Raw genomic sequence first — 72,089 nt, forward strand, 5'->3', positions numbered from 1 at the left:
TTTTCCAGTGACCGATGTTGGTATGAACTGATTTGGTATCAGGATTCTTTATGAGAGGTTCTGTAACGGTAACGATTTTACAAAAAGGATCCTGTGCTCTTTGTTAGGGAGGCTATGGGACCTGATGCGTACCCAAAATACTTGTCTCTAAACCTGTCTCAATAGTCGGCTGGGCGTCAGAGAAAAATAATGTGATCCAGTGTCTGTGGCACAGATATATCACTGGATATATCAGTACATTATAAGTTCTTTACTGGTCAGGATGGAAATATGGGTTGATGTACCATCGATGTATGTTTATGTTCCCTGAGCCCGTAGGGAACCCATTTTCCCGCCGTGATATAACTTGGGTTGATGTTCTCTAGATGTTTGTCTATGTACCCTCGATGCATGTTTGTGTTCCCTAAGCCCGATGTACCCTCGATGCTTGTTTATGTTCCCTGAGCCCGATGTACCCTCGATGCATGTTGTGTTCCCTAAGCCCTATGTACCCTCGATGCTTGTTTATGTTCCCTGAGCCCGATGTACCCTCGATGCTTGTTTATGTTCCCTAAGCCCGATGTACCCTCGATGCTTGTTTATGTTCCCTGAGCCCTGAGCATCGAGGGTACATCGACCGATGGGCACAGTGGGACCAGTGAACAACGTATTTATCTCACCGAACACTCCGTGTTAATTTTGAATTGTTTAAACCACGGGCATACAGCATCTTGTAACCGGCGTTAGATTTCGCAGACAACTAAAACAGATTTAGGCTTATCTCCCCTCCATTGATTTGCATTTGGAAAACATCGGTAATTATTGTATCCATACGTGATTCAATGTTATTCTTGATCATGAATTACTTCCATAAAGTACCAAATGCGTTCGGCATTCCCAGGTAGTACATAGAAAATCTTACTCGCTTGGGTACATTGAAAATAATAGAAGAGCGCTCAGCCAATCAGTAAACGACATTCATATGTGAGGTAAGATAATGATTAATCGATACTATCCATTATGTCCTTTTACTTAATACGCATCTTAGAGAGGAAGATCCGAAGTATCCGAAGAGCTCTGGAAAGGCTGTCAGCTGACACGGGTACCATTCCAATACTACTTCAGTTGCATGTTATAGTGTCAGTTTTGTCCGAGGTTACAAATGCAGGGTAGAGTCGATCCGAGACGAGCGTTGACAAGGCGTTTTTTTTCACATAGAGGTACTGTGATCGAAGAACTCGTAATATCCCTGCCTCAGACTGACCAAACCAACCAAACGCGTTGCATACAAAACTTTATTTCTTAAGAAATACAAAAAGAAATTCAACAGAGTAAACTGTCCGACAACGTGAGATGGTGAGTGATTTTCCCAAAACACCCGTTTAGTTCAATAACTCGGAAAAGGATGTATGTTTGGGTGTTGAAGTGAATCCCCCCTCTGTAACAGGAATAGGTGCCCTTTGAAAATATTCCAGTGACATTATTCAAATTGTGCATGTTTTCAAAGACTCGACAGTGAAGGAAACGTGAGCTGAACAACCACACCACAGTAGCTTTCAGTTCCAGAATCATTCTATTACTCATGTACCACTCTTTGCATCCGGGGTTTTACGAAGCACCATTACCGAAATGGTCTTTCGTCTTTACTGATTTGCGTCGCACGTGTAATTGAAGAATTGCGGGTAATTCAAAATCGGAATTTATGTCGTTAATGAACGAGGGTATACTTGGTATTGACCTATTACGAATCAGGAATTTGGGGCGGTGGTTCGAGATATGATAATTTCTCTACAAGTGTAATCACTGTTAGGGACTGGCTAACGGCTTAACTGGTCAGTTTGAGGTTAGCCATTGTTGGAAACTTACTTCAGCTTTGAATGGTATCGTGCCACTATTGGGAATAAAGCATATTTTGAAAAACCTCTTCAGACTAGATGCAGTCACGTAGTGTCATTTGAGCTGTGAGAGTTTCAGAGCAACAGGATTTCGAGTTAGCAGTAGACGTCAAATGTTGTGTTGATCAGTACTCTATCCTATCGTCGGCTACACCTTCGATACAACTAAGGACAAATGATTTCATTTCGCTCAAACCACTGGTGTACATTATGTTATCAGGGATATAAAACATATACAAATATAAGGCCAATTAAATGGCAACAAGGCTTGGTGACGCCACAGACTTACATATTTACATTGTTTCTCACACATACAATCATTTCTTGTCAACTCACATGTGAAAAAATACAGATGTGAACTTTCAGTTAACAATGGTTCGAGACAAAGAGAGTCATGATGAAACCCCTTAACTCGAAGTCTCGGTTCAATGGAAAATAAGTCGTGATGTCCATAGTAGGGACGCTGCTGGCACTGACATAAGACAGTCGTTTTGCATTTTTACATTGAGTTCGAGTTAAGAGGTTAGTATATACAGTTCGTGTAAGGGAAACCTACACGTAATGAATTACTATTCAACACAGCTTCCATACATCAAGGATAGAATGCATAATTCTAGAAAATAAACAATGCAATCGTGCAGCCAATAGACCTGTTCTCCTCTTGAAGTTCAAAATAAGATGCCATACAAACTTACTATCAAGGAGAAACTGCATATGTGTACAGTCCTATACACAATAAGTGCACTTTAAACATATGTACATTTTTGTGAAAAGGGAGATGTCCTACAATCAAGTATTTAACACCCAAGTATGTAAAATAGTCAGAAAACTTTATCAACTCTTGATGTACAAATCTAAAGGGCATTCTCCGCAGGTTCACACATCCTTTCAGTGTTCACATCAGCAAATGTGACCGTTTCGCAACGAAATAGTGAAAAAATATCAACAAAACGAAATGGTGATTTTTTATAAAAGTTATCATTACTCTGGTTTGGTTTGCATTCAGTCTGCTAACATTTTGGGTCAATCTTTGGGTTCAAATAATATTAAAGTGTATACTTTCTTTGCCCGTCAGTATACTTCCCTCCACATATCTGTCCATGTTTCAAGTATCAATTTACACTCATCATTTCAACCATATATACAATGGGCTTATAATCTACATATGAATATAATGTTAACCTAGGTACAAAATGTACCATACATATCTCTTACCTGTCTACGGCTATTATCAAGTGTGCGTCATCCTGACGCCGCAATCAAACATTGTAAAACATAATATACATGCTGGTATAAATGACATGATATTCACAGGATTTACATGCCTCAAATAAATACAGGTTTCAAATCATCACTGTACAGGTTTCGTTCGTTGGCTTCTCGGGGAACATTCCACACCAAATGACCAACTTTAAAATGGTACTTTGGACATCGAATATTATATTAATTTACACTATATCATTGTGTTTTAAGCAATACATTGAGCATCATCATAACATGCTCACTATCATTAATGATAAGCATGACATAGGTAGGATTATTGTTTAAACATCGATAGGAAAAGCACAGCTCACATTTTGGGGTTTTGTTTTGCCACTTGTTACAAATGACACTAAATCTTTGTGAAACAAAAAGGTAGGTTTTGAATTGGATTAACTTTTAAATGTGCAATGAAGTAGCACATTCTATAAAGCAGATTTTTTATCTATCGAAAAACAGCACCTATATGACAAATATGATTTCTTTGAATTTCGGTGAATGACTTTTAACAAAACTGAATGTGTCTATCTACGTAGTCAGTAAGACAATCTGTGTTGATACGTACATGCATCTAACGAAGATTGTTTGCTGTTTAAATAATAACCACTGTCGTAAAGCCACATAAACCAGCTTTGCAATGTATCTTAAATTTGCTTGTAGTCAGACCTCCTACAGTGAGTCAGTGAGTGAGTGCTTGCTATGCCGCTTTTAGCAATATTCCAGCAATACCACACCGGGGCACACCAGAAATATTCTTGACACATTGTATCCCTTGTGAGGAATAGAACCCAGGAGTCGAGCATGATAAACGAACGCTTTAACCACTAGGCTCCCCTACCGTCCCGTCAAGTTGTAACTGTATACAAAATACACACGTGTTATTGACTATATACCTTAAGGACGTATTCCTAATTCATGAGATCACAAACACGACTCAAGTTTAGAACACAGAATACCAATAATAGTAATAATAACATCATATATAAAGTCATGTTACTTGGCAATCTTCATCTTCGGTGCCCGTGTTAGCGAGCTTGGTTAAACACAGCTTTAAGCGGCATATCAATATCCGGTATGCAGGTGTGTATAGTAAGATGACGCCTGTATTTACTAGTGTGATAACACCGCCAAAAATTAAAGCAACTTTTAGTCTCGATCCTACGATCACCAGAACCTGCGGTGTTAAAGGGACGCAATTCTGTACAGCCTCATTTAGAGGTTTGGATTACCCCTGCCTGCAATTTATATATGTAAATCTGTACATCATGTTCATAAATTAAGTAATCATACACCTCAATCGGCTGCACTAATAAAGAATTGGTAAGTTTTGTAGGGAATATCGACACGACACTTTGGCATTCTTGAAGGAACATAAGGTTACAAAACCAGCGAATGTTACAAGAGCCGTCTGACGTCATAAGACCATATAAGGCATTATATTCGAGACAAAACGATGAATGATCTCAGAAACTTCCTAATCAGAAATTGATTCCTGAACCTGCACATTTCCCAATGAACGCCGATGGTTCTTGATGCATATGTTGATGCTCAGTGCCGCGGGCGATGTTGTGATTCGATACAGTTTGCATAGAGTTGGACAATTCAAGTTCACTGACGACCATATTACGCTTCCGCAGCAGGGTTTAACATCATCGTCTCCTCTATATCCTTCCACCTCATCACCTTCTTGTCGTGGCCGTAGTTGGACCCCATTGTGTGTAAACTAGATCCCCCACCACCCAACTGGACCAGTTTCCTTCTCCACAATAAACATCCGACCACGGGCATTAGGATGAAGTACCCAAGTACCAATAGAAGCACAACAATGCTATCAACTCGCATCTTTGCAATGGTGCTTAGTTTGGTGCATTGGACGTGCGATATCGTATTCCCATTCAAGAGTTCCAGTATTTCAACGCATACAAGATATGTCGTGTCGGATTGAAGGTGGGTAAATTCGAACTCTTTTTCAAGTTGAAGTTTATTGGAAACAAAACGTCCGTAGTTCAGATCCCAGCCCACGAAGATGGCCTCTATTGTGCCGTTTGGTTTGTAGCCCTGGAACTTCCATTTGATTCCCATTGTCGATGTTGTGCTGTACAGATGGGTGATCACAACGTTTCCTGCCGTCACTGTGGTTGCTGCCCGTCCTGGGAAGTGGGACAGAAGCGGTTGTGACTGGTTTAGCAGGTCACGGGTTGGTTCTTCTGACGTCACTTCCGTCAGGAGGAGGAACAACGTCAGTGACGTAACGACACGTTTATCCATGGTTTTCAGTGAGGAAATCTCTGAAAAATAACAGTACATTATTAAATATTGTAAACAGACAAAACGTGCATACGATTCCATATTTCTGTATGAACATACATGGAGTTTGTGGTTATTTTACAATATCAGTATGTACATATACACACAAAACCAATTCTTGGATGTTAAATCTATAAATATATTCATGCATAAGGCGAAAAGTGTGAATTCTGGCGTCCTTTTTTCTAATAATATTAAAAAGTCTCTTCTATAATAAAACTTTTTGAGCATGTCCATATATTTACGGTTGGGTTAACTAATCTGAAATTCCCGTGTTCTGTTTGTGGACCTGGAAACGAAAGGGTTTGCATGTCGTAAGAAGCGACTAACGGGATCGGATCGGGTGGTCACACTTGGTTGAAACATGTCATCGGTTCTCTATTGCATAGATCGATGCTGTTGATCACTGGATTGTCCGGTCCTGACTCAATTTTTTCACAGATTGCTGGAATATTGCTGAGTGCGGTGTAAAACTAAACTCACTCACTCACTCACTCACTAGGATGGGGATGGGTGATCTGTTTATACTTCAGCGACCTCGAAACTCAGTTGTTCTAAGATCTATAAACAGCGTTCTGCAGCTCACCTGAATGTATGTGAACCTTTTGGATAAGATATTAAGGTCACAATGAAAGGAGAAACTAACATTCAGATTAAACATACGAAGTAATTTGGTATATAAAGTTCGGTCATACGGTGCCCTGGGCCCTGTTTCACAAAGTGACAATTGCGTTACGACTGTCGTATCTCCTATACTTTAAGGCACCCTAGTGGTTAAAACGTTCGCTCGTCACGCCTAAGACCCTCTATTCGATTCCTCACATGTGTACAATATGTGCAGCCCATTTCTGGTGTCCCTCATCGTGATATTGCTGGAACAATGTTAAAAGCGGCGTAAAACTTAACTCACTCTCTCTTACAAATATGCTAAGTTACGAAATAACGCTAAGATCGCTTTGTGAAAATGGGCCCAAATAAAAGAGTTACTGTTGTTGGTATACCCCTGCCGTAAAACAGGGAACTTGACCCCTCAGTGACAGCTATCGACACGTCACGTGACAAATGCATACACGCCCACACATGACATCCGATCTCTTGTGTCATACTCCGAGGTGCCCCTAGCTTAGAGATCAGGTGTCCGCCAGTGGAGTCAGGGCTAATTAATAATGGTTTCGAGACACACCATCTGGTTAGATTTCTCCCTCGGTGAGTGACATTTATAACCGGAATTCCTTTGCTGACCGTATATTGACTGTCACACAATATGATGGATCACTTACGTCAATCTCAGCAGCTATGTGTGGCCATGTAAGGAGTGTAATAGATCACACTGAAATGTGTTTCTTTTATGTTGAAATTCCGGAGAGCATTCACTGCAATGATTCATGTGGTATGGGATTTAACGCCATGTTTATGATTATCGCACATATATTGCAATGACTGCTTGTGCGTGTGCCGCATCTTATCTTCGTTATCGTGATGTTTCGGTGACGGTTGGTTGCTATGGTGATCGTCAGGCAGGGAAACAGTTAGTGCCATGTTTTAAACAAGTTTTGTAAGACGGGGCCGGAGATAGCGTACTCGGTAGGCAACGGTAAACATATCATAATCTCCATATACAACCTGAATTATTATGACATGTTTCAGCTATACAAATGCTTGAGCAAGTATGATATAATGTACAGTTACACGTTCTATTTGTAGAATTGAGTGAGTATTGCTTTATGCAGCTTTCAGCAATATTCAAACCAGATCACGGCGGTGGAAACCGGAAATGGTCTCCACACACTGTACCCATGTGGGGAATCGAACCCAGGCCTTCGGCGTGACGAGCGAACGCTTTAACCACAAGGCGACGGGTATAGAGAAAGTGTGGCCACAATGGTTGATGGCAAATGCTTTAAACACTACCAACCCAACTCAACACCAATCATCTCTACCTAGCTCCCCTCCAGTGTTAGAATAGGCCTTCAGCAACCCATGCTTGCCATAAAAAGTGACTCTGCTTGTCGTAGGGGATCGGGTGATCAGGCTCGTTGACCCGGTTGGCACATGTCATCGGTTCCCAATTGCACAGATCGATGTTCATGCTATTGATCGCTGGGTTGTCTGGTCGAGACTCGATTATTTACAGACCGCAGCCAAAGAGCTGGTATATTGCTGAATGCGGCGTAAAATTAAACTCACTCACTCACATGCTTTAAGAACAATACATTGCAGGTATAAACTTTCGAATCATGGTGAACCAAATTATTACAAAAAAACAAATTTAAAGGTGAACTTCACTATTCACAGTCTGGTACATGTATCGTGGTCTAAACTTCGTAATGTGTGTAAAGTTGAAAATGAGAATAATATTTGTGTAGGACAGCCTGTGAAGGGGCACCAGAAATGGGATTCACACACTTGTCTCATGTGGGGAATCGAACACGGGTCTGCGGTGTGAAGCACGGAGGCTAAGCATGTGCGCGCGTGTGTGCATGAGTGCTTCCGTACCCTAATATGTTTGTTTTATACGTCGTATCACTCTAGCTATAAACCGGCGGCCTGAACATGTTAGAGTCTTGAGGCGCAATCCTGTGATTGACAGCATGAGGTTCTGCCTACATACGCGTAAATGTGACGGTCCAGTCACAGTAGGTGTGCCATTGAATCCACTCCGACGCCTCTTACAAGAATTGGTTGCTGGGGGTCACTATTCTTAACAGAACCCCTACAGATCACAAAACACTAACGTCCCTTGTTTGTTATGCGCCAAAAAATATGAGACATAAAAAGAATTAGATTTATTAGGATTGGCAATTAACAGAGCCTGTCCCTTTTGAACCTAACAGCGGACCATCACTCTTTGAATGACTTTGACCTTCTCGTGTAATCCCGTGTAATCTCGTCCCGGCGTGTCCTCGCAACGGAACTACTATACGTTTATATAACAACACTGCGTGGTGCATAGTATCAACTGAACCGGATCATGCATCAAGAGACATTTACGATTGATATTTCCAGACTGACAGAAGAATACACTGTCATTAGACGCTTGCATGACAAGACGAGAGTATATGGCTACTTGTCACGGAATGCTGTGACCAAGGACAGACGTCAAAGAATATATTGATAACTGCATCGAAAAAGGTGATCCTGCCTCTATAGGCACTACTATACGAAGAGTTGTGTACCTTCACGTGCAGGATCCGGTGGGGTTTTTTGTTGTTGTTGTTTTGTTTGTTTGGTTGGTTGAGTTTTTTGTTTGTTTGTTGTTGTTTTTTGTTTTTGTTTTTTTTTATTTGTTTGTTAGTTAGTTTGTTTGTTTTTGTTTTTTGTTTTTGTTTTATATTTGATTGTTTGCTTCAGAGTGAAGGTATTCAAAACAAGCATTAGCTATGTTGAAACCACTCTGCGCAGCCATCATCAGCTTTGCACAAGAGATAGACAGACGTATTCCAATATTGAATACTAAATATGGGCATCTAATGCCATGAATCTATTTTCTATGTGTCTATCACTATAACAAAAATGCCATCAACAATATTTGTATCCACATTTCGTCAATATATTACATTTGTACCAATTTCAGCTGATACGTTATATGCCATTTTATTAATAGAGATATTTTTGACTTCGGCGTGTTCTGGCTGGCTAGTGAGAGGTCGTTTTGAAATCACCTGTATTTGTGGCGTTACTTGGATTTAGGGCTGTTAACGTCATTTCTTACAGATGTTGTTAACAGTGAAGTTAAACTCTTTCAGCGATGGCAAAGAAAAATATAATGTGCGTTTCCCTTTTATATCCTCCACCAAAGCCGCTCAAACGGTACCAATATGGAAGACATTAAACCAACATGGCTGACAATCAAACATGGCTGACATTATACCAATATGGCTACATAAAACCAATATGGCTGACATTAAACCCGTATAGCTGACAGTATACAATATGGCTGACATTCAACCAGTACGGCTAAAATTATACCAACGGTGTTTAACAAATTATCACAAGTGTTGACAGATTGCAGGACACTGATTGTTGACTAACATTTGATGACTATTGCTGCATATAACAATGTATGGAAGTAGGTATCAGCTGGCATCTACTGTAGATGTGACACGTAAAACCACCCATGACTCACAAGTAAAACGACTTATTTTATGAAACCAGACTCAAATTTTTAACACAGTCATTTTAAACGCAAAAATTGCCCACGCATAGTTCATAGAAATCCTTTAAGAGTTAAAAAGTTATTTAAATGGTCATAAAGTCTGGAAGGTTATTTCACCATGAAGAAATTGCTCATCACAAAACTACGTGATATCATGATGATTGAATTTCAACTGAGAAATTGGAAACTGAAATACACGTCGATATAGCCGTCGAGTCTGCGTATAGTCCCGCGCCTGTTTCTGACTCATAATAGCATGAGTTGAAGTCTTGGTTCATTGTATTGTGCACAGTCGTAATTTAAGCCTGTTGAAAGCTTGTTAAAGGTCACAACGCAAAACACAACTTTGCAGATTCTGATACATTTCGGTATGCACTTACCGAAACAAATCATCAACCTATGAAGTTGAAAAAACGCGATGAAAAAAAGTCCGCGAAATCGGAGTTCAAACGATTCACTAAATTTCCCCCAGCGCTGGGGGGTAAAGTGGTTTCAACAGCTGTGCTGCGCTGCGCGCATAACGCATGCGCAGTGAATAGGTTCGCGGAGCTTTAACAGTATGCATGCCCGGAGTATGAGGTCGTGAGCAGTAGTCTAATCTTGATTGTGTACACAAACAAGTAAATAATCTACTCGTTACATAAAAAACTTGTTGATTGTGGTAAGCAGCCTCTGTCACAGAGAAAACTCAATGTCTGGTTTATTGACACATATATGTCTTCCTGGTTACTTCCTGCCTGTCTGCTAAAGACAATATGCAATACACAGCTTCAGTCATTGACCACGTGCAATTTGAACTTAACACCTATCAGGCTATACGCCATAAACAAAATAAATTGATTTATGACTCGTGCACCCGAGTCCTGTCTCTGCCACATTATGTTATTGGGCACGTGGGATACTTGTACACATGACATGTTTTAATGTCTATGGCTCGCAAACAAACTACATCCATTTTTTCTCTGATGACTGGATCTGACGGAAACAGGTGCAAACTTTGACGAATGGACGAATGACAGTTTCCAGCCACGCAGTAGTTCACTATCTCTACTGAGATAATTTTGATTGGATCGAACGCAAACTGTATTTACAAAGCCCAACGTATCTATATAAATTCTTTATGGATAACAACGTCTTCTAGTGTATATGATTTTGTTTGACAACGGTATATGAATCCATACTGAAACGACACATCGAGATGACTGGGTTCGGTCTCCTGGGGGCTTCGTTTCGAGGGAAATAAGCCCAAGTACGAACTATTCCACTTTTGATGGTACGCTTAAAATTGTGTTTTTCACAAGCATCAGTGTATATTATATGTCATGAATAAGTGATAATTGTGTTTTAATTATGTTTGATTTCTTGGTTGCATGTTACCTTTAAGCTTTCACACTTAGTAATAGAGAATATCGAGGTTGGTCACTGGGGACCGGTGTGAAGGGGTGCGGTGCGAACTGGTGTGAAGAGGTGCGGTGCCAAGGGGTGCAGTGCGGACCGGTCTGAAGGGGTGGAGTGCAGTGCGGTGCCAATGGGTGCGGTGAGATTCGGTGCGAAGGAGTGCGGTGCGGTGCGGTGCAGTGGGCTGCCACGGTGCTGTGCAAAGGTGTGGATGGTGACGCAAGGGGTGGAGTGCAGTGCGGAGTCTCCGGACAGCGGACAGACGTTCTACCACTGCACCAATAAGTAGAGTAGAGAGGTAGACACACTCTGTGGGAAGGCAACAAGACGATGTGTTAAGGAAGGAATTTGTCCACCTTCAAGTCTCCGAACAGACGTTCTACCACTGCACCAGTAACTAGAGTATAGAGACAGACACACTCTGTGGGAAGGCAACAAGACGATGAATTAAGGAAGAAATCTGTCAGGACACAAAGCCGGCAAGTACTTGCGTCTGCAGCAGTAACAGCGGAGTATACACACACGTGGATGTGATTATACACACGGTGTTGTTAAGTAGCGTCTCCCGTGTACCTAACTCTGTGTTATGTCCCTTACTAACTACAACATGCAGAGTTCTGTATGCAGCAATATAGCTTCATATGCATGTACACAATTGATGTCAACATTAAGTAAATTCTCTCATATCCCACTGGGCCTTACTGAGCATAATGTTGATATTAAACTACTTCCTGTTCTTACTACCCGTGAAGATCGGGGTTGGAATTGACTTTCAGTAACCAGTGCTTGTCGTAACGATGACTAACGGGATCGGGTGGTCAGGCTGGATGACTTGGTTGACACGTCATCAGCTATCAATTGCGCAGATCGATGCTCATGCTGTTGATCACTGGATTGTCTGATCCAGATTCGATTATTTTTTTATAGAGATGGAATATTGCAGCGAACAACTAAACTCAGATTCTTACTTACGGCTCCGAAGTTTCAGGATTTCTCTCATCGTCTGAAGGTATTCATGATAGATTTTGTGAATTAATATCATCGTTAAATAGAGGTGGTCCAATGTTGTTAGCTCGTGGCATTCTAGGAAGGTCTAATATTAAAGTTTTTAACTATGTCGAAATTATAAAAAAAAATTAATTACGGACACTGTCGCAAACCAACAGTGTGGTTTGAAGCACACTTATAATGAGTGGCAAGCCTAGTTGGCTTGTAAACGTTATATTATTCAATTATGGCTTTAGTGAAGTTTCGTAGTCTGTCGTACAGACCCTGAAGCAAATATATCCAAGAAAGTCCATGCAAGTCTAGAAAATGTGGTAAGTCTAGATTAACTTAGCTCCAAGAAGTCCCGGGGCTCCATTTCATTATATATTTTTTTCTACTATGAACTTATTTCAGTAAAATGTGTTCATTTCAGAGACTAGGTATTAGTCTAGAAGTGTGGCTACAGGAGGGTGTAAGAAATAGTGTTTTATTTCTCTCTCAGTTTAAGGAAAGGTGTACTGGTATTAACCAGGAATGCTGGAGTGTAAATTTAGAGATTATCGCGAAGATGGATTTCTGTAGAACTCTTAATAATCAGCTTAGTTACCAAAATATACTCGAAAGTTAAATATTACTATCACTAATGTTACCTGATTTTATTGTCCATAGAGCAGTATTACTGCCACGAGTCTTGTAACCAAAGACGCATGTAAGATGTAATATTGATGTAACACGTAACGGTGTGTACACGGTGTGTGGTCCTGAGCTTAGAGGTCAGGTCACAGTTAGTTGAAGTTAAACAACGTAGGCACGGACAGTCATGACAGTGCCGTTGTCGATTCCATAAATGTGTTCCAATAAACAGACATTTCATTTCAGAGGTATTTCAGATATACTGATATTCATCTAGTCACTACAAATGGCAATATTCGTAAAGAAAACCAAAATTAAAGTAAAACGGCTCTTCAGAGCTTTATGTTGATGAAGCTTAAGAACTGATACAAATGAATGATGAATGGAAAAAGTAGCTGTCGGAATCAATACAACTGTCGGCTACATATAGGTGATATCTAGTTAAGATTGTTCGACGTTTTAGAACTATTCCAACACTTCCGACAAACAGATCGAGATTCGAACTCGGTGGCGGTGCGTGTGTGACAAGACAATGATTTAAACTACAACGGTACTCCACCGCCGTGGTCAGATTTTAAAATATTTCACACTTTTATAAAAAATATAGTTTCTAATGGTTACGTTTCTGGAATAATCATAAGGAACAAAAATACTTCACTGACATTTGCAAACGAAAACATATGAGCTTTGTCATATATCCAGAATTCAGGGTGAGGTGGTTGACGCAGTTAGTGCCAAATATACCAATACACGATCTGTGTATATATAAACAATGTACTCACACAAACTACCACGCTTCTTGTCTGTCCTGGTTTCCTCGAAGCAGTTATCTGCAACACAGTAGAGAACACGGTTAGCACGCCGTCAGTGCATACACAACTTGGCAAGAACCGAATACCGGAGGACGAGCAACCGAGTCTAAAGCTGCGGGCGTATTTGTACGCCTATCTCCGAACCAACTGGAGGTATTCTTGGCTGTCTTGAGGGGTCGTCAAATTACATTTTAATAACACCCAGCGATCCAACATGAATGAATTTCATTGGCGTGAAAGCAGTTGATGCCTATTGTCGGAAAGATATATTCTTCTCCCTTAAAGGGAGGCTTCCGCGTGTTTTGGGTTTTTTTATTTACACATTATTCTTTGGTTTGAGCGCGTATTTACGATCTAATATCATATTCCAGTACTACCGCGGCAAGGAGCACAAGATATGGACCTCACGTATTGTACTCATTTAAGGAAATGAATCAGAGGGTTCGACGTGACGACTGAACACTTTAACCACTAGACTACCAGCGAATACTGACAATTAATTCTACATCTTTCAAGTTTGTGACTACTATGCTCAGAGAACTGTAAACTACAGATGTTTAGTTCAGTTTCTATTTCACTGTCGGAAAAGTCGTTAGTGTTAGCATTATTTGCAGGTCAGAGTGAGTGGGTGAGTGAGTGAATGGACTAGGTGTAACTCCGCTTTTAGCAATATTCCAGCAATACAATAGCGGGAACATTAGAAACGGGCGTCACATGATGTACCTATGTGGGGAATCGAACCTGGGCCGTCGGCGTGACAGGCAGACGCTTACTTGGGCAACCTCACCGCCCCTCTCATGTATGAGAAGGCAATACAAAGTTCATTTATTAACGTAAAACCTTAAACAAACCTCATGATTAAAGTATTGAAATCGGTTGTCTTTCTGGTCCAAGGCAATGCAAACTCTAACAGTTAATGCAGAACCTTTAACTGAACTGTATGGTCGTGAAGGGTAGCTTCTCTGGGTGCACGGTGGGCGAGATGTCTAGTGCTAGGATAGTGATCCAATTTGGTTACGGATAAAAATTTGCCGTGACAAAAGGTGTAAGGCATCCCCTTAGAACCAGCAAAATGTAACACTGAAAGTCTAAAATTTCCAGTAATATGTACTGACCAAAGAGCAAGGTACAAGAAACAATAGAGGTTTCATGTGCAATGCAACTGAGTCAGATCCAAAGTAATGGGTCAACTCGTATATCAACTCACCAAAGTCTTGATTTGAGCGTGAGAAACAGTAATACTGAATGTATCGAGGAGAGCTGTCAGGCAGCGGTCATATTGGTCAAGCGCTGACAATACAGGCAGATTGATGTTCTCCAGTAAATCCGTGTGTCCGTGAGACCGGGTGTAAAAACCTTGCAGTCAACTAGCTTTGTGTGTAGACTCTTTAAGTGTTGTCATAACCCTTAGTGCCTCATAAACACTTGCCAACATCTACCCCCGGGTACAGCAACGTGCAGAAAAACGTGTAGAAAGTACTGTCCACCCAGCTGTGAATGGGTACCCCGTTAGAATGGGAATGTCACATAGTTCGGTGTGTCTAGTAGGCAGTAAGAGTTGTATAATCCCCAGGGAGTTGATATTGAATTCTATGTGCCGTTGTGATGGACATGCAATGATCGAGGGAAAACAAAGCGCCTTTGACCAGGTGACATGGATATCGGCGCTATACAAATATTTGTATGATAATAAAATAGTATAATAGTATGCTAATAAGCTCTGGAAACGCTAAATTGGCATGTGTATCTGAAAGTGTCTATACAAGGATATTATGGAAAGTTCTAGAGTAGCTACAGTCATCACACATCCCAACGGGGGCAGATGATCAGACTCGCTGACGTGGTATTCGGTACTAGATCGGTGCTCATGTTGTTGATCACTGGATCGTCTTGTCAGATTCGATTATTTACACACAAAAATTGAACTAAATGCACATCATTCGTTATCAGACCGGCAAGGTTGTGAAGATCTTAGATCAGTGGAGAAATTGTATAAACATATACGCAAATAGTGTATTCTAATTTTAGCGGCAGTGATGGCGACTTGACACGTTCATTGCTGTGGCCAAGCCTGCATACAGTTGATCAGTATACAGATAACTCATTACGTCTGTACAGAGTTATAATAGCTAGATTATCTACTCACGCTGACACTGATCGGCGAGAGACGAAACTGTGATAATGTTTATTTCACAGACACAGATCTATAATCATAGAGAGAGAACATAGACAGGGATGAGAGAGCGAGACAGAGAAGGGGAGACAGAGGGAGAGAAAGAAAGAGAGACCGTGAGACATAGAAAGAGTTAGAGCGAGAGGAACAGAGAGACAGACCGATAGACCACGAGAGGTAGTCTACACAGTAGGCACAGATAGTGAGACACAGAAAGAGATAGAGCTAGAGGAACAGAGAGACAGAGAAGGGGAGAGAGAGTGAGAGAGAGACACAGTAGGCACAGATAGTGAGACATAGAAAGAGATAGAGCAACAGGAACAGAGAGAGACAGAGAGATCACGAGAGAGATGCACAGATAGTGAGACACAGAAAGAGACAGAACGAGAGGAACAGAGAGAGGGAGAGAGAGAGAGACAGAGGGAGAGAGAGAGATGCCCAGGGCGAATTGGCTGGAAGGAGACAGACACAGATAAAGAACATACTTGTGACTAAATGTTTACTGTATTTTTATACTGGATAAGACTTACCAAATTTCTACAATGAAAGCAGATAATTCTAATACTAATAGCCAAGTGAAGATCGTGATATCAACAATTATCTCATTTGACATTTAGAACAAAATGTCATGCTAAACTCGTCCAGCTCTCATAAAGGGAGGTATGCCATGAGATCGGAATGTGAATAATTCATAAAAAATAATTTCAGTGTTTCATTATTATCAAAAACAAAAAAAGAAACCTCATAAACATTTACACTGACTCCACATTCTATCAGTTTAAAAATTGTTACATTGACATCGTTTGTGTTCAAGTACAGATCTTAAACAATTAAATACTTTTTCCGTTAGCGTAACGGAACGACTCCTAAGTGATGGCTCTGCCGAGCGTTGAAAGCTTTTACATCGACCTCATCTTCATGGTACTTCAGAAAATCTTATTAGGACTGTTTCTTTCTCCATTTCGGATTGACAATTAGTACTAAGGTCTCCAAACAAGCATCCGCAATTCTTTTATACCCGACATTGGGCTATAATCTCTAGATACTATTTGGATCAAAAAAGCCTGGCGTGATATTTGTACCAAGAGAGGCCAAAAGGTTTAAAAACATGTGCTCTGATGTAACATTGCCTCACAACTCCCCAAATTCAGTCTTGCAAATCAAAGCTTTGGTGTCAGACCACTAGGAGGCACTGAGGCGAAGGAAGCAACTACAAATATTCAGTATTTGCCCCAAAGTGGTTCCACTGTGAATAAAAGCAATAAATGTGCAATTTTTGGCAAAATGAAATGTTTAACTGCGTGATATGTAGAATAATAACCTACTGTTTTTCTTCTTCGATTCCAGCATTTTGTCACTCTACAACATAAGGTTCATTGTAATGAAACGAAGTGCAATATGACAAGGTTCTTGAGGCTTGTACATACGTGTAGAAATAAGTAAGGAAATACAATGCATATCTCACTCAGTGTTAAGGTAAATGAACGGGCCTGGTTTCTGGTTTTGGTGTGTAGTTTCTAGGTTTATCAGAGACAATCTATTATATGGTCTCTGGTTTTACAAACGAGTGGATGGTTTCACCATCAGGTTTCAAACACCCTGGCACCTTTTTACAGCATTATGTATGTACATTGCCAAGCTGGGTGGTGTTTCCGTTCCACAGTTCAAAAAATTGCTCATGATGTAACCGAAAAACTCTTTGAAAAATACAGAACAAATTGATTGTCTGGCCTTTACGCAATTATGCTCTTGAAGCCATGCAGGAGTTCGACACTAAAAAAGGACTAAAAGGGGTTATTGGATGCACTGATTAAGTCATACTGCTAAAGGTGACCCAGAAGACATTAGGAGAGAGGAATTCCATTCAGTGATCTTGCAAGCTATGTTTCCGCCATGTTTGTTCTGAGAGAACGCGAAACCGAAACTGAGAAACATAAAACCTCCCCAGGAGATAGTTTCGAAGTTTCAGAACCCAGGTTTAGGTTTCGACATAATCGAGTTCATCGTTTTCCAGAGACCAAAACCGGTTTAGCACAATTGAATAGGCCCTAATTCTCAAACATCACTTAAGGGGAGATAACTCTGTAAATATGGTTTTAAGAAAGCTATGTAAGCTGACCCTGTTGAAGAGTAGTAATTCACCAACAATTCTTCATGACAGGCCATCAGGCCTTTTAAACACACGAGCCTGCACGTGCAGACACGTGCACACATACCTAGTTAAAAGAAAGTTAATATACATCTTTCCCATCCCAACCCTAACAGTCAACTGGTTATTTTATAAAAGAAACACCATACAACCGGGATATTGCTGAGTGCGGCGTAAAACTTAACTCACAAGGTTAATATAACAAATTCACTAATTGTTACTTTTCAGGTGCAATTATTGGATCAAGATTACACGTGTATGGAGAGGAAGGTAAGGTTATATTTTCATCACATTGGTGTTTATATTTCCACAGCGAAAATCGTGAGAAAATACGTTAAGACATCACGTCGGGACATAAATTCCAGGCGGAAATCTGAACAGGTTAAAACCGATGATGACTTTGCACGTCTCTTTCACATTAGGCTTTGATTCTTGGATTGATATGAACATAAGCTGATATCAACATAAGCTGGAAGACGTATCCGGTTACATCGCCACAAAGACAACAGCTTAAGCGTTTTGGGATATAGGACAGCGATTTGGAAAGATCATATATCAATATACTGCCTAGAGAGTCCACTGTACAAGAATTTGTATTGGTATTTTGAAAGAAATGTACCTAGACTAGCGACAGGTACTCCTTTCTAAAAATATGTGGGTTTTTGTTTTTAATTTCTGTGTGCATATATTTTACCGCATGTGGAGTGTTTTCGTATTTCTGTGTGCACATTTTCACTGCACGTGGAGTGGTTTTTAAATTTCTGTATGTGAAGTGGTCTTAAATTTCTGTACGTAAATATTTCACGGCATGGGTCGTGACGACTTTGAACAGTGTTTCAACGTGACCACGTGGCATCGTTATACAAGTGTGTTTACTTCACATAGCAGAACTTGGGTACCCGGTGGGATAACTCACAAGTAGCCTGGGTTATCTGGGCTAATAATATGTACAATGGTGTATGCTCTTACAGCTTGTTGCTGCAGGATGGAGTCTAGGGCTATAAAAATGGCCTTATCACAATCATTATCGTGAATGTAAGAATATTCCAGCTGTACCACAGCAATGGACAAAGGAAATGGGTTTCACACGTTGTACCCACGTGGATAATAGAACCTGTGTCTTGACGAGTTCTCACCCAGAACAGATACAGATCTCCGATTAAAGCTTGGTAACCCCGAAAATCCGATTATCGGTTCCCGGTACGCCAACAGGAAGCAACTCTACAAAAGCCCCGGCACCTTCGACTACAAGGGCATCCGCGACGTCTTCATGTGAGGGGCTTTTCAGTGATACCTGACGTGTTATACAGAACGCTTCAGAAGTACCATTTTTGCAAAGATCATCAAAACCAGGTTTACAACTATCTTGTAGCAGTCCCGTGACACAGAAATTCCGGGACAGATATATTCATGCAAGATTGTTGTAATAATGTTAATCAAACACACGTGTTATGAGCATGCTTTCAAGACAGAACCTCATCAAGCGAGTGTCAAACTGATTCATACATGCACAAAGATGATACCCAAATATAAGAAGACATTCATTTCTTTCATCACATTTTAGGAACGGTTGGTAGCCTAGTGGTTAAAGTGTTCGCTCGTCATGCCAAAGGTCCCCTTTCAATTCCCCATATGGGTACAGTTAGTGAAACCGACTTCTGGTGTCCCTCATCGTGATATTGCTGGAATGTTGCTAAATGTGGTGTGAAACCGTATTCACTCATAGTACTAGTACCATAAAACCGTATTCACTCATAGTACTAGTACCATAGACGTAAATATATGACGTATTGAAAATAATTCTGGAAAAGTATAGTTTGAACTCATTAAATATGTTGGATTCTTTGTCACTGACTGAAAGTTATAATGTCTCAAACACAATCCCGTTTTGGGACACATGTATAGGAGGTCGGCTACTCTGAAAGCAGGGCATTCCGCGAGGTAGGAACAGGGTCGGATCTAAATAAATGACATTTTGTTACAGTGGTTAATGAACAAATCACAATGGGTACATTATTTACACATATCCACGCGAGTTTCGACGCGAAGTACCAGGAAGACTATTAATTGAGGCAATCGAGAATCTACTTTAAGTGAAAACGGTCCGTAGGAACAAACCCTGTCACTCCAGCGTTAATAACGACTTAAAGATTTTCAATTATAGTAAACAGCCGGTATGGCTGAAAACTTTGTAGTTTTTAACGATTTCTTTGTTGCCTAGTAACGGTCGAGGACAGAGTTGCTGGAGATTACGGCGTTTAATAAAACGGTTTTGAAACGATACAATTTCCTGGAGTGTGGTCTTTTGATGTTTGTATAAAGATTTACTAACGAGGAAGTTTCATAAGGAGGGCTTCGGTACATGATATAATAGCCCATATAATGGGTCAGTCTTAAGTCTGACAAGCAATGCTGCGTAGTGAGTGAGTCTTCCTCGTTCTCCAGGAAGGGTGAACTCCAACTCCGATCGAATCGCGTGGCACAGTATTTTTCGAATTTCCGGGAATGGAACATTAATTAATGGTTGCAATTATTAATTTGTGATATGTAATTTAATCTATATTACAGAAAGGAGAGCGACACTCTCCTAATGTATCTTGAAATTATAGAGATCTTCGTGACTGGGGTTTTCAGATATTTGATAATGAGTAGGTGAGTCTAGCTTTACGCCGCATTCAGCAATATTCCAGCTATATTGCGGCAGTCCGTAAATAATCGGCCAGACAAACCATCTTCAGTAACCCATGCTTGTCGGAATGGGACTAAAGGGATCGAGTGCTGACTTGGTAGGACATAGCATCGTATCCAAACTGCGTAGATCGTTGATCACCGGATTGTCTGGTCCAGACACGATTATTGACAGACCGCCGTCACATACATGGAATATTGCAGAGTGCGGTGTTAAACAACAACCAACCAACCGCGGCGGTCGGTAGTCTAGTTGTTAAAGCGTTCGCTTGCCACGCCGAAGACCCGGGTTCGATTCCCCTAATGAGTACAAAGTGTGAAGTCCATTTCTGGTGTCCCTCGCGGTGATATTGTTGCGATATTGCTAAAAAGGGGGTAAACTTGCACGCGACATTCACGGAGCCTATGAACAGATGACTGCTAAAACCACGGATCATTGACCCAGGCAACTTAACCGGATCTCACGTTTCCAGCTGCCTAACCCGGAACGGAAATACAAACAATTAGCTGAGCAGCAGTTAACCAATTCCTGTCCAGATCTTATGACTTACCCGCACACCGATTGGTGATTAACGGCCACGTAACGGCAACAAACAAGTAACGCGACAAAACTAAGCACTTTTCATTTGTGCTTGGAGTGAGTCAGGGAGTTTGGTTTTCCGCTACTTTTATAAATATTCCACCGGTATCACGACGGGGAACACCGGAAATCCGCTTCATATCTTGGATTCATACGGGGAATCAAACCTACGGTCCTAATTTTGTTTGGAGATCAATATTATCAGTGTATGAAATAGCGTCTGCCCGGAAGCCCGCTACTTGCTAGTTACATGGCAGGCTTACAACTTTATTTTATAGCCCTGTGGGCCAAAACATAGTCATTGACTATGGGAAATATTTCGAAAATATTTTATAAACGTGGTAGCTAGGCGATGTCTGTTCAGTTCATGATCAGTCAAACCCTAACTTTCACAGATCAGACTACCCATTTATCTAACACTAAATGTGATTGGTCGCGAGAATGTTTTCAGCCAATGAACAGTGTTGTTCTTTTCTGATAGTATATGTAACAATCACACATCAGTTCATTAAATACATTATTTTAACACCTTATCTCAGCTTCCTATTTGTCATATGTTTACAGGGCCACATTTTTCAATTTTCATTATGGAGTGGGTGTTTTAGGAGTTTAATACTGTGGTTATACTAGGGTTATGTTTGGCCCGGGCTGGGATGCTGTTTAACTCGAATGGAGGAATGGGCGATCTTTTTGTTGCGAGGGGCGACAACTCTCCTTGTATAATGATAATAAGCGACGGTCCAACTTCTCTCTTCCCGGTTTGGTTCCCGAGTCAGTGGAGGAATTAGATTCGCCGTGCATATGAACTTTGTTTTTCTGGACAGGGTTGCCAAGATCTTATGCTTATGCAACGATTACTTTGGGTGTAGTCTGTCTCACCTGAACACATTATTTTCGTATTCGACCATCATTACTAGAGTCCCTAAGGGTTAGTCTAATTTCGTTTCAATGCTAGTCAGAAGTAATACCCGCGTTCATTGGGAAGATTTAAGTTCTGAGTCATTGCTATCCTTCCACGGAAAGATGATGCTTCGCGACGTAACGGGAATGCTTTTCAAGTGAGTGAGTTTAGTTTTACGCCGCACTCAGCAATATTCCAGCCATATGGCGGTGGTCTGTAAATAATCGAGTCTGGACCAGACAGTCCAGTGAACAACAACAGGTGCATCAATCTGCACAATTGGGAACCGATGTCATGTGTCAACCAAGTCAGCGAGCCTGACCACACGATCCCGTTAGTCGCCTCTTACGACAAGCATAGTCGCCTTTTATGGCAAGAATGGGTTGCTAAAGGCCTATTCTACCCCTGCACCTTCACGGGTCAGTTATAAAAGACTTTGTATGAGGCGATAATGTATTCTCCTGATTGACGAAGGTGGTGATATGTTTCATCAGCTGTCCCCGAGTGACTTGGTATCTACGTTAATGAGGTTAGGGGAGCGGGGGCTTAAGACATGTCGATTTCAATTGCTCTCATACCTGACCGAGATACAAGCACCTGTCAAAACACCTGTCAGTCTATCGACATGATATCGACATGTCACATCGTCAACACAGCTGAATAGAGGATTTGAAGCATAAATCACTGGAATGGATTGTTTGACATTTAAATCAGCAGCTAAAGTAGCGGTCTTCTACAGATTTTGTTTTGTCTGAAATAAAAACAGATAAAACTATGAATAACTAGTCACGATGACCCGGTCGTTTAAGGAAAGACATTTTGCTGTTCAGAATTACGCCCCTTGTGTGTGACAGAGACCTATGGTCGGGTTCGAATCCAAGAATCCCCCTGATTTTCTACTTACGTTAATCAGCGTCATTCCAGCATTTATGGATTTCGTCAGAGATATAAATTTACAAAATCAACTCCACTTTGGGTTGGTATTTCACGAAACATGAAACTGACAAGCCGGTACATGTCTGAAACAATGTTAAATCCAAGTCACTCACTAACTCACTCACATGTCAGTCAAACACATTTACTCAAAAATAAATGATTTTAATCACTTATTAAACTGTAGGTTGTGTCAGTTCAATATCTGAAAAATGTTAACATCACTGTATTCAAACTCTAACATAATGTAGATCGATATCCTGGCTTACTGCTGATCAGTACTGGGTGAGAGAGATTGGGGGTTGAACTAGGTCGATCATTTGCAGAATCATGCAAGAACGCCTCCCCATTGCATCTGAATTTGGGGGTGGTGTTGGGGTGTATATATGATTCAGACCTATGAAAAGACATTTTGAAAAATACCAAAAAAATACTTTCTTACTAACATATTTTTTTGCAAGAAACGCACCATTTGTAGATGAAATGAATAGTGCTGAGAAGTAGTCACTGAAAGACTATTTGGAAACCCATGGGATTATATAAAGTTTGTACTCCGGCCTTTAAAATTCATCTGGTCCACGAAGCATATCCCAGACCCCACTGGAACAATATATGACCGGTCCCTGACTGCCTGAGGTCACATGACCTCCATGCCACGCCTGTGTATTGACGCTTCATTATTCACGATAAATCCACTCTTCGGCCATGTTGATGAGGTTCTAAATAGTCCATAATTAGTCCCTGAAGAATTGCACTTCTGCACTCAGGTAATTATGGGTTATAAAGGACTATTTAAGTTGTCATCATATATAATATGGAAACAGTTACAAGTGTCACTAGACATTTAAATGTTGTTTTCCAAATATTGGCGGATGACACTGTCATTCCATACCGATTAGGTCATATAGATCACAATACATGTATACGTTCGTGTGTTCTTGTCTCAGTATGTCAAAGGGAAGTAACTCTCCTGAAGTGGTGATTGCTTCAGTAGTCCGTATGCTTCACTATCCGAACGTTTTTGATGAAAAACAGAAGTGTTCGGATTAACGCGGTTTGACTGTAATAACATTACGACGAATAGAGGTTTGTTTAAATTTGTTTGTTGTTTTAAACCAGATTCGGCAATATTCCAGCTACATGGCGGTGGTCTGTAAATTATAGAGTCTAGACCAGATAATCCAGTGGTCAACAGCATGCGCATCAATCTTACAGATACATCAAGGAATATACAGAGATATGATCAGAATGTATTGGTGTTTGGAAGAAAGAATTTCAGAAATACAATTTCTGAGCATCTCGACTTATTATTTGTCTCGTTTTTAATGTCCCAACATATTGCACAATTTGTTTACCATCCTACGCTTATAGACATGGCAACAAGTTTATTGTAGAAACACGAAACGAGAGACGAGGCAATATACACACAGGCATCTTGTTGCCAAGCGGTATCACGGCGGATAAAATGTACACCTGACAGACGTCATCAATATAAATACATTTCCAGTTTTGATTGAAACAGCATTTCCCCAAGATGTGTCGTTGAACGTCTTTAAATTTCCAGTGTTACACTTCTGTTAAAAATAAAGTTCCCCTCGTGATAAACAGTTATGGATATTTCGTGCAAACACCGCGTTCGCGATGACATTTGTCAGTGAAGCAAGACGCGGATCACGCGTGTACGTGCCCCTGCGTGTGTGCGTGCGTGCGTGCATGTGCATGTGCATGTGCGTGTGCGTGTGCGTGTGCGTGTGCGTGTGCGTGTGCGTGTGTGTTGCTGCTTATTGCACCTACGTTACATAAACAGAAAGCGTTCGAAGAAACTGGTCCTTATATTATGCTCGGCTTGAGAACCTTGCGGCCATATAGTTTTACGGTTTCCTCGATTGTCACCACAACGTGCATTACACGTACTCTTCACTAAATATAAATATTCGACGCTTCTGTCGCAACCTTTCTGCAAAATCATACTTTTTATACCTAGTTGAATGAGAGTTTAGTTTTACGCCACACTCAGCAATATTCCAGCAATATGGCGGCGGTTTGTAACTAATCAAGTTTTGACCAAACACTCCAGTGATCAACATCATGAGCATGCTTTGGGAATACTTTTTTAGATATTTTGAAAAGCGTTTTGATATGTGCAAATATACACGAATGCTTGTAAGTTCAATACAAAACACTTTTGGCAATTGTTTCTTTTCCTTTCTATAAAATACTCTAAACAAACAAATAACCCTTTTCGATTGGACGTCAATTTACTACCATTAATAGACTAGGTCTCGACCAATCGCCATCGAGGGTACGTTTATTTTGAACAAGGATGTACATTATGCCAATTATTGTCTGGACAGTGCTTGTGACCCTGTTGAACCGGACATCAGACAAGGTGAAAGATACCAGTTATACGATCCACCATCTTTTGTTTCGGCATCAGGAATGATGAATGGATATTCGGGGACATACCAGGGTGGAAAGTAATGAGACGTATCTTCTTCATCAGTTGAACACAGGATCCATTAATCAGAGCAGCTACCTAACGCGCACCTGCTCATGTTTACGACAGATCTACTAACGAAGGTGTCACATATACACCAATCGGTCGTGGTGTGGTTAGAATCTATATCTGATATGCATGATTCAATTTGACAAGCTCCAATGTGTCACGCTTCTTTCAAAATGCTACGAATATTATGTCAAACTATTGCTGTATCCAATTCACATCGGAAATAAGAAAGAACCCGATGCCCCACGGTATTGTCATTAAAGAAATGACACAATCTCAAAAAGACGGGTGTAAAATCTGTATAGTATAATTATGACGTAATAAGAAGGTTTTTATAAGAGTTGGACACGGTCAAAAATATTCGGAAAAGGTCAGTGTTTTTTTGGGGGGGCAGGATCAGATCAACCGGGGGTTCCCATCTACTATGTCACCTTGGTTGAATTTTGGCCTGCTTTCTGATAATTATTCAAATAAACGTTTTCTCTTTAATATGTCTGAGAAAAGCGCCCCAGCTGTTTCGTATTAATTTTCAGTTATGAGAAGCGTGAAAATAGCATACATGAAAGACTAGAAAGATACAAATACAATGTCTATTTGTGCCAGATGTCTGCATTGCCTAAGTATATACCGCCCACTACACTAGGAGCAGTCAGAGACAAGTGCCCCTGGAATAAACACCCAATCAACACGCCCCCGTCTGACTCCTATTATTGTCGACAGACAACGTGCTGTTACACACATGTAATTGATGACATGTGGGGCAAGCTTAGAGACTCATCAGAAATGGGAATCAGCTGATGTAATGCACATGTTAAACATAGCATCGTATGCAACGTGACAGATAATACTCTCTTCGTTATACAAGCACTTACATAACCTTTATTAATTTGACATAACATATGTGCCATTAGCTTCACTCGATTAACTCTATCTCATGTGTGCAATATTTGATCGTTCAAACATCTGAAAATTAATTACCTTTTGCATTTCATGATAATTTTATTCATCAGAGCGTGTGTTTCAGCCATGGTTTACACAGTTTAGACAGTGTTGTTGTCTAGTTACTAGTGGGAAGATCTCAGATCGTGTACTGTGCAAATTGTATACAACAGTTTACGTTACGGTGTACGTGCAGTCGTTGTGATATACTACCCATTCAAACTTAAAGATCAATTACAGTGAATGTTGTCCACAATTTACTGTCTGTCAGTTATACCAGGGAGACTTACTTGTAGATTGTCCCTGGTTATACTACCCATCAAAGGTTTAGATTCACTATTGTACATCTAAACACTTCCTTCAGTCAACCGTTCTGAAGTAGATTTGGAAAATATTTCATCCTGTTTAAAGGCACGGATTACACTGGTGTATTGTAAAACAAATTCGTAACGTTGAAAACGCTTTTGTCATAGATTCAACAGATTCAATGTTGAAAATAATAATTGGCGAAATCTAAACAAAGCTTTCCACTAAAACGCAGCTGTTCATATGCACGATATTTGTACATGATGTGTAGCAATCTGATGCATGATCCTCGTGCAATTCATCTGCATAAGGTTTGCAGTGGGTCCGTGCCATCGAGATACAGTAGAATATTTTTATAACGAACACGGATATAACGAACTGACGGCTATACCGAACTGTTTTAAAAGTCCCGAATAAACCACTATATGTTATCATATAAAAAGTCGTGAATTACGAATTCTCTATAACGAACTTACAGGCTATAGCGAACTGATTTGCAATCCCCGCGCGTCCCAGGTAATTATAAATTGTCTGGACATATTCGTCCACAATATCTTCGTATCCGAACCGGCATCATCATGTCATGTATCAAAAACTCAGCAAAATATTTCTCTCGCTCATATGACTAATCTGGTTGGACGGGAAAATTACGTTTCTTGCCTTTAGGTAGTGTTCATACTATGGAAGACATAGACACCTACAAAGCAGCACCAACTGTTTTCACAAACGAAAGTCATTAAGATAACCTGAGACCATGTACCGATGACAACAATGTCCAAATACACTCAAATTTGAAGAAAAAAGCATACAAACAAAACATACTGGTTCATTAAACAGTTTTTAAACGGTAGCATGTGTCAAACTGTTATTTTTTGACATTTAACAATAACAGACACAGCAATTCTACTTTTATATTTTTAACACAAAATGATTAATAATGCATGCAATATATCTTGGATATGAAACTAAACGTGGGTACGCAAACCATAAGCACAACAATATCGAACAATATCAAACAATATCAAACAATATCAAACCCTCAAGCTAATAAGCCATTGTGGCACCTGCCCCCGTCGACTGATGGGAGAAGGAGTAAGCATTGTGTTGCAGCCAGTAGCCAGTAGCCAGTAGCTAACGCAGTTCCGAAATAAACTAAAAAGACACCAATAACTGACTGAGTATACAAAGTTAAGCGTACATTAAGGAAAGAATAATTTGGAAAGTAGGATTAACAACAGCAGGTATGAGGAGCATAAAGTGCTAACTCTGCAGTTATTTGCATCAATAGCATTATAATTAAGCTATGTTTCGTACTAGAGTAAGACTTACCCGTTGAGAGAGGCCTGTCTCTGATAAACAAGCTGCTCTGCTTGTCAACGCAAGAATAGTCCGTGTAAGTGCTTGCTCTTAATGCATCACTCAGTATCTATAGATACAAGAGCTGCCCTCGAGATCAGACCACTGCAACGGGCGCGCATCTGTCCGTTTCGGTTAATGGCAGCGGGCTAATTAGTCAGTATATGTTAATCGACGTAGGTCTGGAATGTGTACTATAAGTGATGACGATGGATTTGTGAGTCTGCATTTCAAACCGACCACTTGAACTACATTGAAGTTATTGAATTTTCTATGAGAAACATGATAGTTTACGGTTAGTTGAATGTAATTTATCATAAAATATCAAACAACTTGCGGAATCTGGTCTGATTTTTTTGGTCGGAATTTAATGTTGCATATTTCGTAATGAAAACTTTATCCGTAAGAGTGAGCCGTACGACAGATACTTGGGCATGCCATGCAGAAACCCAGATGAAAGATTTATAACAAAACAAATTTAGACGACTAAAATGCTTCCCGTGACAATAAATCATGACAGAACACCCGTATTCCACACACCCTGGAGGGAATCCAGACGTTTTGAGGTCTCTCAACTTTGTCCCCAAACACGGCAATGCTGATGTGCGATCAAGAATCATTAAGAGGGTTCAGACACAAATTCAAGCAAGTCACAGGACATTGGCATTTCTGAGAGAAGTACGATGGGATCACCAGTGACTTGGCAAATACGGTATTAAAAATGTCATCTGAAATGACGAAATCCAACCTGTTTAATGTTGCATGTAATTACTCTTACGACTATGAAATATGCATTGCTTTAGGATGAGAACACAGCTTCGTTAAAGAATAGGATTGTTTTTTTACGCGGTGATTGCACAGTAAATCAATTACCGACATAAATCCCGCTGTGCCTCTTGCTCTGGCTTTGCTTACATTCATCTTCCTGTACCAGCGCAGAATGGTTGTTTTCCGGCTTCTGAAGAGTTTTTTGTGCGATAAACATTGCTTTGAAGGTACGGGTATAAAAAGGTCGCCGCAATTCTAAAACAAAATTCTAATAATATATTTAAGAAGTGTGTTTTTTTTTTGTAAACTGTGCCCACTAAAGATTATATTTTAGTCCTAAGATCACTAAATGTAAAGATATTATATCATACTGTGTTTACATACAAGGTGAGGTTTAACGTGGCGTATATAATCATTTCACCTTCATAGCGATATGTGCGCGCGTGCGTGAGTGCGTGAATGCCTTTGAAAAGTGCAGGGTTTGTAGTACTTAACCCATTGAGGCACCTTGCAGTTCATAAGAAAACTGACCCTTGTTCTATCCCCTTTATGACGAGCACAGACAGGGCAACAACAAACATCTTGAATATGGTTTCACAAGACGCCTCCAAGGACCATCCCCTCTTCCAGCAGGGACTAGGGAGGCGATAGTTCTAAAACTAACAAACAAAGTTTAAAACACTTAATCTATTACAGATTGAACTTTCAATGTTCCATACAGGAATTTACTTAGGTGTATCAATTTATATAATTTACAGTTTCCCCCGGAGCATCAAGTCACCGCCTGATAATTGCAGCAAGAAAACCGGAGACTGTTCGCCTACATGGGAAATAGACTGTTTGTGGAATCTTAATGATTCGTTTAACGAATTTCAACACTATTCAAAATACAGGGACATACTGTTAGCCCGTGTACCAAGTGCATTTGATGCAGTTGGATACATCCAGCGGACGTCTACCCCTTGCCCCTCCACCACCACCATAACATAACTTGTTAATATCCAAACCTTTTCGGTATAACAAGAGTGCAGTGTGTGTGCGCATGCGTGGGTGCGTGCGTGCGTGCGTGCGTGCATGTACATTGCAGGATACGCTCTCCCTTTCATGAATACCAGCCATCACTACAGTCTGAAAGCTTTTCTTAAATACAGTCGTATGAAACACCAGAATCATACACTGGACTGCTAAATCCGGATTTGTTACGATTACGGAAATGGTTTTCGTCGGTTTTCATCCAGTGCAAGGGTTCGTTGCACATTCGGAAATTGTGAATCTAACGATGTGTGGTATTAATGAAACGATAGATCCAGATCGGATTCAGTGCACCTAGTGGCATACACACAATCCATGTGCCGTGTGCTAATCGCTTTACTGGAGACAGCAGTTCGGTAAGGCGGTTAAGATGGTTATTCTAGTGTGTGGAGTCCCCTTATGCCTGTTTACACCTGCACAACATTGAATTAATTCATCCAGAAGTGACGCAGCGATGAGCATGGCTTTGTAAGAAAAGCAAGAATTTTGTGAATCTGATTACGTTTAAAAATGATGGAAAGCTTCACATGAATTGCAGAACTTAATCAAGAGGATGTTCTGGTCACGGGAATTGAAACTAAGAATGTTTTTTTTATTGTTATGTGCAACAAAAACAGTGATGAACTTATGCATTTTTCTTTAAAAAAAACACAGAAAGATGTTGATTAAGGGGATGTTGCCTTCACTTTAACTGAACTACGAAATATCATGTGTTTTATTTTAATGCTGATAAGACACCTGTAGAAGGGCGATAGACACTGGGACTATAATTTAGGAGTGTCAATATTAGGAGTATTCAAGTGAGTGAGTGAGTAGTTGTTTGACGCCGCTTTTAACAATATTCTAGCAATTCATGACGAGGGATACCAGAAATGGGCTTCACACATTGTACCGATATGGGGAATCAAACTCGGACCCGCGGTGTGACAAGCGACTGCTTTAACCATTGTCCCTATGGTGAGACGAGACTGTTTACGGTTGATAAGTATATTGCAAAACACAGAACATCGTCAGGAATATTGGAAAATGGGGCATATTTGAATAATCTATTAACCGCTAAATGGCTAGCATTTGACCGTGTACAACACTATGTGTTCCGTACGCTGCGTCCATCAGAAAATTTTGACTTGTTTACGGTAGCCCGAGTGACGCACCACATATTTACGTTGAGAAGAAAATAGAAATCGTCAATGCGATTTATCGGTTTACTGATGTCAGTATAATTCGCAAATTTTTAGGTAGCAAATAAATACACTGTTAAAGGTTTTAAAATGTGCCATTGACCTTAGCGTCACTAATACAAATCATCTCTCTGCCATCGATCTGCATTCACCAAACATCGGTAATTTCCGTTTATTATATGTAATTCAGTTATTCGAGACAGGTAATTACTAACACTAAGTTTCAAATGACATCCCACAGATCGGCATTCCCACCGGATAGGCGAATTACTCGCTTGTGGGTGGTGTACATTGAAAAAAAACCCTAAGAGCGCTCAGCCAAACAAAAAACGATATTTATGTGTGAATTAATTTGGTCATGTGTTGTCATTACTTGATTTCAAAATTAGGTTTTGACCTTTGTGTTTCAATAAAGAAATTGTGTTTAACAGTAAACGTGCAATGAGGCAGGTTATCGTCAACAATTGGATCAAGTTACTGTAACAGTCGGCAATTCACTAATGTCTTATTGGGATCAGATATCTGTCTTGTCTCTAACGGTATTCTAACATTGTCTGGAGATAAAACGTAAAAATTGAAAGTAAAAGAATATGTAGGTTCTCGTAAACAATGCAAACATCACGACATCTAATTAAAAAGCTCAACATGCCCAGAAACAGCTATATTAATATATAACATATTTGATATGTTCGTATAAGATGTGCTGACTAGATCCTGATTAAGACAGTCCTTGGTCCTGAAATGAGAGTGAGTGAGTGAGTTTAGTTATACGCCGCACTCAGCAATATTCCAGCTATATGGCCTCGATCTGTAAATAATCGAGTCTGAACCAGACAATCCAGTGACCAACAACATGAGCATCGATCTCCGCAATTGGGAACCGATTACATGTGTCAACTAAATAAGCGAGCCTGACCACCTGATCCTGTTAGTCGAATCTTACGACAAGCATAGTGGCATGTTATGGCTAGCATGGGTTGCTGAAGGTGTATTCTACCCCGAACCTACACGGGTATTCTACCCCGGGACCTTCACTGGTGTTTGATATCGGATTTATAACAGCGTGACACATGGATGTCACTATGTCGTTATTAGTCACAGGGGATGACGACGTCACAGACTGGATCTGGAGAACTGTACATGCCAGGGGAGAATATGTAGAATATGTCAGAAGAAAGTGAAGATGCAAAACGTTCAAGCATATTTCCCTAATACAAGATTCAGTTGGTATCACGAAACACTTCCCCGACAGCTGTTAATCCTTTTAAATGAAGATATTGAATCATCTCCAGAATGGGCTTGTGAACCCTGGGTGCACGTAGATCGTGTCATCTTGGATTCGAATAACGGCTTGTTTCTAGTTTTGACAGTGTCGTGTATTTGTTAGGAGGTCCTTCACTCACTCACTCACTCACTGAACACCCACCCACCCACTCACTCACACTGATCCACCCACTCACTCACTCACTCACTCACTCGCTTTTCGCTCTTCAGTATACAAGTCAGAATAATTATCATGTCTGCTTTGGATCTCACGGCCACGGAATCTGTAATTGTTTCCCCTGACGGATAACCAGATATAATCTGGTTGTCATGGTAACAGATACGACTGCTGCGCTTCATATTTCCATATATCAAGTTATTCGAAGCGAGTTACTGTATTCACTACAAAAATAAATTCCCAGAATATCGTGTACAGATTGGTTATTTGGTGTGTACGTGTAGGACCTGCAATTTCCTCACATGTTCTTCTATAAAGCGTTTTAATATGCAAATCTAGAAGTGAATAAAACTGTATTTTCATTTTCAGAAAATCTTAAAACTTCTGATTATGTTCCAATTATTTGAAATACTGCGATGCGATGTGATGTCATATCTCTGTATGATGTTGTCATAACGCTATAATGTAGTATGACATTATAGAAGAAATACTTTATTATTTATTTTTCTGTTTGAGGTGATGGTGAGAATGGTGTACTGTCAGATTACATTCCTCGGAAGAGCATCTGACCTTGAACATGACGTCATCTGTCACCACGACCTCTACCGGACAGCTGTTATAGCGCCACCTGTGGCATTGATTCACACCCATACACACGTGTGTGTTTATATCGCTCTACTGAGTATCACGATTCTACAACAAATCAATGCGTTACTCCGTTAACCTGATGTTGGGCTGTCTTTAATGTCTGTCTGATGTGAACCCATCCACCCCTAGAGTCAAACTCACATCACTCACACCCACACCCCATCAATACCACACTTACCCACACCCACATATACCCCTCATTTTACCTCTCTTCCATCACCCGCCCACCCCACCACACACACCCCACACCCCACTCCAACTCCCAACCCCCTTGCATAATTTGTCTGAAGTAAACCGGTACCACAAGTTAAGATGAATTTTCCTGGCGTTGCACGTGCTCATACTTGTCAGTGAAGAATATTGTTTTGCTTGATGTCAAAAGCTTTTTGAGCGCGCACAAGTGCAATATTCGTTTTGGTCATTACCATCAAATGTCAATCACCAGGTTGTTTATTTCACACACGGGAAATGAGCATGTCATGTACTGAGAACTGTGCCTTCAGCGCTCAACCAAATAGGCATTGCTGTTGGAACAGACATGTACATATTTCAGTTACATTCAGTCGGTGGTTGCTGACTTCTCCTCGGCAATGTTCCGATAACATCTTTTACAATAATACAGCGTGTTTGAAGACGACATAGAACGCCTTGGTACAAGTAATGTGAGAGGCATTGAAGCATGTAGTCAGAATGAGGTTGAAATACGCAACTTAGGATTGACAAGATCTGGTGAAAGGGATAATCACAAAAATCAAACACAATAAACCCTGTATATTACCGATTAACACTGCATCATGAACATTGCATCTTTAACACTGCATCACGAACACTTATCTTCAAACCCGAATCTCGAACGCTTACCTTCAACACTGTTATGAACAATGTATCTTTAACACATCATTACGAACATTTATCAATAACACCGCATCATGAACATTGCATCTTTAACACTGCATCACCAACATGCTTTCACCCGTGCATGTACGGGTTAGAATATTGGCCTTCAGAAGCCCATGCTTGTCGTAAGAGGCGACTAATGGGATCGGGATGTAAACAAGTTCGCTGACTTGGTTGACATCATCGGTTCCCCCATTGCGCAGATCGATATCGATGCTAATGCTGTTTAGGTCCAGTCTCGATTATTTACAGACCGCCGCCATATGGCTGGAATATTGCTGAGTGTGGCGTAAAACTAAACTCACTCACACAACACGTCATCATGACTTCAGTTTCACTTGCATTGAGCCACAAACAGATCTACTGTGCCTATTTGATTGCTGAAGCTACAAAACACAGTGAAGAGTTCACTGGCAAAATGTTTTGGTTTCTTTTGTCCGAAACGTTTTAAACACCGTACTGTTTAATCATATTAATTAGTCCCTTTCATTGAATGCACCTTTTATTGAAAGTAAAATGCCTACTCTTCCTAAACAGGACTCCCTCAGACAACAACGACTGATTAATAAACCCCAACTCGCCAGACATGTTACGTTTCTTATGTTAAGTCCTGTTGTTAGAAGACTGTCGAGGTAAGCATTGAGTAAACAAAAGTCACTGAAAATTTGCCTCTAACTCCTATTAGACTCTGTCTTTGTCTAATCGAGGCGTCGTTCTCTGAACTATTTCTTTACTTCCCCGTCTACTATCCGAATGTTTTCCTATCGCTGTGATCATATCACTATGAAGATGATTCATGTCATATTTCTGTAATCGACACGTAGTTGTAACTGGTATTACATGACAGCATATTGACAGAGTTGTCATCAGCTGTTAATGTAGACAGCTGTTGTATTGTCAATATCACCGACAAGCGGTATACACTCATAGGATATGTATGTACATGCACACCAATCGAAACTCAGCTTGTTTGGGCCTGTATCAAAAAAAGCACTATTTATGTTATAAATTGTTTAGTGGAATATTTCACTTGCTTGCACATTTGTGAATGTTTAATGCTGATGTATTTTTGTATTTCAGAAATGTTGCAGTGTTCATAAGTAATGTCTTAAAAACAACTTTCACGTATAGTATGAAATAAAGCTTTTCAATAATAGCTGAAGAAAATGTCTTTGAATTATACTCCATAGACCATAATATGAATAACAGCTTGAAAATAGGTTGCGTCTTGAGTTTTAATTTGAATGCAATTAATGAAAGTTTGATGTCCATATGAAGTTTGTTCCATAGTTGAGGAGCTGCGTGACTGAAGGACTTCTGTCCATAGCTGGTGCAATTATACTTTGGTGTATTCAGAAGATTCAAATTTGAGATCGAAGAGTCTTTAAAGGGATGTAGTCTACTTGCATATTAGAAAGATATGGCGGGGCCATATCATTTTGACATTTGTAGATCTTGCATAGAATTTTAAAGTTGATTCTCGCTTAATAATCGATTATCCTTTTATGCTTCTCTTCACCAGTAATTGTGCTTGTTGGTGATTATAATTGTTTTGAATGCTGTATACAAGAGATGTTATGTTTTATGGTTGTGCAGTTGCATTTTTTGTCAATGGGGCATTTTGCACGGGCGTCAGGAACTGATACACTAATAGCTCCATGAGGCGTGAACTCGTGTTTTCCATGTCTATTTGTCACAGTAGTTGATGGAGTACTATAGGGAACATTCTCGCTATCGTTGCATTCTTGCACTGTTTGCATGTTCAGCATTGCGAGAATGTCCCTTACAGTATTCTCTAGTACTCACCATGCGTTGTGTCAATAGCACACGACACCCTGAAGCCGTGTAGTCAATAGGCACTTGTCCAGGGGGGTTGTGAAGTAGATAAGTGCGCTCAATAATCGATGTCCAAATTGCTATGTACAATAAGGTGCACATTCCTTTTTTACAAATGGCGCAACATACCACTATCTGATTGACTGACAGCGTAATGGACAAGACTGTTTTACACACTCCGGAGACCAGCTCGTCTAGTACACCACGACCAACAGAACAGAACTAGTTTTTTGCGCATGTTTGGCACATGCATTACTAATTTCTATTGTGTAAATGACAATTCACAGCAAAGTACACCATCTAAAGTAATTAATAAAATGTTAAAAACAATTGAAGCAAAGTTCATAATTCGAATCGGATTTATCTATTGTTATTCTGTATAACCCTTTGATCTATCGTGTTTAAATAACCACCAAAATTCCATGTATATGGCGACAGCCTGAACCAGACAATCTAGTGATCAACGGGATCAATCCGTTTTACACGCCATTTTATTTACCGGGGCGTCACACGGGTTCGACTCCTCACATGAGTACAATGTGTGAAGCCCGTTTCTGGTGTTTCCTGCTGGAAACGAGTGCTGGAATAGTGCTAAAATCGATGTATAATCTGCTTACATGGAACTGCGTACATCCCGTAATATTTCCTTTTTGAAATGTTTGTTATGTGTTTAACTAATTTGACAGTAGTTTCAGCTTTCAACAAAAGATTTGCCATTGGCTGAATTAGTAACGATGGTTACCCGGATGTAGTTATTCAGCATTTACATTATCACGACTGGCATGAAAACTGGTTGCCATGGTTTCAGCGCCCCTCACAAACAAAGGGTCATCATCTGTTTGGCGTCACTGCTGGGAATTTAGGTTCAATCCACTAGATACATCTGCTAATCTGGGATTTACAGCAAACACTCATTTCCCACAAAATGTATTTCAAATTGAAACAAATCCCTGAACAGATTTTGAACTTTTGACACTTCATTTGTCTGGTTGTTGTTTGGAAAATATTGTTTGAGGCATTACCTTCCGTTGCGTGAAAACGTATGCAATGAATCCATATGTTTATTAGAGAGCACATGTTACTGTTAGAATACACTGAACATAAATGATCCAAAGACAGTTAAACCGTTTACGCAACAAAGGTACATACTATTAATTGAAAGACTCACAAGTCAATTATGTCGACCCTAAATGCATAGAGATAAGTTCAAATGACCGTGTCCCTGACTATACAAACATGGCGTTGTTATTGATTACAAAGAACTCAAAGGTTGGGCAATTAGCACGACACATATCCGCTTCATTAGTCTAGCAGATCACACGATATCGATGGCGGAAAGCACAAGCACATGTCGATGTCATTTAGCCAGCCTCATAGCCAGAAGTCGCTGACATGACCAAAATGATATCGCATAGATGACGTTTTGGTATATAGATGACGTCCTATCACATATCGCATAGATGATGTTTTGGTATATAGATGACGTCCTATCCCATATCGCATAGATGGCGTTTTGGTACATGGATGACGTCCTATCACATATCGCATAGATAACGTTTTGGTATATAGATGACGTCCTATCACATATCGCATAGATAACGTTTTAGTATATAGATGACGTCCTATCACATATCGCATAGATGACGTTTTGGTATATAAATGACGTCCTATCACATATCGCATAGATAACGTTTTGGTACATGGATGACGTCCTATCCCATATCGCATAGATGACGTTTTGGTACATGGATGACGTCCTATCACATATCGCATAGATAACGTTTTGGTATATAGATGACGTCCTATCACATATCGCATAGATAACGTTTTGGTACATGGATGACGTCCTATCACATATCGCATAGATAACGTTTTGGTACATGGATGACGTCCTATCATATATATCGCATAGATGACGTTTTGGTACATGGATGACGTCCTATCACATATCGCATAGACAACGTTTTGGTACATGGATGACGTCCTATCACATATCGCATAGATAACGTTTTGGTACATGGATGACGTCCTATCACATATCGCATAGATGACGTTTTGGTACATGGATGACGTCCTATCACATATCGCATAGATGACGTTTTGGTACATGGATGACGTCCTATCACATATCGCATAGATGACGTTTTGGTACATGGATGACGTCCTATCACATATCGCATAGATGACGTTTTGGTACATGGATGACGTCCTATCACATATCGCATAGATGACGTTTTGGTACATGGATGACGTCCTATCACATATCGCATAGATGACGTTTTGGTACATGGATGACGTCCTATCACATATCGCATAGATAACGTTTTGGTATATAGATGACGTCCTATCACATATCGCATAGATAACGTTTTGGTACATGGATGACGTCCTATCACATATCGCATAGATAACGTTTTGGTATATAGATGACGTCCTATCACATATCGCATAGATAACGTTTTGGTATATAAATGACGTCCTATCACATATAGCATAGATAACGTTTTGGTACATGGATGACGTCCTATCACATATCGCATAGATAACGTTTTGGTACATGGATGACGTCCTATCACATATCGCATAGATAACGTTTTGGTATATAGATGACGTCCTATCACATATCGCATAGATAACGTTTTGGTACATGGATGACGTCCTATCACATATCGCATAGACAACGTTTTGGTACATGGATGACGTCCTATCACATATCGCATAGATGACGTTTTGGTACATGGATGACGTCCTATCCCATATCGCATAGACAACGTTTTGGTACATGGATGACGTCCTATCACATATCGCATAGATAACGTTCTGGTACATGGATGACGTCCTATCACATATCGCATAGACAACGTTTTGGTACATGGATGACGTCCTATCACATATCGCATAGATGACGTTTTGGTACATGGATGACGTCCTATCACATATCGCATAGATGACGTTTTGGTACATGGATGACGTCCTATCACATATCGCATAGATGACGTTTTGGTACATGGATGACGTCCTATCACATATCGCATAGATGACGTTTTGGTATATAGATGACGTCCTATCACATATCGCATAGATAACGTTTTGGTACATGGATGACGTCCTATCACATATCGCATAGATGACGTTTTGGTACATGGATGACGTCCTATCACATATCGCATAGATGACGTTTTGGTATATAGATGACGTCCTATCACATATCGCATAGATGACGTTTTGGTACATGGATGACGTCCTATCACATATCGCATAGATGACGTTTTGGTACATGGATGACGTCCTATCACATATCGCATAGATAACGTTTTGGTATATAGATGACGTCCTATCACATATCGCATAGATGACGTTTTGGTACATGGATGACGTCCTATCACATATCGCATAGATAACGTTTTAGTATATAGATGACGTCCTATCACATATCGCATAGATAACGTTTTGGTATATAGATGACGTCCTATCACATATCGCATAGATAACGTTTTGGTACATAGATGACGTCCTATCCCATATCGCATAGATGACGTTTTGGTACATGGATGACGTCCTATCACATATCGCATAGATAACGTTTTGGTACATAGATGACGTCCTATCACATATCGCATAGATGACGTTTTGGTACATGGATGACGTCCTATCACATATCGCATAGATGACGTTTTGGTACATGGATGACGTCCTATCACATATCGCATAGATGACGTTTTGGTACATAGATGACGTCCTATCACATATCGCATAGATGACGTTTTGGTACATGGATGACGTCCTATCACATATCGCATAGATGACGTTTTGGTACATGGATGACGTCCTATCACATATCGCATAGATGACGTTTTGGTACATGGATGACGTCCTATCACATATCGCATAGATGACGTTTTGGTACATGGATGACGTCCTATCACATATAGCATAGATGACGTTTTGGTATATAGATGACGTCCTATCCCATATCGCATAGATGGCGTTTTGGTATATAGATGACGTCCTATCACATATCGCATAGATAACGTTTTGGTATATAGATGACGTCCTATCCCATATCGCATAGATGACGTTTTGGCATATAGATGACGTCATATCACATAAATGACTATATGGTACATTGATGACGTCATATTATCACATAACTTATTTATGGTAGATAAATGACGTCAAATCACATAATTGATGCTATGGAACATAGATGACGTCATGTCACATAATTGATGTCATGGTACATATATGACGTTATATCACACAGACGGCGTTATTTTACATATATGACGTCATATAACATATTTGACCTTCTGTTACATAGACGGCATTATATGTTACAAAGAGGATTTTATATGAGTGTCTATGTCATACTATGTTTATGACACGAATACCTAAATGTTGGTATTTCCCGATTTAGAGCGAGGGATATACCGATATTTAGGCACGAGTGTCGTGAACACAGTACGCTCTGGACACGAACAAAATGTTCTATTTATTACCAAAGTCGTCAAATAGAGGAAAATATACCCAAATCTAATTTTTAAAAAGATGATGGCTACCCGCCATCTCCGCATGAAGAACGACCATCATGGAAAACATGACGTCATAGCATTGTTCATGACGTCATATCACCATGACAAAGTGATCTTTTGCCGTAGCGCATCGTATGAAAAACATGAACCCCGATATTTCCGCCCTCCTAGGTAATAAATAGTGATGTATCATGCAAGACCACAGTAATGACCCAAGACCCCATATAGACATCACCATGACAACGTTGTCGGAAGTATATCATTTTCAAATATCGTCATAGCAAACAAAAGTGTGAAAATCTTAGACATGTCAGTGACAAGATATGGCCTTGACGTTATCGGGTGTGCCAAGCTCTGGTTGGTGTCTGTCTGTCTGTCTGTCTGTCTGTGTGCATGCGTGCGTGTGTGTTTGAGTGTCTCTGTGTGTGTCTGTGTCTGTTTGTGTGCGATATTTTGCGTGTGTGGATATCACCATGGCAACACAACATTGTTCAGTGCATGTGGACTTCGCTATGGTGACAATGGTATTTCTACAACGAAATGAGAGCACAATGCTCAGTCATAAAACACCGAAAAACGATTTCACTAAAAGCAGACTATCAATATGTTATGTTATGGTTTCCAAATGTCAGCTATTGTAAACCAACCTGAAAACAAAATCCCATAAACCCACGCGCCGGCCCACTCTAGCCATTAGCGTCATCCGTCAATGATGTGTGGGTTGTGTGACAGTCCAGGGCAGTTGTGTCATGACACTTGTCATGATTGCCACGCACGTAAGTACATGTGACCATCTACTTGCACAATCTTTATGTACGGGGGCAGATACAAATCGCAGGCATGCACACGTTTTCAAACACAAACACAAGCACAAACATATCGCAGGCACGCATGCGCACATATACACACAAAATCACCCACGCAGTACACACACACACACATATACACACAAAACGCAGGCTTGAACGCATACACACACAAAGTACAAGCAGGCATACGCACATACACACTCAAAACGCCGACATGAACGCACACACATACACACACACACAAAGTACAGGCATGCACGCACACAAACACACACAAACACGGTCATGCACGCGCATACATACACACACAAAACGCAGGCATGCACGCAAACACATAAACACAAAAAACGCAGGCATGCACGCATACACATATACCCACAAAGGACAGGCATGCATATGCACATACACACACAAAACGCAGGAACGCACACACAAAATACAGGTAGGCACACATATACACACACTCCAACACATATATATACACGCACAAAACGCTGACATGCACCCATGCACACAAAGTATGTTCGTCCGTTGAAGGAATGGCGAGGGCAGTGACTGGAACAGTTACTAACGCGGACTTTAAATATTTATGTGAGATATACGCGATGGAAAGTTCACGTCGTCTTAACCCTTAGGCGACATAAAGTATTAATAGTGACAGATAACGCGTAACAGATAATACAAAACTTACAGACTGATACAAGTAAAAACATCTCCACTCAGGTCTAACGGAATAGTTTGTCAGGCACTGGGCTGAATAGGGGTGGTGCTAATGAATACAGTGACGCACTTGTTGCCACTCGGTAGTAGTAGTAGTAGCAGCAGCAGCAGCAGCAGCAGCAGCAGCAGCAGCAGTAGTAGTAGTGAGTGAGTGAGTTTAGTTTTACGCCGCACTCAGCAATATTCCAGCTATATGGCAGCGATCTGTAAATAATCGAGTCTGAACCAGACAATCCAGTGACCAACAACATGAGCATCGATCTGCGCAATTGGGAACCGATGACATATGTCAACCAAGTCAGCGAGCCTGACCACCCGATCCCGTTAGTCAAAGTAGTAGTAGTAGTAGTAGTAGCTGTTGTTGGTGTTGTTGTTGTTGTCGTTGTTGTACTTATCGTGTAAATCTAACAAGTAGCTACGTGGTTGGGATATCAGTAGCATTAGTAGCCTGTCTCTCAGTCCCTGAACCACATTATATTCCATACAGCCTAGCCCTCAAAGCAGTGCTAAGACTCTAGATAGAGCAAGTCTAGATTTGCCCAGGTTCGCGGCCTTGGGTTCATTTTCAGTTAAAATAGGTTTGTTTGTTACAATCAAAATTATATATTCAGAGACTGATCATTAATCTATAGCACTAGCCGTTGGAGTAGTTGCAGAATCAGAAGGAGGAGTAGTCCTCGCAGCTGCAGTCGATGTATTGGTAGTAGTAGGTGTAGATGGAGTAGTTGGAGTAGCAGTAGTCGTCGTATTAGCATTAGCAGTAGCAGTGGCAGGAGTAGGAGTAGTATAGTCGTCGCAGCAGCAGCAGTAGTCGTCGTATTAGCAGCAGTAGCAGTAGCAGTAGCAGGAGTAGTATAGTCGTCACAGCAGCAGCAGTAGTCGTCGTATTAGCAGCAGTAGCAGGAGTAGAAGTAGTAGTAGTAGCAGCAGCAGCATTAGTAGTAGTAGTAGTAGTAGTAGTAGTAGTAGTAGTAGTAGTAGTAGAGCCAGAAATACGATTACCCTACAGCTCCTTGACGCCGCATTTGCAGTAACTATGCATGTATTCGCGGAGTTACTGGTATGGGCTACCTGCCATGGTCTGTCTTGTTCAAATGTTAATCTGTCAACACGACTCACCAGTACCACATTACGTGACACGATTCTGAGTGAACACATTCAAGTATTAATATCAGCTGTTGCTTCCACCGCTGTACATTCGACTCCATGTACTGTACCGAAGAGGTCAATGAGTGGCATTGTGATCCAACGTCCAGAAAATGAATCTGGCTATCTATTCTCGAAACATTCGTAGCCCTACGAACTTCTTAAGCCCATTCTTAACTCATTGGCTACGATCAAAGTTAAGAATTCTTAGTGCTGCGAACGTTTCGAAAATAAGGGCCCTGTTTACGAAAGTAAGTTTTATATTCCAGCAATATGAAAGACACACCCCACACCCCGTGTACGAGAACCGTTCTTCTTCATATCAATAATAGATAAGTGACTGAGTCTGTCAGAAATGCGATACACCATTCTAATGGCAATTATACCTTATATATATGAAAAAAATGAGTGAGTATGGTTTATGTCACGTTTACCCATGCCCGAAGTGATGGAGACAAAGGAAGGGAGGGGGAAGAAGGCACACCAGCACCATACATTGTTTGTCCCTACATACCAGAACATTGACACAAACCATGCCAAAGAATACTACACATGACCAGTAAAATATACTCATGGAAACAGACAAAGGAACACATGGAAGTACCAGTGTTCCTTATTTACTTCCAAAGTTACAGCCACAGTGCAATGTATACATTGTGACGAAAACTGGAAAAGTACAAAGGTAAAGGAGCACTTGTACTTTCAAGTGTTCCCTTATTTGCTCCATGAGTATATATGTTGTCATCACAAATTCTCGTATAGAATTGTTTTCTCACTCACCAAATGTTTATGCCTAAAAGGGAGGAAAGCAATAATACAATGTTGTTGAGATTTCACAACACTACATTCATGGAACATCCAAGGTCTTTTGCGAATAATATAGTTTACTCGTTAAACGTGAGGGCATTGTTCTTTTGGAATCAGGATATTTTTTCCCCAAGATTTCCATCTTTCAGCTCCAGAATATTGATAAGTAGTTAGAATATTTCAAAGAACAGCCATGGTTTCCCTCGGTTCTGAAAGTCTGTGAAGTCGGTTTTCTAGGAGAAACTGTTTCAGGACTGTTTTGTTCCAGTAACTGGGAACCACGAACACTTTATACCTACTTTATACTTAACAATAACAAAAATAATCTTCAGCATTCCATTACATTGTTGTAAGAGGAGACAAACGGGATCGGGATCAGACTGGCTGACCTGGTTGACACACTTCCCAGTCAGTAGATCGATGGCCATGCTGTTGATCACTGGATTGTCTAGTCCAGACTCGATTATTTGCAGACCGCCCCCATAAAGTTGGAATGTTGCTTCTTTCAGTGATAAAAATAGATTGAAGCATTGACATTGAACCTTGTATAACCTCATGCCAAAATACCTAAAAGAATTTAATTTGGTCGTTTTGTAACAAAAAATATGTTTGCAAATGTTTTTTTGTATTGCAGTATTCGTCGTGGTTAGGTTTGTGGTTCAAACACACTTCTGGGTGTCCAATGAGGGGAAAAGTTGTAGATTGTCGGCAAACAATAGTCTTGCAAATATAAACAGTGAACAAAGAGAGATTGTCTTCTACCCACTGAGACAATGGAACAAAAACATCTTTATTTGCCAAAACACCAACGATGCATTGCAAAACGTATGTCACTCCTCCAACCAGAACATGAAACAACATTTATTCAAGACCGTTGTTCTGGTACAGAGCCTTTTTCACAATGAACAGCCAGCGAGATATAAATAGAAAGTATAATGAACCAGACTTTGTGTCAACACAGGTGGAGCGAATGGCTGTGTGATAGACACCTTCTTGACAATCAGAAATTACGAATCTTTGTTCAATTATAAATACCAGTTCAATAATTCTTAATGTATTATTAATGTAATAGTAACAGCCAATCAATTCACAGAGCTGACAAACGCTTCACACTGGGGAAAATATCATTCTAAACATGTTCCTAGTTTATCGATACCAAATGACCAAGCGGCGATATGAGCACCACAAATCAATGTGTTGTAGTTAAGTTTAGTGAGTCCTGCTAGATATTAACGATTATCCCATAGCCATGCTAAAAGAAACATGTAAATATGTATGAGGGTAATACAGAAAGTCAATTCCTTTGTATGACGTGACACTTTAAATAAATCCATTCCTTTGGTAATTACACACTTATGAAAACTCTTAAAGCAGAGAGGTAATATAGTCAGATATATAGAGAACAGCAAACGAGCCACAAGGGATGAAGGATTATCTTCCACGAGTAAACGAGCGGTGTTAATCCCGAGTCACTCACGAAGGGCAGATAATCCCTACTCCGAGTTTCCTTTGTCTCCTGGTGACATTTTAAGAGAGAGTATGAAAAGGAATCTGAACATGTCAATTCCGCAGAAAAAAGAAAATTTCACTGAAGGCAGACTATTGTTAAGATGGCGGTTGATGTGCTGAAGTTGTTGCGTCCTGAACAATGGATGACGTCATGTCATATTTTTTGCCAACATGGAAGCCCTTTGACGTCATACGGCTTCAACTGACCAATCAGCATTTAGAATCGCTAAATGTACATTGGAAACTTCATCTTATTTAACAAGAGAGACATATACCGTATGCATTTATCACGAAATATTTCTAAATATGGCTGAAAGTCTGTGAAAGTCACTTAAATTGCACGTGCATTCCATTATGAAAATAACATTGATCTGACTTGATGACACATGGTGAACAAGTTCGCATAACAGCCTCCTACCATTTCCGCACTATGGCTGTTAATAATCTTAATATTTAATCTCCTCTTATCTCGCAAGGACTCCGATTAAAGAAACGGTACAGTAATTCACAGAATGTTTATACACTTATGGAAATAATATAACGATCGAAAGTGCATTGTTTGGAACCACTTCGGTTGGTAGAGTCAGTGGTGCACAGAAGTAATTCCAGTAAAATCATTCGCTGAAATCCATGCAGAAAACAAGAGATAATGCATTGCCCAATTATCGCAAGCCGTTTTCATAAGGAAAATCGTCCCCTATTTACCAAATACAAACTTTAAACTGAACACAAACAAATTTTCCAAAGGTAGCCCATCCGTTTCGTTTTGTCGAAGAGTGTATTTTGAAATAAAATGTCCTACCTGAAGCGAGAGTTGTTCATTTCAAAATATTCCGATTCATGTAAATCAAAGTTGATACAGGAATCCACAAGACTACCAAGTGCTCGTTTGAAATAGGAAAGTTAATTAAAGTAAATTACCTTCCTAGCAGGGCGCCTCTGGCCCCATCCGTGTTAACTATTGTAAACACAACTGGTCTCTACTTTATAATTTGATGTTTAAAGTAGATTGGGTAGATCAAACGTGGACGATGCTGCTCGCTTACCTGAAACTAATCTAAAGCTGTTACACAAGTGAAGTTACTATCCGCTACCTCAAGCTGTGATCTGCTGAGTTATCAAGTCTTGGCAGATTGATTTCGACCGAGTGTCAGATGTTTTCACTGGTATATCATGTTTGGGATCAATTGAATACCGACAGCAGTGATACAGTAGGAGTGAAAGAGTTTAGTTTTAGGCCGCATGTAACAATAATTCAGCAATATTATGACACTAGAAACACTACAGTTTGGACCCATGTGGGGAATCGAACCAAGGAAAGATAAGTGAGTCATCTACGCCTTTTCAAGAAATCCCATACTGATTGTTTGTCTACTACAAATCCGCAATGAGTTGTCCACAAGCTGTTGCTCATTGCGTTAAATGTCTGGGCTCAGGTCAACCCGTGTTGACCAGGGTAAGACATGTGTTGACCAGTGTCACTCCACGGTAATTGAGTGATGTCATACTTCTGTTGACCAGAGTTGTCCATAGCTACCGTACCCTTGTGACGCGGTAATAGCAACCTCCAAGTGACGTCATCGTTAAAGTTCAACTGAAGTACAAAAGAAAGTACTCAGCTGTTTCGGGATTGTTTACGTTATTTTGGGGGATATATAATCCCAAAGCACAAGGTGTGTACCTTCTTCTGTACCTCAGTTTAGAGTCATTCTTTGATTAAATCAAGAAAAAGATTAGAAGTTAAAGCAACTATGCGCTCAGGATATTTGACTTGACTGTTCCTGAAAGCGGTTTTGAAGCGACGATGACGACGACGACGACGATGATGATGATGATGATGATGATGATGATGATGATGATGATGATGATGATCTTTGTATATTTCGATCACTAGGCCACCCATTTTCGTTACATGGCTGTGAGATCGACCCTACTAGAGCATGACGTGTTTACATTAAGGCTCATATATAGCGGCAGCTGGAAATCACACCATGTTCTGCACACGTGTTGCAAGCCGGCGTACCGGAAAGCTATAAATTCATGGTGTGATAATATCGGTCATACGGTCTTAGTGATAGATAAACACAATCGTCATACAGACAGAAACGGTTGATAAATTCATTATTTACCTCTCATTTCAGCGGAACCACTAAAATGAGTTTGCTAGTAATAGTATTATTATGATTACTGAACGATAACTTAAGCATCTTTAGTAAAATACATGACATATCACATTTTCAGATAAAAATCGAAACCGCGACTTTAATCTGACTAGCAAGTGCCTCAACCCGTATGACAGAACAGTAGGATTATCAGGTTTAACTTTCATGGCATAGCAAATAAATGATGGGCCATGTTCCAGTAATGTCACGGCGAACTGGCGAACAGTGAGTGAGTGAGAGAAAGTATGGTTTTACACCCCTTTTATCAGAAATGGGCTTCACACACTGTACTATTTTGGGAATCGAACCCGGCTCTCCAGCGTGACAAGCCAACGCTAAACTCACTCATTCACTATAGTCGATATGAACAGGCAGGTTTGGTGAGACTGACGTGACTGAAAACATGTAATTTTGATATATACTGATTTACATTGAAACTGAAACGGAGATGGAGGATGGGGATTCGGAACCTGTGTGTAGAATATCTAATTCAGGGCTGTAGAAAGAGGGCAAGGGCTCGATGGGAGGGAAGCTAATATGGTTCAAGGACGGCCAGAGCGACCGACGTCATGGCGTGTAACTATGGCTTATAGTTATGTAAGGTGTAGCTCGGCGGACACAAGACCTTATCAACAAATCAATACTAGGTTCTTTACAACACTCTCCTTGTTGTAACAAGAAGGAATATCACAGGAGTGTTACTGGGAGGTAAATAATTAAACGAGAGGGTAAATACATGACGTCAGTGCCAAGGAATACCCACTCTCGATTAACGACTCTCAGTTAAAACAGAAAAAAAACATAAATAACCGACAGAAAGATAGGGATTAAAATGATTATCTGGTTTTATGTATGTTTACATTTGTGTCTTCTGTTGTTGTTGCTTTGGTGTGTGTGTGTGCGCGCGCGTGTTTGTATTACGTGAATGCGCGTGTGTTTTCCAAAAGAGCAATCGTGTCTGGCCCTGCCGGTGACACTCCCACTCAGACTTGAATGGACAAATATACTGAATGGAAACTGAAAATTGCATTCCCACATACTCCGATAAGTATCAGACTGAGTCGTCAAAACAACCATTTTCTTCGACAAACCAGTCACTTCCAAAGAGCTCACTAAGCAGACGGTTGGACACGTCTGACAATGCCTTCTCGGTGTAAAGTTTGGCTTTACACAACCCCTGCTCACTGTAAAATGAACAATTTTCGCTGGTCTCACTATCAGCAAATCTAGACTGTTTGCACACGGTACATGAAACATTGCAGTGTGGTATCTGATCAAGTCACGTGACTATTACATGTGCCTCCATACCTAACAAAATGCGCATGTATCACGTGCACTATGTATGTCATACATAAGTTATAATAACGATATAAAATGTATACATACAGACCTAATAATCAGCTGATCTGCTATTTTGCTGAGGGAATTGTTTGACGTATTTCAGTCTGTGAATATAACAAAGTCCAAGAAAAACAGAACAGTTTTTTTATGGTAATATCGTCGTGGTCGACAAATCGTTCACCTTCATGTTCAAAGTCACTATTTCTATATTCACTGTATTATTTATCATAGAGATGGGGTAGATATGTGGTTATAGCATTCTCTCACTACACCGGACATCCGGGTTCGATATTGGCAGAAATAGTGTCATGTCCATTCCTGCCCTCACCGAGGCTGTTATGCGTTGGCACATGTAGCGTTACGACTGTCGTAAGTTACGATCACCTTAGCGCTGCGATCGCTTTGTGAAATGGGGCTCAGGGTGACTGCTGCAAGCGGCGTAAAACAATACTCATTCGCCAAAAGATCGTTCATTCTTTATTTATATTCGTAAATATAAGTTATGCTACAATAAATTTACAGGCGTAGATGAATAAACAATTTACAGTCGTTGATGAAAAACAACTGGCCGTAAAATGTTCTGAGCCCATATTCTCGAAACGTCCGTAGTCTTAAGAATTACGACTGTCGTAAGTTACGACCACCTTAGCGCTGCGATCGCTTTGTGAAATGGGGCTCAGGGTGACTGCTGCAAGCGGCGTAAAACAATACTCATTCGCCAAAAGATCGTTCATTCTTTATTTATATTCGTAAATATAAGTTATGCCACAATAAATTTACAGGCGTAGATGAATAAACAATTTACAGTCGTTGATGAAAAACAACTGGCCGTAAAATGTTCTGAGCCCATATTCTCGAAACGTCCGTAGTCTTAAGAATTCTTAACTTTTGTCGCAGCCAATGTGTTAAGAATGGGCTTAAGAATTTCGTAGGGCTACGGAGGTTTCGTGAATAGCTAGCCTGTATTCACAACAAAGGTCGATTAGGATCCCCACAATATTATGAGCATGTGTATATACATCACCGTTCAACAGTGGTGACACCAGGTGTTCGCCCACTTTTGGCACTGTCACAAACACATGCAAAGACAAGTAATTTCTTCTATATAATTGTATTTTATCCTACCTAACGATCTCACCCTGCAAATTAAGATGCCCACTGAAGTGTAACCGCTGCAACGTCAGTTGTCATCCGTTACAGGCCTTCTAACGACATGTCGTAAGTCAATATGTCGTCGATATGAAGCGATGAAGCCATTGAGTTATCGACTAAACATAAATCACGAACCCATGCGGTAAAAATCAAACCAGAACTTCATTAATCCACAGTTTACGACATTGATTACGATATACGGCAAATGTATTTTAGAACACCACTGCGACGTTTTTAAACAATGCGATGCTACTTCACTGAGTGAGAAAACATGGTAACACTTACTGAGAGAAATAGGTTCATGTGCTCTCTTTTATCGATTTGCCAGTACAAATGCACAGAAACATTGACATTTTGACGTTTTCTTAAGGAAACACGTTGAAGCTAAAGTATCAATAAAATAAATTATGTATCTATTAACGAAATGTTTGTGCAAAGATGCTTTCTTATGGAGAGTAATTCCCTCACGTGTGTCTATGATAAACGTTGGGGCGGTGGACGACTCGTGAGTCACTGGTAATAGTCTCCGCATGGATCCGGATATGAATTGCTCTTCGGCAGACACTGCTTGTTGTCGTAAAAGGCGACTCGGGAGATCGGCCAATTTAGTAGATGCATCCCAACTAGATATGTATGCTAATAATAGTTATTCCACCAAGGCAGGAGCGTACGTGCGTGCGCGCGAGTGCGAGAGGATATGATGGTGGGATAGTCAGGTTGGGGATAATTAATCATATTGCAAGAAGTCACAAGAAAAATTGAAGCGGTCGGGAATGGAATATGGGGTCTCTTGAATACTTGAACGCTGTAATGCTACTGGTAGGTACTGAACAATTACATACCGTACTGAGTGAAAATACTAGAAATATTTGTGGAGTAGTAATATAATTTGTATCGGGGTGAGAACACGTTATGTGTTTACGGGGCACCATCAGACCATCACTTTCAACCATCATCATCCCCTACCCCTACTTCTACTCCCCACCCCTACCTGTACGCACGCCACCCCTTACCGGACTCCCTGCCCACAAACGAGATGCTTCCCAATACCGTTATACATACAAGCTGACTCACTTAGCATCTACGTCGTTAGTTATCTACAACAACGTTCGAACTAAGCTAAGAACATTTGTGAGACACGCTTCAGCCGATCCTTCATTTGTCCGCAAGGTCGTTAAGACGTCAACATGCCTCATTTGTATCGTGTTTGTGGATATATCTCCTTGGTACTGAGTGAGTTGTTCGTTTGGCCATGGTTGGTTCATGTCGAGTGTACCGCGTGACCTGGGTTCCAAAGGCAGTTCTGCAGAACGCCACAACCGTGTTCAAGTGGGTGCAGTGTATATACTATAGAAGAAAGAATCACTGCGCCGCTGGTATACATGATCGTCTAGAAACTACTGTGATTCTACTGTGACGGTTAAGTACTATGTAGTAAACTGGTTCTAAAACCAGGCCGCGGCTGCGTCTCTCAAAGCCATCGTAGGGCTCCCACTGCTGTAAACACGCGTTACAGAATAGATGGCACCACGTGTCGACGACAGGGTTATTATCTATGTCATATCGAGGTGATCCTGGCTCCGCAATTAGTGCAAGTCTCAGAAGACATGCCACTGAAACTGGACTACCAATGTCGTCGTTACCCTAGATGTGGACAGTTGTTCTTATCATCGACCACGGATAAACCATAGCAACCATGCACGCCTTACCGGTTGCCGAGGATGAGGTAAACACAATCGGACAGCATGACAAATCGTCATGAAAAGTCGTCAAAACACCACCGATATTTCACAGGCACTCCTGAAATACTTCCCTGGCACCAGAGAGTCACAGGTCACATCAGTGCCTCTAGATTAATGCTTAGTCCCTGCATACATAATTTCGATAGTGATAAATAAACCTAGTTAAATTAAAAAGGAGCCCCAGGGAGACCAGAGGTTCAGAGCCTGAGGAAATCTAGACTTGCTTCATCTAGGGGTTTAGCATTGCAGAGGGGGCTTGGTGGTAGGGAAAATAATGTGCTTCAGGGACCGTGTGACAGACCACAGCGCTTGGTTTAACGTATCTACATGAACCGTCCATACCATGCATCTATTATTGCCTATTGGCGCGGTATAGAGATACGGTTTACTGCATGAATGGGTGAATATGCTTTCTGTAGTCCTCGGAAAAGTGGGATCAGTGAACTGAGATACGTTTGAGCTGCCTGAGAAACATTACAATTTATTATAACACGTACATAGAGACTAGATGACACACTGGTCCTCCGCACCCCAGCGAGTGGGTGAGTGGTTTAATTCTATGTTAACAACATTCAGTATTACATCACGGGGCCTCAACTTGATTGGGAGCAAAGTCGGAAGGGATTTGGGCAACAACCACCATCATTGGCAGTGGGTTCGAACAAACCAATGAACACAGAGCTAACCAGTATTCGAACATAAGGTACTGGTACAACAAAGGGACGCAACTCAGCCTGTAACGGCTGCGCATCAGTTGTCCGGGAGACGTCAGAAACAATGAACAAAACTAGACAGAAATTGACAAGCCACATGACTGTCGGTCCATCACTCGCTCAGCCTTCGCAGTCCACGTATAGATACGGCACGGCGAGATCGGGTTACAATACGGAGTACGTACAAGGGTGTATTTATATCCCCGTCATGAAAGCAATGGTGAATCCGCCTTATCAGACAGGTATATCTCTAACGTACATGTCTGTCTTCAATCTGCTTCGACGTCTTATTCGCTTACGGCATTTTCTGCATGTAAGTGTTCTTTGATTGCTCTGACTGATTTAGAAAGAGAGGATAGTTCTTTTCCTAACTGGGTGCAAAAGCTTCTTGGCGGAATGGACGGCCATATATATACTCAGCGAAATTAGAAAGTAGACACCTACATATATGTATTCTACACTATACTAGATGGTCAATATAGGAAGGAGATATGGTTACTGAACAATTAACTAGTGAATATCGACAAACAAATCCCATGTAACATTTGTAAACACCATTAGCCCGTGCTTCTTGACTTTTTAGAACAAATAAATGAGTGACATTTGTTTTAGGCCGCAGCCAGCGGTGTTTTATCTTTAAACGATTATGATGACGTCAGAATATTGTTGATTCCGATCATGGACGTGGTAATTCAGAACAAGATTTGTAGAAGTAAACTTGACGAACAGTTGGTCAAAATGCTAAATTATGAATTATAGAGACATTATCTATGAACTATTAAGAGGGTTTCATTTGCAGAAACTATGAAAATCTGTGGATTCCGGAAGCAGAATCTGCGGATTCCTGAAGTTGTTTCCAGATTCTCAGGAATCCTCCATTACATATTTCCGATGCCCGTCAAGCAGCAAGACACGCGAAACGAGCAGGTCCGTCTGTCGATTATCAAGGGCTTTTACCTAATTTGTTATGAAAAATACCCTGGTTATATAATCACCTGTACGAACTTCTGTTTTCTGCACACACACACACACACACACACACACACACACACACACACACACACACACACACACACACTGCTGCCATTGATATTCCTAAAATTAGATAATCGAGGGGCATCTGTGTGTAAACATATCATTGCATGAAACTGGAGACTTAAAGAGTGCTGGACTCACAGAGGAATGGACCCAAGTAGGCATGTAAAGCATTCTTTCCTCAGCCCCACCCTACACCCTCCTCTCTCTCACACACACACTAACAAACACACTCACTCACACACACACTAACAAACACACACACACACACACACACACACACGCATACGCACGCACACATACATGCATACACACCGTCCCCATTACACAAAAGGAAATCGGAACGTATGTATGTTGTGATTAGGCTATCACATTTAATTAGTGTCGGTTAATGGAATATCTACTTCGGTTATACTGAAGTTGAGTTATGACGAACATCGAGCCCAGTTTAAAAATCTTGTTCATGAGAATGTTTTTCACATACAAAGACTGTTTTGTATATCCTCGAACTCTTTCAGTGTTGCCTCTATAAATCTCCTACCTCTTTGGTATCGCAGATTCAGTTTTGACTGACTGGAAAGCTCGCTTGTCCAACATTCACTTATAACATGTTGACCATGTTATGGCACACATGCCTGGGAGATCGCCTGAAAACAACCTGAACGTACATGAAAACAGGTGGAGTTTGTGTCAATCGATTTTTCCCTAAATCCCAGGATCTGCCGACGGCGTTGTGTTTTAGAAGAGGATGACTATGTTTGAAGAAACTTTGAAACGAATGCTGGAGAATTATCTAGCCGAAAGCATCCTTGCTCCGAGTTGGGTTATATATAGATGCTAGAATTGTCGTCTGCTCCGAAAAACCTGCAGTAAATATAACAACTCGTTCTGCACACAACCAGAGGAAGTGAAGAAAAATGGAACATGTACTCACGATTTGTTCGAATAAGTCCGAGACCGTTTGAAGCAGACGACAGTTAAGAGTCGAGCAGACGACGAGAATGAATCCACTATGCCAAGACAGTCAGCGACTGTACGACTCGACAGCTGTAGCATAGGCAAGCAAGTGACCTACAACCATTCCCACAATCCATGGTGTATGAACCCACAGCCTTGGCATAACGCTGCAGTCGGAACGTGCACGCGACGAAGTAGGGGGAGGGGACGCAGCGGTACAGGGAGGGGGAAACATGGATGGGGGTGAGGCACTCAGCGTCATACGGCACAGGTGTGCTTTTCTTCATATACTTACATAGCTCCGATGTTTCTGTTTTATCTGACGTGGCCTTGAACCATACTCCAACACTGACGACACTGGAGGTAGTTCTATTCAGCACGGCGTGGAAAAGATCATGAAAGATGGAATAGGGGTTCCCTGATGATTACATCTAGATACATGTATACTGCCATTGAGAGGCTTTTCAAAAGTCGTCCTCAGTAGCGGATCAATTTGGAACGTGTCATGTGTCAAAACTATTAATTTTTAACATTAGTTGGTATTAACTTTTGAAATTCGTTATCATTTCTTTAAGACTTTAGAAATGAATACATATGTATTTGCGTGTAAATCCTTTTTTAAGGCCTGGCTAATGCATTTATAATAATAAGGTATATATGAGGCTATTTAGAGAAGGGGGTCGAACCGAAACTTAGTCCACAATAATATAACAAGCAGCATCTCTGTACCCTCGAAACTCAATCCCCAAATCCCCAAGAACTCTTTTCTTTGCTCTGACCGAGTCACGTTACTACCACATACAGAATGTGTGTCTTCGGTATATTCTGCCAGTCATGTCGAAAACGTGATTGTCTCGAGCTTCTGATAACACAATAATTCTACTTGAGCTGAGTTTACAAAACATTTATTCAATTTCAAAAGCCCCTTAGCAATTTGTAATACAGTATGTTTCCAAGGCCCGAGAGAAGGTATTATTTAATAAACCAGCTCAAGTCTATAATGTTTTGGCAAATTTACCTTGGCTTAAATCAAGCTATGTCCCCGTCATTTGAATATTACATTTTGTATTGTGAATAGGTATTTAAAATGAGAGACTTATCTTTCGGGGCTAAACTAGTTTAAAAATATCCGTGACTGACGACTGTGTCGCCATTGTTCAAAAAGAAGAAGACCACTATATAATGTCATAACGTAAACAAAAAAAGGAAGATGTCTGTATCATTTTTTCCCAATATTTACAAAAACAAAAGTATACGGTATGTTTTGGCACAAATGGATCTATGTATATTTCATTGATACGTTAGGGTTGTTTTAAACAGTGTCAAGTCTCGAGCCCCAGTTGACCCAAAACAAACTAAACATGTTTTTAATTAATATTGAAGTATATCTATTAGCAATATCTGTCAACAATATCTATCAAGAATATCTAGCAACAATGTTTATCAATATATGCCAACAAATCTATGCACAATGTATGCCAACAATATCTGTCAACAACATCTATCAACAATATCTGTCAACAATATCTATCAACAATGTCTGTGAGCATAACTACCAACAATATCTATTAACGATATCTGTCAGCAATATCTTATCATCAATCTGTCAACAATATCTATCAACAATATCTGCCAACAATTTAGATCTATCAACAATAACTGCCAACAATATATATCTATCAACAATATCTGTCAACAAGGATCTTCCCTTCTGTATCAAAGCACCACGGCTGACGAGCTAACGTCGTTATACAGAATGTTGTCATCAATCTGGCCGTCTTTCAACTGCAGAAGCTTTCTCCCGTGACGGAAGGAACATCCTTGGTCTAGGAAATCTGACCCGATCATGCTGAGTAAGCACGTGCACGGTACCTCGTGTGACCAACGGCTATTGCTGGATAGTATCAGAAACCATATACCGATATATGATCTGTCATAGTATTTATAAATCTCTGGCATGGCGTACCTGACCACTGAGTGTTACAAGACGGTATTGCGGTATTCTAGATAGGCGCACTTCCCAGTTCACCACTGACTGTTACAAGACGGTATTGCGGTATTCTAGTTTAGAGTACTTCCCAGTTCACCACTGACTGTTACAAGACGGTATTGCGGTATTCTAGTTTAGAGTACTTCCCAGTTCACCACTGACTGTTACAAGACGGTATTGCGGTATTCTAGTTTAGAGTACTTCCCAGTTCACCACTGACTGTTACAAGACGGTATTGCGGTATTCTAGGCAGGAGCACTAGCTTCTTCGTTGAGAATCAACGTTTGTCATTCCACATAGGATACTTGTGATCTTCATTACAGCTGTGATGTCATGTGATCCCTATCACACCTGTAATGCCATGTGATCTTCACCACTCCTTTGATGTCATGTGATCTTCATTACAGATGTGATGTCATGTGATCTTCACTCCTGTGATGTCATGTGATCTGTACTACGCCAATGGTATCATGTTGTCTTCATGACACCACTGATGTCATTTCGAGCTCAAGCCGTGGGGCAGTAGACCGGTGGTCGTTTTATGTGTTTTTATTCATTTTGGCTAATTTGATTGTTTATTTGGTGAACTTTAATTTATATAATAATCGCTAAGGTACAAGGTCGTTGACCAGTTATTTTGCTGTAAGATTTGGAAACATTTCTTCTCCACGTTTAGCCTTGACATAGTATTCTAATTAAAGACAGGAGTGGATGAGATTCAAAGCAATGTGCAACAGCGGAACCCGCTTCCCCATTGTCAGAAACGGTCCACTGAGAAGGACGGGCACGCGGTTTCAATTAGCGTTATAACGAGGTAACCCTGAACTACAAACAAGCACGTGGGCGTGGGTATCTATATCTGCTACAGTACATACCATGCCATCTTATGTATAGCTTTATACTGAAACGAAAGTTTAGTATCAAGTATATGAAACATCACATCAGGTATGCATATACTCCAAGGCGCGGAAGTATACGCCGTGCATTGCATTTTACACAAGTGACCTAAACCCACATTTGTCGTCATAAATGAGGTCTAAAACTGAAAATACCGTTTGGAACAAACTTGTATTATTTTTACTTATTGTTTGAGGCGACATTCTTACGACAAGCATGAGTTGATGAAGGCCAAAATGAGTTGATGAAGGCCAAATCTACCCCGGATGTTACCGGATGCGTTAGTAAGTTTTTAATCGAGCCTGTGCCAGGCAATCCAGTGATTCTCACCTTGAACGCCAATCAGTTTGGTTTATAATACCTGTAGAGAAGGAGGGACAATCCCGACAGATGGTAATTAAAGCGGTGTAAACTAATACGATAGTGGCACAATTTGGAATCCGGAATAATGCACTTACAGAGAAATCTGCAAATAGCCTCAATGCCCCACACGTGTGTTGAACAGAAGACAAGGCCATATTTTGTCTTATTGTTTGCGGACATTTGTCTCCGTAATCTTCTCCGTAAACGAGAAGGTAAAAGTACTGTCAAACAGCGTTATGTCGAACAACGCTTGTTTCGATATTTAGGCATGCAGCGATTTATCTCGTGAAACATCTTAATAAAATATGAAAAAGAGCCTAGAGACTCTGTATATTCCGGTGTTGCTGTAATCTATACGAGGCTATATGTGTTTGAGGGTGTATATGGCAGACTAATTACCAGCATATTCCTTATCCAGCATTCATTTTGTAGTTTTGGTCGAACTTCGGATAATTCGAAGTACTTATGTAGGTCCTTTCAACCTCGACACGGCATTTTGATGACGTTGACATTCACGTAAAGTCCCTCAGTGAATGAGTCACTGTGGTTTTATGAGTGAGTGAGTCACTGTAGTTTTATGCCGCTTTTAGCAATATTGCAGCAATATCACTGCACAGACACCAGAAATGGGCTTCACAAATTGTACCCATGTGAGGAATCGAACCCGGGTCTTCGGCGTGATGAGCGAACGCTTTAACCACTAGGCTACCAAACTGCGTCCGCAAAGTCCCTGAATCAGGTCTAATTCCCTAATATAACACAATTGATAGGTCTCAGGCTCGTACAACCACGTACATGTTGTCTATTGTATATTTTGCATACTTTCAGCAAATTATCTGAAAATGCACCATTTTATGACCCTAGATTGAGTTATATAGGTTTACGGCTATGCTCTGTGTAGAGTGAATTCTGACATGTGGTTTTGTGATTTATCTAAAATGGTGTTCGGGAGACTCTGTGTGAATAATTGGAAGGTATTTGGGATTGTGGGAGCGGAGTTGGCATCCTCCGACGTCACGTGCAGCGCGAGCAGCACGTGAACACACAGGCTTCTTACTATTAGTGACATGCCATATAGGTACAACGAATGAACGTTGAACGCGGAGCGGAAGGGAGGTAACTGCTACTAGCCAAAATCTATAGTTCCAATCTGTGCGGTGTTGTTGATGGAATAAACTAAGCCGATAAACTTCGTAATTTGAGCCAATAAACATACGAACTTGCCGAGACTGCACACCTTTTAATTCATTGCCAGGTTTCACAACCAACTTTATTACCTGGCGGCCACTTCCTGGTTCATAGCTAGGTTTTCCGATGTGTATGTTATTATGCAGACAAACATCAACAAATCTTTCTACACTCTGTGATAAACTTGACGATTCAGTCATGATCTACCACCTCATTCAGACAGAGTGTCTACGGTCACTTCAGGATATAACGTCCTAGACGCTGATTATTTAAAGAATGACATGGTATAAAAGTGATAATATTACCAACGCATATTACCGAAGCGTGAATAGCAAATATTTAGAATAAATACCATGTATTGGGGACCGTTCATAATTGATGGCTACGGGTAGGGGGTGGGCGGGGGTGATGATTTTGTAGGATGGAGTTCACCCATTTTGTTCTAGGGGTTATGGGGGGTCCTCAATTTTGCGTATTAAAGTATTTTCCGTAACCCTCCTCCTCTTCTTCCTCCTCTTCATCATCATCATCATCATCATCATCATCATCCAAGATCTTCTCGTTTTTATTATCCCGTACTAATCCATACAAAGTACTTCTGTTTTGTACCATTTCTGCATGATACCATGTCTACTCAATTCCCTTTCTGCTGGAGGGGAATAACGCTACGCCCTTATGTTGCTGATTATTTTAAAGCATCTAAAACATTTAGTCAGTAAATCCTATATATTGTTAAAACAAAAGTTCTTGGTTCAGTAGCGAGCTTTATACAAATTAAAAAATATTTCAAACCACCACCGCATGCGCCTCCTCCCCAACCCTCCGCCACACACAAAAAAATGCTTGGACAGAAAAAAAGATCACATGGAGGCTCCCCCATGTTCAGCTCTTAATCAAAGTTCATGATCAAAGTCCTTTTCATCATCATCAAATATAGGTATCTTTAAACATCACGTCTATATTAAGACGATATTTTCGCAGATAATGGCTGTTAACTGTCACTGACGCATGCTCTGGCGTCAGAGGTATATTTCACAAGTCTTCTTCATTTCTTTACAAAGACTAATATCTGCCTTTGATGTCAGAGTCGAGTTTGAGATATTTATATAAAATCGCAGGCACACGGTAGTAAATCTCGTAGTTTTTCCTCAATCAATATGAAAATCTCGATCCAATTAAGTGAATCCTTTGGTCTCATTGTTACAGTGTACCGGGAAGACAAAATGGAGTTATTTGTGGTGTCGGTTTTATCATTAATCACGTTACACGTCACCAAACAACAGTGAGATAGTACATGTAGATACAGATCTAACGTGTAACTGTGTTCTTCACAGAGACGAGCTCTACTCTTCATTATACAACCTAATACAACTACCTAATAAAACAACGACTGCTGCTGCCTTTACTACTACTGCAGCTACTACTACAACAACTACTACTGCAGCTACTACAACTACTGCTTCTGCTACTGATACTTTTGTCATTATTATTACTGTTGCTGCTGCTGCTGCTGCTACTACTGCTATTACGGCTACTACTACTCCTGTTATCGTTATTACTACTGCTTCTACTACTACTACTACTACTGCCACTACTGCTACTACTACTGCTGCTGTAGGTACTACTATTTCTATGAGAACTATTACCACAAAAACTACTGCTGCCGCTGCTACTGTGACGGGTAAGTGAACCCGTCAAGAGTCTTCTTACCAGTACATGGGTTTTGCTCGGTTAAGTATGTTACCTTTCCGTTTTTTATGATGTACAAAAAGGGAGAAAACTCCAAAAAGAGAGAGGAGAGTGAGTGTTTTGTGTGTCAGATATACATACACGTGGAATAAAGAAGAATGTTTCACTCCCCAATAAGGGCTGAGGCTTATGTGTTCACATACGAGTACAGCAACCCAGCTGTAACATATATGGTGGAGATGCTAATGATCCCGATAATTGCAGTATGAAGGACATTCAATCCATCTGTTTATGTGAGTAAACTTTCCATTGCCTTGTGTATCTTTGTTCGCCGCCATTTTGCCAACCATGCCGCCCAAGAAATCAAAACATCAAGAAATTAGTGACGATGACTTTGAAACTGTCAAATCATCTAAGCCATTTTCTGGGGTCGGTAACTTGAAACCTCATTGTTTCACTGGTGATGTTTCTGAGGACCCCGAACTTTGGTTGGAGAAATTCGAGGCATGGCGCCAACTGTCCCGCTTATCGGATAGTGATACACCGAATGTTTTCCGTCTCATGCTGGATGGGAGGGCAGTCCAGTGGTTCAAAACCCTGTCCGAGGAGGACAAGAAAAATAGAAAAGCATTGTACCATCGGTTTATCACACATTTCAACCGTGGTTAATTGAAAAGCAATTATTTGAAAGGGTTATGGGGGAGTGTGAGCCTCTGGAAGACTATATAAATGCCATTGAAAACAAATGCAGCACACTGGCTAAACCAGACGATGAAAAGATGCGCATTTTTGTAAGGGGCCTCTTGCCACATTTACGAACATTTGTAATCCAACAACAACCCACAACATGTCAAGCAGCCATCCAATCGGCTAGAATAGCAGCCGAATCCATCGCTTATGGGGGAAACAGCAACCCACAGGACCAGAGCTCAATTAAACTGAGAAAGTTAGAAGAACAGGTAAACAAACAGGACCAAACCCTATCAACCATGCTGGATCTTATCATGTCCTTGAAGGCCAAACCCCCAGAACAAGGCCCTGTAAACATGCTGAACACCGTGACCTCATCCACAGTTAGCTGTCAGTTGTGTCCCGAATTTGGCCATACAGCGAGAACCTGCCCCAAGTACATGAAAAAGCCCATGTCTAAAGTTGTTTGCCGACGTTGTCACCAGAATGGTCATTTTGAAAGTCAGTGCACTACTAGTCAGGAAAACTAACAAAGTCCACCCAGAACAATGGGGCTCTAGGTGGACTCAGTGAAACCAATGATACCATTAGGCTATCAACGACTTCCTTACCTGTCTTAAAGAACTTTGTCCCAATTTCAATAGGCCAAGGACATGTCTGACAATCCTCAGTATTATGAGATAGAAAAGATCATTTCCAAGAAATATAAACATGGACAGTGGTATTACCGTGTCAAATGGTTATCATTTGACCAATCTTACAACTCCTGGATTTCGTATAGTGACCTTTCATCTGACTGTCAGAAAATGGTGAATTCCATCCATTCTCAACTGAGAACAGATAGAAGAAGCCAGCGTAAACAGTAACGCTGAACTAAGTAATCGTTTGGGAAGTAAACGTGTGTAATAAGCAGGGAAATAGTCGTTAACTGTTAATTCCAGAAACCACTTGTAGTGTTACCTTGATAATTCCTTCAAATTAGTTACCAGTGTTAGTACAAATATTGTGTTATGTTATTCAATTGTGGTTTTTCATGCTAGTTCTAATGTTATCATTGTGACATTAGTTTCACGACAGCACTGAAATGTGAATCATGAATAGAATTCGAAACACATGACTAATAATGAAGAATCAGTTTCCCTATCGGAAACACAAAGCCAATGAATGGTATTTTGAATATGTTTAACCATTTTTTTTAATGGTTTCTGACTTTCCCAAGAAAATGATGGTGCAATCAAATGCCAATTTCAACATTGTATATGTTTCACTGGACCACAGGGACTGATCATGAACCCTTGTGAAATACTGCAGTTGTGAACAAATTTGGTAAATATTTGATCATGTTATACTCTGTTAGTTACCTATGCATCTATCATGATTCTGGTTACTTATGCAGTGTATGGTATACAATTTGATATATTGTTTTTCTAGTCGGTTTGCTTCCTTCGAAACAAACACTATCTACTAGTACTCAGTTAAACAGTATTATTATTATACTATATGTTTGCTCAATATCCAGTATTAATCATTTTGACATTGCATTGTATGCATACTTGAAGTTTATCTCACCTATATAGTTTAGTTTCTTACATGTGTCACATATTCTTTATGAAGGCGATTGATACATCCATTGCATTCAGTTAGACATTTCACAACATTTCATCGGTACTTCAGCATGTTTGATCTGTAAAGCTTTAAGTGTCCTACTTATCTCACACTAGTGCAAGGGCCCTGCACTGTTGTTTGATTGGTATCATACTTCCGACCTATTATTAAATTTTGGTTAATCACAAATCCTTTCGTTAGGGGGAGGGTGATGTGACGGGTAAGTGAACCCGTCAAGAGTCTTCTTACCAGTACATGGGTTTTGCTCGGTTAAGTATGTTACCTTTCCGTTTTTTATGATGTACAAAAAGGGAGAAAACTCCAAAAAGAGAGAGGAGAGTGAGTGTTTTTTGTGTCAGATATACATACACGTGGAATAAAGAAGAATGTTTCACTCCCCAATAAGGGCTGAGGCTTATGTGTTCACATACGAGTACAGCAACCCAGCTGTAACACTACTACTACTACTACTACTACTACTGCTGCTGCTGCTGCTACTACTGCTACTACTACTGCTGCTGTAGGTACTACTATTTCTACGAGAACTATTACCTCAAAAACTACTGCTGCTGCTGCTGCTACTACTACTACTACTGCTGCTACTACTGCTGCTGCTGCTGTTGCTGTTGCTACTGTTGCTGTTGGTACTACAACTTCTACGAGAACTATCACCACAGAAACTACAGCTTCTACTACGGATATCACTACGTCCACCATTAATACAGGGGGTAGAAATGTTCTTCAACACACAATGCGTGTCAGGCACAACTGACAGGATCTTGGAATCAAGCTCCCAGACTATGTTGATATTGATCACTATGTCACAGTTACACATGTCGATGTCGATGGTCTGACCAGATTCGATTATTCACACATCGTATCTAGACAGCTGGATTATTGCCTAGTTACCAACAAGTAAACAAATCTAGGTACAAAAACAAGACAACTGTCAGAGTCTAGAAAACAACAAGAGTGAGTCTAGTTTTACGACGCACTAACCAATATTCCAACTCTATGGCGGTGGTCTGTTAAGATCGAGTCAGGACCAGAAAATGCAGTGATCAACAGTATGAGCATCAATCTGCGTAGCTGGGAACCGATGGCATATGCAAACCATGTCAGCGAGTCTGACCACCTTATCCCGTTAGTCGCCTCTTATGACAAGCATGGGTTACTGAAGATTCTAACGCGGACCTTCGAGGTAAAACAACAAGAGAGTAAACAACATAAACAAATACGTAAATAATTCATGCGGCACCATGGGGTAGCCTAGTGATTAAAGCGTCCGCTCATCACGGCGAAAACTCGGGTCCGCTTCCCTACGCAGATGCGATGTGTGAAGCCCATTTCTCATGCCCCTGTTGTGATATTGCTGGGATTTACTCAAATCGGTGTAAACCTAGACTCACTAACACACTCAGCAACGTTTGCAGAGTGAGGACAACAAACACAGCATGGAACACGTCTTAGCAACAGGAGAGGAGAGACATAATATACACATCAGACAAAAGACGCACTTGTGGGAGACATAAAACAACACATGGACTGGAAAACATTCAAATCAACTCATGTGACTCTCCATCTTGCAAATATGTTCACGTTCTGCTTTTGAAGCCTATGAGAGAAAACTCAGTGTCACATAAACAATTGTTACTCGTTCAGTCCAATCGAATCAACCAAAACACAACAGAAGAACATCTCAACGTCGACAAACACATGACCTCCATGCAACATCAAACACAACCACCTAAAGATAATCAATACATATTTGACGTTTTATCAGGAACGACTTGGACAGACAACACACGTTTGACAACTAATCCCATTATACAGAGACCAAGAAAGCAAAATGTGTTATAAGATATTACGCCTAAAACGGCAACGTCGTCTCGCCCTATCTATCATATTCCTTAAAGGTGCAAAATGCCAGCTCGATTCAGCATTGTTCAGTCTGCTTCAGTCTGTAACCAAATAAGGCCTTCAAGGCGTGACTTCCAGACGTAAGAGAGACACAGTTCTCATCTAGGGTATTGTCTACAGTCAAAACAAGCACAGCAGATCTCGACCAACACGGACATATTCATTACTGGTGTATGGCATACATCAAGTATTGCAATTATCTCCCTTTGATGATAGCAGGGCGGCCCAGTTTGTTGGTTCCCGAGTGACCTTGTCGGTTGTAAACATGGACATTCTGAGATGAAATGGACTATTTTTATCAGAATCCGTTGTTTAATTGGAAATAGTCTGGTCTGCTGAGAGTGTATATTTCCAAAGAGATAGGGAGCTGACATACATTTGGAGTTTATCTCTTGGTGCTTAAATGATTTCATTGATTAACGTTTTGTCTGAATGTTGTCAGCTCTGTGTGTTATCTTATTTGATCAGCGTGTGATAACAGTTAAAGGGACACTAACAGTCTTTATTCTTTTTTTAAAAAAGACGTTCTTTCATTTGTCAGTCCGAACCCACTACACAGACCCCAGAAGACGCATGTTGCAATAGGTCTTCAATTTGGGTTACTTCGTCGTTCTTCGTTACTTCGTTCGTAAGACATTCTGACCTAGTTTCTACACATCACCCTAATTCTGTAGATCGATGCTCATGATGTCAATCACGTGGTTGTCTGGTATAGATTCTACTATACTTACAGACCGCTGTCATATTCTCAAAATTGCTGAATACGGTGTTAACAAATAAACAACAACACCAACATACACAAATATTTATTTCACAGCTTAAGACACAGGTTGTGATAGGTGGTATCTGTAACAGGGTGGCCATTTTCGTGCAGACACCAATATTTTTTCTCTTACGCGCCGGTGGGGGGGGGGGGGAGAATAAGTTTAGTGATTAAAGCGTTCTCTAGTCACGTCGGAGACCCTGGTTTAATTAATTGAACTAAAATGTGAAAAAAAACTATGAAAGTACATTATATGACGTCTGTGTTAGAAACCTGCCATTTTGTTGTGAGGCTCAAATCCAGCCATGCAGTAAAATACGCTTGACCCGTACTACCTCTGATTGACGTTTCTTGTAAACCACCCTCATAGTTCAGGGAAAGACAATGGCGGCAATGCTTCCAAAGCCAATAGGTCGATATCCAATTCGTTTACAACCAAACAGTTGGGTCAGTCTACATTTTATCCATTATTTTCAACAAAGATGCCGCACCACGTGTCACATCCACAAAGTCTTCTCCAACGAGCAACACAAATGGTTAAAACCACGTCCTTATCCGATCACTCCATGGAACACTTAGAGTGAGAGAGTGAATGAGTGAGTGAAAGATGCTAGGAGGCGTATCTTCTATTTTGCAACTATTTGTCAAAACCACTTGTCAAAACATACGTTTAAAATGGCAACGTTGGCTTGGAAAAATAAACCCCCAAACATCAAGTGTGTAGTATCTTTTGCACTTCAATTTAAGAATGAAGATTTTATGGATATCAACTTCTTTATATGAGAACACAACGTTTCGGAGTTAATGCTTACTCCTTCATCAGGTGATTGAGAATGTCAAGAAAAATCAAATTAATCTCACCTATCTGTGTACATTCTATCTATGTAATCTATGTAATCCATGTATAGCCAATCTACCCGTGTACATCCTTATCTACTTGTGTTTGTACATCATCTACCCCCATGTAAACATGCCCATCAACCCTCATGCAGTCATGTACATCATCCTTATCCCCAATCATGTGTTATGTAAACATCATCCACCATTGGCTTCCACCCTTTTCCCCTATCATGTACATCGTCCTTACCCCCTACCTGTGTTATGTAAACATATCCCATCATCTGTAATGTATTACCATTGGCTTCTATCATTGTTATCATAACTGTCGGTTTCCAATCAGCGCTTGTTTATACTGGCTTCCAGCTTTCGTTAAGTCATTCCACTTGTTACTTTGTTATTGCTTTACCTGTACATATAAATATAGCTCTGTACCCCATTCTCAATCACCTGATGAAGGAGTAAGCATTAACTCCGAAACGTTGTGTTCTCATATAAAGAAGTTGATATCCATAAAATCTTCATTCTTATGCATTTCACTTCTAAATGCCCTTCAAAGACTTCACTTCAATTTAGTTTCACATCTGTGAATGCGAGAATTTGCATCACACTGACTCATTAGCCTTCTGGGATTCTAGGTACGAATTCCAAATAAATATTGGCAACGAAATAAACATCTGAATAAAAAATGATTATAAATGAAACAAAAACATTGGTTTGGCCCTCTTGCTGATATTCTACCAATGCTTTACGTTAGGGTTGCCCCCATACCAAGGTGACATACTGTAGGACGACTGAAACATTGCCATTATTGGTGCTAATTACTTCCGGCCGCGGTGTGTAATTACAATCAAATTAAATACATTAGAAGCTTGGGTTTCACATTTTGACGAGCGATGTACACTGTCTGGGGCAATGGACTGTGGATTACACACTTATCCACAGACAGTAACAGGGATGTGAGATACACAATCCATGTTATTCCATTGAAACGTATCCATGGTCTGGGCGATTACAAATTGTGTCCGAGCCCCTGTCGGGGATGTGATAAAGATTATTTACCATCACTCCTCGTCAGAAGTGACAGTAGCACTCAGGTTCAACATGAAGGCAAATACATGTAATATATTATTAGCCTTTTCTCGCATTAACTGTGTTCGTTCCATAAATCTCCGGGGCAATGAAAGCGCACATCATATTTCATGTAGGCTAAAAATGAAAAACTACAAAGTTATATTTCGCTTGTGACGAATCTGATATGAGTATCATTTATATAAACGAGATCACATGGCATCATAGCTATCAGCATCACGCAACTGACAACATCACGCAACTGACAGCTTTCAGAGAGGTAAAAGTTGCAGTACGCAAGAAGGCTCACAACATATGGATGAACGTCTTTATCACAGTGGGTGCAACGTTCCCGTGTTGGCTCTAACACCTTTATCAGGCAGGTGTCGTGAAGGTTGACCTCTCAACCTCAGACAAAACCATCTTCATCACTTGCTCTTCAAATAGGTCATCAGGCTAAAACTGTAGAAATCCTGTGTGGAATTCACGATCAAATGACCAGCATGTACACAAGTAGGAACTGTATAGCTTGAGATGAGTTGGAAAAGGTTGTCTCCCTTCTTCGGATTCTGTCACTTTGTCTTATTCTATTGTGCTTTGTCTTCTTCTATAGGGCTTGTCTTCTTCTATGGTGCGTTGTCTTATTCTATAGTGATTTGTCTTCTTCAATAGTGCTTTGTCTTATTCCTATTTCTCCGGTTCTTCTTGTCTTGTCTTATTCTGTAGTCTTTGTCTTTGTAAAGTTGTTTGCATACTGGCATGTAATTAATGGCACGTGTAACTATTGGGAGGATACCGCTAGAAACTTTAGCTATTGGGAGGATACCGCTAGAAACTTTAGCTATTGGGAGGATGCCGCTAGAAACTTTAGCTGTTGGGAGGATCCCGCTAGAAACTTTAGCTGTTGGGAGGATCCCGCTAGAAACTTTAGCTGTTGGGAGGATACCGCTAGAAACTTTAGCTGTTGGGAGGATACCGCTAGAAACTTTAGCTGTTGGGAGGATACCGCTAGAAACTTTAGCTATTGGGAGGATACCGCTAGAAACTTTAGCTATTGGGAGGATACCGCTAGAAACTTTAGCTATTGGGAGGATACCGATAGAAACTTTAGCTATTGGGAGGATACCGCTAGAAACTTTAGCTATTGGGAGGATACCGCTAGAAACTTTAGCTATTGGGAGGATACCGATAGAAACTTTAGCTATAGGGAGGATACCGCTAGAAACTTTAGCTATTGGGAGGATACCGATAGAAACTTTAGCTGTTGGGAGGATACCGCTAGAAACTTTAGCTGTTGGGAGGATACCGATAGAAACTTTAGCTATTGGGAGGATACCGCTAGAAACTTTAGCTATTGGGAGGATACCGATAGAAACTTTAGCTATTGGGAGGATACCGATAGAAATTTTAGCTGTTGGGAGGATCCCGCTAGAAACTTTAGCTGTTGGGAGGATACCGCTAGAAACTTTAGCTATTGGGAGGATACCGCTAGAAACTTTAGCTATTGGGAGGATACCGATAGAAACTTTAGCTGTTGGGAGGATACCGCTAGAAACTTTAGCTATTGGGAGGATACCGCTAGAAACTTTAGCTATTGGGAGGATACCGCTAGAAACTTTAGCTCTTCGGAGGATACCGCTAGAAACTTTAGCTGTTGGGAGGATCCCGCTAGAAACTTTAGCTGTTGGGAGGATCCCGCTAGAAACTTTAGCTATTGGGAGGATACCGCTAGAAACTTTAGCTGTTGGGAGGATACCGCTAGAAACTTTAGCTGTTGGGAGGATACCGATAGAAACTTTAGCTATTGGGAGGATACCGATAGAAACTTTAGCTGTTGGAAGGATCCCGCTAGAAACTTTAGCTATTGGGAGGATACCGCTAGAAACTTTAGCTATTGGGAGGATACCGCTAGAAACTTTAGCTGTTGAGAGGATCCCGCTAGAAACCTTAGCTATTGGGAGGATGCCGCTAGAAACTTTAGCTATTGGGAGGATACCGCTAGAAACCTTAGCTATTGGGAGGATACCGATAGAAACTTTAGCTCTTCGGAGGATACCGCTAGAAACTTTAGCTATTGGGAGGATACCGCTAGAAACTTTAGCTATTGGGAGGATACCGATAGAAACTTTAGCTATTGGGAGGATCCCGATAGAAACTTTAGCTGTTGGGAGGATCCCGCTAGAAACTTTAGCTGTTGGGAGGATCCCGCTAGAAACTTTAGCTGTTGGGAGGATACCGCTAGAAACTTTAGCTGTTGGGAGGATACCGCTAGAAACTTTAGCTATTGGGAGGATACCGCTAGAAACTTTAGCTATTGGGAGGATACCGCTAGAAACTTTAGCTATTGGGAGGATACCGCTAGAAACTTTAGCTCTTCGGAGGATACCGCTAGAAACTTTAGCTGTTGGGAGGATACCGATAGAAACTTTAGCTGTTGGGAGGATACCGATAGAAACTTTAGCTATTGGGAGGATACCGCTAGAAACTTTAGCTATTGGGAGGATACCACTAGAAACTTTAATCTGATCAGTTAATATGTCACGCATACATGCACGGCGCTTGTTAACGGTGAGGTTTTCATGAATGCCCCTATATCCCTTTTTGATTTCGTATAAGACTACTCAATTTAGTTTTCATCACTTTGTCGAGCAGCCTAAACTCTCCCCCTTCTTCAACCAATGAATTTCTTCAATTTCTGAATTTGAATGATTTGTGGAATCTGTTGCGGTCAAATGGCCTATTTATAGTTACATTGGGATCATGTGATCTGTGGTAAGTCACATGACTGTGAAAGGGAAGATAACTGAGGGCAGGGGCATGCGGTGCTATGCAGTTTTGGGAGGCTGGCGCAAGTGACAGTGTCATTTAGAATTCAGGGTTGCCATACGCTTTTTCAACCGGCAACAACAGGGACACAGTATACACAGAATTATGAACAGAATAAAGGTTTGCTGTGTTGGAACCGTAGAAGTTATTCGTACAGACATTTGCAGCAGTGACAGAATCCTTGATATTATCAAATTATCTAGCATTGTACATCACCTTTTCTCGGGAACCATATATTAGCCTGGCTGCCTTCATTCGACTTTTAAATTCAAATTATCCCATTTCAACACCACTCCCACCAACACCAAAGGACCCATACCCCTTTGACGGTTACTGGGACCACGATACCGCATAGCACTTTACTGAGCAATTAGCAACCGCCTACAGACATTAATCAACGGGGGTCGAAAGCTCCGCAAATTTCTCTACAGAGTTTGCATTCTTTAGCCATACCAGGATCCGCTATTTCCCTGGCATGTCAGCCCCCACATCCTGCTGTATTACTGACTTTGAGATAATTGAACCATAGGACCGAAGGGCGTCCTGCACTCTTTCATTCCGCAAACCTTCACATTGCTCTAAAACACGAGATCAATAACACCATCGCGATTTAATGGGTCATTTAACCGGTTCCATATGATAAATGGTTCATCACCCTAGTCATAAAATTGCGGCATGGACAAAAAAATATAATGCGTTTTAAAATGAGTTCCACCAATAAGTAATTCTCTGTGAACATAACATATTTTCTGATATTGACATATTCTGTTACCGTGTGTCTAAGGGTCATTTTTCATATCTGACATATTAGGTTTGTTCCACACAGTACATTATTGACGCGTGTGGACATACCTTTGATATCATTATCGTCGAGTCTGCATAATACACTCTGTCAACAGTCCTCGAACAAATGAATTTTCCAATATATCTGTTTGCCAAGTAAACACGGCTTTTGTCATCAGTTAATCAGCTTCACCCCACGTCACACTTCGCAAAGTGTCCGGAAGCCAACGCAGCTTCATCGATTTCATTGTATTTGTAACACTTAATATTCCCTCTGTTCAACGTCTCATACGCTGTAGGCGACATATGACGACAAATATCTATAACATGACTGCTGTTGTTGCGCAAAGTTAAACAAAGTGATGGATAGAATATGCCTGTCTTTGCCACGGATACCGCATGTGTGTCTTTTTGACGAGACGGTAACATGGTTAAATATCTAGCTTCATCTTGGCGTTTGTGAATCATGGAGAAAGGTAGAAAGACAATGAGAAGAATGCATCGTGTTTTTCTTTTTCTTTTTTTTTTCTTTTATTTTTTGCTTTTTTTTTGTTTGTTTGTTTTGGGGTCTTTTTTTGTTTTGTTTTGTTCTGTTTGGGTTTTGCTTTTTGTTGTTTTTTTATTTGTTTTGTTTTGTTGTTTTTTTTATTTGTTTTGCTTTGGTTTGTTTTTGGGTTTTTTCTTTTTTGTATGTTTTTGTTTTGTTTTTTTTTTGGGGGGGTATGTTTGTTTGTTTGTTTGCTTGCTTGTTTGGTTGGTTTGGTCTGTTGTTTATTTTTTCACGTTTCCTGACCCAAGTTTCCACATGGGAGTATAACGCTTCCGGTCGCCGATTGAAGGGGCAATAATTAGTTTCTAAATGTTGTCTCTATTCCAATATACAGCCAAGAAAGGAATCATCCAGTATTTTTCATGTAAACCACAATTACGTTTCTTTTCTCCTTCAATTGAGTCATAAATATATTTCCTTTATCTCGTTCGTGTGTTTGTTGTGGTTTTTATGTTTTCGTTATTTCCGATTTGCTGAGGTTTCTGTTCAGTTCGCATTCCGATTTTGTATTCCGATTGGTAAGAAACGTTT

At 40.5% G+C, this 72,089-nt stretch overlaps 2 protein-coding genes across 2 annotated transcripts; both read right to left on the bottom strand.

Moving 5' to 3' along the window:
* Positions 1 to 1,260: 1,260 nt before the first annotated feature.
* LOC137268959 (uncharacterized) lies at positions 1,261 to 54,452 on the bottom strand. Its single transcript, XM_067803584.1, has 3 exons — positions 54,364 to 54,452; positions 13,398 to 13,445; positions 1,261 to 5,422 (listed from the first exon to the last, which is right to left on the bottom strand). Exon 3 carries the CDS (start codon positions 5,400 to 5,402, stop codon positions 4,758 to 4,760), a length of 645 nt encoding a protein of 214 aa, XP_067659685.1. The 5' UTR covers positions 5,403 to 5,422; positions 13,398 to 13,445; positions 54,364 to 54,452; the 3' UTR covers positions 1,261 to 4,757.
* A 13,612-nt stretch (positions 54,453 to 68,064) lies between these two features.
* LOC137268782 (mucin-19-like) lies at positions 68,065 to 69,945 on the bottom strand. Its single transcript, XM_067803357.1, has one exon. The coding sequence runs from the start codon at positions 69,943 to 69,945 to the stop codon at positions 68,065 to 68,067; it is 1,881 nt and encodes a 626-aa protein (XP_067659458.1).
* Positions 69,946 to 72,089: the final 2,144 nt, after the last annotated feature.

Source organism: Haliotis asinina, chromosome 16 (assembly GCF_037392515.1).
Source record: "Haliotis asinina isolate JCU_RB_2024 chromosome 16, JCU_Hal_asi_v2, whole genome shotgun sequence".
Taxonomy (NCBI): Eukaryota; Metazoa; Mollusca; class Gastropoda; order Lepetellida; family Haliotidae; genus Haliotis; species Haliotis asinina.

Coding starts and splice junctions, on each gene's coding strand:
- LOC137268959 (XM_067803584.1), bottom strand. CDS start 5,402: ATGGATAAACGTGTCGTTACGTCACTGACGTTGTTCCTCCTCCTGACG.
- LOC137268782 (XM_067803357.1), bottom strand. CDS start 69,945: ATGCGTGACATATTAACTGATCAGATTAAAGTTTCTAGTGGTATCCTC.